Source organism: Hirundo rustica, chromosome 1 (assembly GCF_015227805.2).
Source record: "Hirundo rustica isolate bHirRus1 chromosome 1, bHirRus1.pri.v3, whole genome shotgun sequence".
NCBI classification, from domain to species: Eukaryota; Metazoa; Chordata; class Aves; order Passeriformes; family Hirundinidae; genus Hirundo; species Hirundo rustica.
In genome coordinates, this window is record NC_053450.1 from 50799215 (window position 1) to 50871115 (window position 71901).

The 71901-nt window shown below is 40.9% G+C and overlaps 2 protein-coding genes across 2 annotated transcripts; one reads left to right on the forward strand and one right to left on the reverse strand.

The window, feature by feature from the left end:
• Nucleotides 1-274: 274 nt before the first annotated feature.
• On the forward strand, nt 275-26487 carry LOC120763501 (uncharacterized). Its single transcript, XM_040087284.1, has 8 exons — nt 275-328; nt 1122-1239; nt 2551-2631; nt 4246-5399; nt 10539-10675; nt 13704-13861; nt 18425-18537; nt 23171-26487. Exons 1-8 carry the CDS (start codon nt 275-277, stop codon nt 23801-23803), a joined length of 2448 nt encoding a protein of 815 aa, XP_039943218.1. The 3' UTR covers nt 23804-26487.
• Nucleotides 26488-37737: 11250 nt separating this feature from the next.
• Nucleotides 37738-43228, reverse strand: TMEM200C (transmembrane protein 200C). The gene is made up of 2 exons (XM_040068644.2): nt 43107-43228; nt 37738-41038 (listed from the first exon to the last, which is right to left on the reverse strand). Exon 2 carries the CDS (start codon nt 40994-40996, stop codon nt 39356-39358), a length of 1641 nt encoding a protein of 546 aa, XP_039924578.1. The 5' UTR covers nt 40997-41038; nt 43107-43228; the 3' UTR covers nt 37738-39355.
• Nucleotides 43229-71901: the final 28673 nt, after the last annotated feature.

Genomic DNA, 71901 nt, shown 5'->3' on the forward strand with positions numbered 1-71901 from the left:
CTAGTGACCATACAAATATATCATGAGACTGAGGAAAGTAAATTGTATAATTACAGCCTTCTAGCATGGCATGATGAGGTGGATGTTTTAGGTATGGGTTGCCAGAGGGCAGTATTGCTTAGAGAAAAGACCTGGGTGCTGCAGGAAAGGTTGTTTGCTTCAAATGCCTTTTGCTTCACGTACATCAGATTACTTCAGCAAATTATTAGCTTTATTGGGAGGAGGAACAGAGGAAGTACCAAAGGCCCAGGAAGCTGTTCAGATCTTAGGCAAAATGCCGGAAGTGAATTATTATAGTAGGTGTGTATCTATGCTTGAGCAGGACCTGGTAAATCTTCCCTTTATCTCCAGAGTTTTAAGCATTCTCTCTGGACCTGAGTTTCAAGTCTGCCCTTCAGATGCTGAACTGCATCTGCATCCTGCTCTCCTGCAACTGAGTAACGAGGGAGAGACTTTTGCAGAAAGGCCCATAAAGAGACTTTTCAGGCTTCCCAGACCAGCGCCAGCAAACTGGCACATCACTGTCACAGCTGAGGCATTTCTGACCTATCTGATGAAGTAGAACTCTGTAACTCTCCTCATGGTTTATTTTCTGTGCAGAGAAATATGATTGCATGCATCAGAGTGGCTGTAAGCAGACTTCAACATCATCCTTTGGAGACACTGAGGCAGTGTTACCCAGTCAGCAGTTTCCTGCAGCACTTCTATGGAGCAAAACTCTATTTCTGGGTAGAAGTGAATGTTGTCTGCCTTCCAGGGTTTCTCTTTGGTGAGAGAGCTTAATACTGTCAATGCAGCCAGCTGGGCAGAGGGTAACTGCTCTGCACTAGAATTAACATTTAGAGCAGCAGGGTTGAATTTTCTATTGTCATCCACATTGGGCATTCGATGTTTCTGAAATTGAGGAGGTGAGATGTATCAGGCTGAGGTCTGAAGCAGCAAAGACAGATCTTTGGGAAAATGCTGCCTATATCTTCATGGGACAGGTCAGATTTCCTTCTGGATGTTCCTGGACCCTTTTGATCAAGGGTTAGGCACAGTTACTATCTGTTCCCAGCCTTTGGCATGGGACTGAAGGTGGGGGGAGCTTGCCTTTGGAGCTTGTGCTTTTCTTGTTTCAGAGCTACTGGCTGGGACACAAGGGTCTGCGTGAGCTCTGTCTGTCAAAAGGCGGAAAATGGAAGGAACTATTTATTGGAAGAAAGAGGTTTCTTTGTGTTTTAAATGTTTTGGATGCAGGTGGGTGGTCTTCCTGCTTTTTCAGGACCTCCTAAGGGCGTATTTCTGTGCTACGGGGGCAGGAACCTTTCCTATTTGTATAGACTGTAGTCTTCAGCTCTTGGCTGCCTGACTTGCACTGGATCTTACTTTGGCTGGTCAAGTATTTGGTGTTGTCACCTGGTCTAAATGGCTTGGCAAGGCTCAGAATAACAGTTGGGGGGGCTTGGCAAAACCCTGGGGTTCTCTGGGATACTTCTGGCACTCAGGATCTCCAGCAACTTTTTATTTTACGTAAGTGCCAAAGTGTTTGAAGGACCAAGATGCTGCCACTTCATTAACCTCTGAGTTTAGGTTGTACTCAGTCAAGTCATAAAAACCTGAGGCCTTTATTCTCAACTTGATGCCAGGCTGCAAGGACTTGCAATAGTGTGGGGATGGCTGGGTGTCAGTTGCATCTCTAGCTCTTTTTAGGGGATGGGATTATCTAATGAAAGCTTTGAGGGAGCTGTGCACATATGAAGCAGTACAGGCTTGAGAGAAGTAACATAGGGAAAGAACTATGATATTGATGAGACTACCTTGATGCTTTGCATTGAAAACCATAAAAAAAGTCCATTATCTTCTAAAGGGCCTTGACGCTTCTTTCTATACAATTCTTCTATACTCCACCTGAGCAGTTGCAATTGTCTTTGCTAGGTTGATGACAGTCTGTGAAATCCCTACTGAAGGTTACTGCGCAGGCACCAATGCCAAGAGAGACAATATGGTTTTAAATGTTACTTCAGGAGGGGAAGCCTAACAAAGCCAACCACAAATGTCCACCACCATGGCAGCTTGTTACAAGTTGTTACCTGTTCTAATGGTTTTTCACAGAGCAGCTTAGGCTGAGTGCAAGAGAGGGTCTTTTTAAGCTTGTTATGCCTCAGCTGCACACTGCTAGTAAGACAACAATTTCAGTGGGGTTTATGTTTCAGTGGCATGAATCATGTCACTCTGGGTGCATGAAACTTTCTGACTCACCAACATGCATCTAAATACTTGTTTACAGAGAATTTAGGTGCTGCATTCTCTGAAGCTGACTGAACTCTTGTTAGAGGTACTTACCAAGGCTTGCACTGGCTTGAGGCTTAATTTACATTCTCTTTTCTGAAAGAGAAAAATGGCTTGCTTTCCCAAGTACCTTGACTGTGAGGAAGACAGAGGAGTGTAATGGTGTCTCAGGAGCTGCTGTGCCATTACAAGTACTTAAATAATGAACTTGTGTTTTACAGCAGTTACATGGTTGAAAGGGGTTCTTTGGGAGACTTCAGTATTGTTCTTTTCTTCTAGTTCCTCTCTCGGACATTGAAGACTTGAAAGCAGGGGCAGAGCTTGTTTTTGTCAAAGCTGATGTCAAAGAGATGTTTGAAAGTAAGTTTTGTCCTGTTTCAGGATGAGATATGTTAGATCGTGCCTTTGTTAAGGATCATTACACTGGTCAGGGATTCTTCATATCCCTGATTAAACTATTCCAGAGGACAAAATCTTTTGGAGTCCAGGCCCAAATATCATGAGTAATAGCTGATTTTATAGCTAGTTTATGACCACAGTGCTTTTCCTCCAGAGAGATAAGATTGATCTACTTCCATAAGCACTTGGCCTCTTAAGTTTTAAAAATATTTGGGTCTTCAGATTTGACATATAGTCAACAAAATTCTTAAAGCATAGTAGAGTATAAGTAATGTAGCTATCTGATTAGTGAAATTACATGTGAAATATATGCAAAGATTCAATTAACCTTTTAAAAACTAGTCCATTCTGTGGAACAAAGTGCTAACATCTGAATTCTGGAAAGAACATAAAATAGCCTTCATGTGAATTCAATATGAGTTTAAGCTTTTCATCATCAGCCCACTACAAACATAATGTTGGTTTGTTGTTTTTATTTTTTTTTTAATAAGGAGTCAACTATATTACTTTTGTCTTGGATTGACCAATATTAAAACATGTAGGTTGTATGTCAATTTTTCTGCACTTTTTCTATTTGAAACTATTTTGACTTTTTTCATGGTTGTGGGTTTTGTGGGGGTGGGAAGGGATCTAATTTTCCTGCAAAATTTGAACAAACATTTTGGTTGTCTTGGAGAGCAAATTTAAAAAAAAATATCTGCCTACCTCCTATAGCTTTGGCGGGGGGGAAAACCCTCAATGTTGTCATGACTTGGAAGGATTTAGTCAGGGCCAGTCATAACCTGGGGTGTGAAATACTTTTCTCATACAGATGAGTCCTGTTTTTTCTGTGGAATTTATTTGCTGAGGCATCTTCTTTAATAAGTGCTATTTCTGTTGAGTGAAATTGAGCTGCACTGACCAATTAAGAAATGTTCTTGGCTTTTTGGGCTTCTGTGGAATTAACCTTTGAATTGAGGTGGCGGCGGGGAATCCCTTCACTCTCAGTGCTTGTACCTAAATGGATAGGAAAAGCATCTCCCTCTGCAGCTTTACTGAGGAGGAAAAGGGAATGAGATAGGGTGAATGGGAGAGATTAAGACAAAAGAGGATGTGGCAGGAGTTTGCTATAGAAAAAACTGTAATGGAAAGAAAAAAGTGGTGTGTGCAGGTCTGATTAGGTGGTAACACTCTGCAGTTACAGGAGACCAGAGCTTCGTGGGCAATCTTGTTTCTGTATGTGTTCAGCTTCCGAGTCTGGCTCAGGCTATGATCAATCTCTGTAACTACCTCTAGGCAACACACCTGCAGTCCCTTGATAAGGCCTCTGCTCTGGTGCTGCATGCTGTGAAATGGTGCACTCATGCTTTAAAGCATGGGAGAGTGAATCAGGGCGAGAGCAGAAGTCAAGACCACAGCATAGTGATTAGAAGCAGTAGTTCAATCTTCAGTCAGGCTCTCCAGAGGTTTTTAGATTGAGCTGTTTGACCAGTCTGAAGCTTCTCCATAGTGAGTCCAACTGCAGAGCTGAACCCAGACTGAACTATTGCAAGAAATAATTTTTTTTAGTAACTGTTAAGTTTTCTTTTTTTCCAGTACCATTAAAAAAGTACTTCAAGCCCCAAAGAAAAAGGAAGAGGATCTTGGAGAATCCCCAGCCTGGAAGAAGGAAGCTTTGGTGTTATAGGATGAAGGTGATAAAACGGGAGTTGTGCAGGAATCGGCATCAAGAGGTTGTTCAGGTAGATGGAAGTCCAGAGGGAGCTCAGCCTCAAGAGGTGGTCCAGGAGCAGGTTCAGGCAGATGAAAACCCTGAAGGAGCTCAGCAACTCTGCTCACCAGTACAGCTGGAGCAAGGAGACCATCCCTCAGCAGCACAGCTACTGCCCTCTGCTCAAGAGCCCCAGGGAGGGAATGCTATCCATGTGCACCCACAGAGGCAGCCAGAGCAAGGAGGCATGGCCCCAGACATGGGACCACAGCCAGCAGACCCAGGGTGGGAGTTCCCAAAAGTGACTGTCGAGGTGCAGCCCCGGAACATGAGCCTGGGGTGGGACTCCCCGGAGGTGACAGTGCGGGTGCAGCCCCAGAGGCCAAGCCCAAGAGGGGAGGCCCCATCAGTGACAGTGCAGGTGCAGCTACAGCAGCGGGGCCCAGGGCCATCTCTCCCACAGGTAACTGTACAGCTGCAGCCCCAGGAGAGGGGACAAGGCACTGCTGGCATCAAGGTCACAGTGCAGCTGCAGTTGGGCTGTGACCCACGAGAGGAAACCTGCTTCCAGAACCAAGGTGTGGGAGTGTTAGACAATGGACAAGAGTGGACCCCTCCAAAAAATCAGGGAGAGATGATAAGATCGGAGGGTGAGAGAGAGCTTGCTGTGGTGGAGCTTATGCCACAGGGGATTCTGAGCCAAGAACAGGGTCAAGGAGAAGTGGAAAAAGCCCAGCAGGACAAGAGCCAAGAGGAAAGAGCAGGAGTGGTGGAGCTGCATAAGATGCAGGCTGGAGGCAAAGCAGACCTGAATGGGTTGGTGACAGAGGAACAGCTACAGGAACAGCAAAAAGCACACCTGCCTCTGCAAAAGGAAGACCAAAGAAGTACAGAAATGAGACAGGAGCAAGGTAATATCCAAGAAGGGCCCAGGGGGATTGTAGAAGACCAGAAGGAAGACCTAAGACAAGAACTGCCTAAGAAACGTCCAAGAGAGGCTCCAAATTATTTTGTTGCTATTCCAATAACAGATGATAAGGTACTTTGAAGTAGCTGTTCTATGAAAAAACTTAAGCTTAATTTCTTGTCTTGATTGCAAGGCTTCGCTGTTAGCAAGCCAAGAGTGATCAAATTCTGCCTTCTTACTCCAAGTGGTCTGTTGGGTCTGGGATGGAGTTAACTTCCTCAAAGCAACCCTTAGGTGTTGTGCCTTGCTTTTGTAGTTAGAGCTGTGTTTATACACATCCATGTTTCAGGTACTGCTAGGAAAGGAAAAAAAAAAAAAATCACTTCCAACATTGCCACAGCCCTTTTTGTAGGGTCTGAGGTGTCTCCCATCACTAGTGTCTTCTATTCTGTAATCTTTTTTCAAAAAAAGACCTTTCATTATCTTGTGTTGTCCCATCCTATGCTTTCTTAGGGCTGAATTTAGTGTGAGGATATTCATCTCCTTTTCTGCTGAAGTTCACAATGTAGAATAAGAATTTCCTTTTCTTCTGCAGAAGATTATAGAGACTTGATATATTTCTTCTCCTGTCTTTTATCCAATAAACTTGCCCTGAGATACTGGATAGATGGTTAATTTCAAGAACCCATGTGTGCTGTCTATCTGCTCATACTTCAAGGTGTGCTGTATTCTGTGACTCCCATGTTTAAGCAGTGTTGGAAAAAGCAACAGATAATTTCACCTCCAAAATATTAAATCAAAGTGCAGTAAACATGAAAATGCAAATAGGCATTCTCTTCTAGAGGATTTGTGGGGGGGCCTAAAGCTTTCCACACAGTCACCACAGTGGTAAATGCTGCTTCTGAAATATTTCATACAGTATTGCAGGGCTTGGCTGCTACAGGCCCTGTCTTATGATCCATGGAAAAAAATTCCAGAAACTATATGATAGCTGGAGAGGCAAGTTTCGCACTTTGTTTGCTAGTTAAGGGCTTCAAATGAGTCTTGCATAACTTCTGCACAACTCTTTGTAAAGAAAGTGGGAAGATACTGGCTCACCTTGAACTACTTATTCCCATTCTGCTGCTATGAATTTTGAAGCTCATGCAAAGCTTTCTGAAAGAAGAGTATGGAATGTCTAATTTCCAAAGAAGCACTTTCAATGACTTTATGGACACATTTTTTAACCTGTAGTCTTTCACAGACAACTGTGACCTGCTGATGGCAATGTTTTTGCAGGTATGCAAAAGGAGACAGACCTCTCACTTTGTCCCAGTATCTGCTGTTATCCCAAGGGAGCTTGGATGGGATTCTGTTCCAGCATTGTGGAACAGCAGCATTGTGAGGTGACACATGCCCCATGCCCTTTATGTAGGGGTAGCAGATGATTATGCACTCAAATATATTATGAAGGGAAGGAACAGCCTTGAGATGCCAAGATAATGAGCAGACTATTCCACCTAACAGACAGGCAGGGGAAGGTCTTGATTTCAATAAGAAATTACTGTGTCCAGCTAACATGGGCAGAATGGAGAAACAGTATATAAGTTGTGTAAATTATTAATATTTCTATTATATATCATGGTATCATTTCCTATAAATAAAATGTAAAAGGCAAAGTCTGGATTTTAACTCGTATGAGGAGTGAAAATACAACTTTTCTGCTAGCAGTTTATGGTGCATTTTCCAGTGAACCAAATAGATATTGTTTGTTGCAATATATAACTCGATTCTTTTTTTTCCCCTAGCTTAAGCTTTCAGACAGTATCTGGCATGGCTATTTATGCTGCTGAAAGGCCATAGTTAAGTAGGATTGATCTATCTGCTGTATGGACTTTTTCCTTTTTTTTTTTTTTTTTTTTCCTCAGTGTGACAAGCAGTTGTGGTACAGCAGTTTGCTTTGGCAGGCTTCTGAGCTTTTGTTTCTACCTAAGTTAAGTGTAAAAACACTTATGCATGTGTTAGAGGGGGATGTCAAAGGTGCCTTCCTCTTGGTAGGCAATTATTTGCTCTGGTTTTGTCTTGAGCAGAATGATCTTTGAAGGTTATCTGGAAGATGGCCTCATATAACTTTAGTGATTCCTACGTATGACTGGCTTTTGAGAGGTGAACAAAAGTGCAGAGCACATCAGGAAGATTAATGCCAGGAAGGGAAAAGAACTGTGTAAGCTGAAGACAATGTTGGCAGATGAACAAATGGGTATGAAATGGGCAAAGAATAAATCTAAGCTGGAAACTGGAAAGTTTCCTGCCATCTGAGGAATGAGATCATGGGACAGCTTGAAGGGTCGTGAATGCTTAACTTATTCTGCTATTATAATGAGATTTGAGTGTCTTAATATATAGCCTGGGACCACATCCTGTGCAGCCCAATGAATATCTTTCCCTTATTTTTCCTTTCCTTCTCTCTCGATTCTTCTCTTGTAGGTTTCCCTGCACTCACACCAGCTCTGGTAATCTGGCAGCTCTGACATCCCTGGTTGGATGCTCTGCCTGAGACATTCCTAGTTTGTGCTCCTCTTAAGTGCTACCCTTAAGGATGGCAGTGACATGAGACAGTCTTGTGTGAGTCTTGTGACAGCCTTGAAAGAGCACCTAAGAGTGCAGTACTGTAAGGTTGGCGTGTGTACGCAAAGAGTGTGAGTAAAGAAATTATAGAATGGCTTGAGTTGGAAGGGATCTTATCATCTAGTTTCAACTCCTCTGCCATAGGCAAAGACACCTTTCCCTAGATCAGGTTGCTCAGAGCTCCATTTAACTTGGCTGTGAATACCTCCAGGAATGGGGCATCCAAAACCTCTGGGCAACCTGAGGTACTGGAGTACCTCACCACCCTCACAATCAATAATTTTTTTCTAATATCTAATCTAAACATCCTCCCTTCTGGTTTGAATCCACCTTTTCGCTCCATGCTCTTGTAAGAAGTCCCTCTCCATTTTTCTTGTAGTCTCACTTCAGGTCCTAAAAGGCAGCAATTAGGTTACTCTGAAGCCCTTTCTTTTCCAGGCTGAACAAACAGAATTGTCTCAGCCTTTTCTCAAAGGAGAGGCACTCCATCCCTCTAGCAATCTTGGTATATCTCCTCTGGACTCATCCCAACTACTCCATGTCTTTCCTGTGCTGGGGGCCCCAGAGCTCCATGCAGCTCTGCAAGTGGGGCTTCACCAAATGGATTGGAGGAGTGGAATCACCTCCCTCGACCTGCTGGCTAAATATGTGCATACACACATATATGCATGCCTATATAATAGTGTTTTGACAATTTCAGATTATTTTACCTCTAAAGCAGAAGTTCCTGACCTCACTGACCATACAATTTGGTTGTCTGCTACTCTGTAGACTGTCTGTTACAGAGGGGTTTTAAAGATGCTGTTAGTGTTTTGGGAAGGGGTGGGTTTTTTGCCTTAGCTATTTAAGAGCTCTCCAGATGGCAGGGCCTAGGGCTGTTGACATTTTTCTCCCTTTCAAGAGGACAAAGGAAAAGCCTTGTTCCAGTCCTGGTGGGTGCACAGGTTTGGGGTTTTTTTTCCGTGTCCAAGCAGGGCTTCAGGAGGCTGGAAACCAGGTTTGTAATGGATTGAATCTAAGAATGTTATGGTCTCAGGCTTCCAATATTTAATTTTAAGTGCTTTCTTCCTGTCGCTCGCTTCCTGAAAAATCCCCCAACTATCCCATAAACTATGCAGCATTTATAGAAAAGTGCTAAAGACTGCACAAAAAAAGAGAAAAACCCAGAACTGTGTAGTGATAGGGTAGACTGTTCCCATAGGAGGAGGACCAGGAGTTTGTGAAGAATCATATGTGAAGATAAGAGATTAGAAAAGACACTAACACTGCTCTGTGGTAGTTAAATATCTATGTGAGAGAATTTCACTCAAACTCAACTTCCCAGATGTCTAAGCCTCAAACTCATTTACAGAAGGCTCTTCTTTCTTATTTGAAGGATGTTTTTGGAAAGACTGGGTAAGGGAGAACAACAGGAGGCTCTCTTGTAGAATTACTGTTAATACTTAGCCTAGTCTCTTGAAGCAAATGTTGTAGTTTGTGTGGTCGGACAGCTTGATGGCTTGATTCCTGCTCAATGTTTTCACTATCTAAACATATGCTGTAAATAGCAGGCTGCAATAAATTGTGCTTCAGTTTCAGTAGGAATTAACTTAATGTAAGAGTCAGTGATGTGTTTTTCACAGTGACAAATGTACCATAAGGGTTGGTGAATTCAGGGAGCTTGTACCTTCAAATGGTTATTTTAATTGTGTGTGGCTTTTATCCTCATGTTTATTGGGAACTTGTTGTGCTAATCTCCTCTCATGTGCAGGCTGTGGGACTGCTTACTGGGCTGCACGATGACTGCTAGGCTTTATGGAGAAAGATTGCAAAACAAAAGCATATTGACCCAGCTGTTTTGATCTATGTAAGAATAAAGGGAGCTCTAACATGTGTGAGCACCTAGGCATGTAACGCAGAGTTTGCTCAGTGAAATAATCTGAAAATCTATAAATGATTTCTCTGTAACTTGGGCTTCTGCCAGACACTTAGTACCTGTGGGAATGAGTTCTTCTCTCTCCTGCCTGTTCCAACGACTGGCTTATAAACCTAAACAGCACATACTGGGGGAAAAAAATAAATCTTTGGAGTCAATTGCCTAAAGGCACAGATAGATCTGCAAGAGCCAGAAACTGGCCACGCAGTTGTGTGAGAAACACTAGCTGAGAAAACAGCATGCTTACCCACTCATTCTACTTTGTTTGCTACTACATTTTCCTTTTGGGAAGAGATATCAGTTTAATCTGTGATCAAACTTGTAATCAGAAAATGGCATAAGATTAATTATGGAAATGTTATTCAATTTCCACAGTCTATTAACAACTGACAACTGCATGAAGATCCTATTAATATTTACACAGTGCTGTGAGATTTAATCTAATATGCTTAGGGTCAGATTCACACCTATTTAAGATCTATGGCTTCTGGTTCACAGAGGAGCTATGAATTTAGCCTGTAGGATTTAAAAAGGAAAACAGAGAAATTAGGTACGAAACTGGAAGTTGCTATATGACAAATCTGGGGTGGGGAGGAGAGGAAGGTGACTTTGTGGATTCCTGGCTTAAACACTGAGTTGCATTGTTGCATTTTTGGGTGTCTAAAGATTTGGCATTCTGAATTTTTCCAGTAATGTGTAAGCATTCTAAAATGAAAAATTATTTTTGTCTCCTGTTTACTCCACTGCAGATTTTGGACAGAATTGAAGATGTTCAAGAACTCATATTCTCTAAAGAACCTGACCTGTCAAGAGCTCTTCTTCCTGTTCAAACTATGCACCTTACTATAATAGTAGCTCATCTGGGAACAGAAGAAGAAGTGAAAAAGTAAGAATCCTGCCAAATTCAAGAGCAGCTAATTTTTCTGTAACTGGGGTAGCCTTACTGCTGCTATTGTGAATCATTATGTTTTATTAGAGCCTACACAAGATTTCTCCTGAACTTTTTTTTGAACAGTTTCTGGCTTGCTTTCAGTACCTGTGGGGAAAGATCTTTACAAAAGCTAGCTGTGTGATACATCAGAGATTGAAATTTTCTTATCTGCCATGGGGTGAAGAGGAAAAGCAGTGTGGCTGTAGATAGTATTACTGCTTTCTTACTGTGTTACTACCACAAATTAGCTCAACAGATGTAAGCTTCCCTGAGCTGCTGTCTTTTGAGAAACTGCAGTTTTTCAGATCAGCCATACTTTTATCAGCTGGAAAATGTTAGCTGCTAAGATATATTGCATTAAGAAGAAAATGAAAAAAAAATCAGCCAGGTTCCTTCCCAAGCTGCTCTGCTGTTGAATTCAAGCTGTGGGCTGTCGCTGGGGCCCTGTGAATTAAGATGGAGCTATTGACAGATGACTAAGGAAAGCTACCCTGTGGTCAGGAAGGCTGGAATTGATAGAAAGGTCCAGGAAACAATGCCAGTCTGCCGCAGTTTTCTTCTCTAAGCCTTATCTTACTGTACCACACTGGGAAACCTGGTTCTCTTTGACATAAGGAGACAGAAAGGAAAGCCCTTATGTGCCTGGGAAGGCATCATGTGGTAGAGGTGGGAACCTGGTGAGAACAGCCCTTTCTCCAGAGGCCCTGGCACACACCAGCACGGGAATAAAAAAACAGGCCTCAACAGCACATGAGTGTCACACAGGATCTGCTTGGGTGTAAAGCAGAATGCCTAGCTGGAAAGGTGTCAAAGAGCCTCAATATGACTAGAAAAAGCCTCTTCTGCCCATACAGGCAGCACCAGTTAAGCATGATTAAGATGCATATGACAGCCTTGTGTGTGCCTTATTTTAAAATTACCTGCTTTTTTTTCCTTCCAGAGACTTTTTTGGAGGCTCTGAGGGGGGAAAAAATAGGGGTGTTATATGGGCTAAGGAGATATGCAGAAGGCAGTGTACAGTAATTCTGTAATAAAATGGTGTGCCAGTGCTGCTGACTGGGCAGGCTGACATCCAAGAGGCTAGGAAGCTAGTTGAGAGCAGCAATCAAAATGGGAATCAATTGGTTAGGGAGGTGAATGGAGCTAAGTAGTGTTAATGAACTTAAGAGTGGATGTGTGTCTGTAATGTAAAATTAATGGACATACCTAATGAAAAGCAGATTTACCTTGCCAAATGCTTTCTACTCTGTATATTTTACCTACCTCCAAAGCTCTTCTAAATGAGGCTGTAGCTCAGTGGCTTCTGCTCTGTGCTGCCCTAGGCAAGACTGCCTTGAGCTTAGCTATTTCTCACTTCCCAAGCTAGCAGCACTGCTGATAAAACTGGCCCAGCCCCTCACAGTGGGAGGCAGGTATCTTTACATCTCGGGGCAGAAGCTTGAGGAGAACTTTTTACATTGACATAGGACAAGGAGAAATGGTTTCAAGGTGAAAAAAAAAAAAAAAAAAAGGCAGGTTTAGATGAGATACTGGTAAGAAATTCTTTACTACAGAGAGAAGTTGTGGATGGCCCAGCTCTGGAAGTATCCAAGGTGTGTGGATGGGGTGTTGAGTAACCTCGCCTACTGGTAGGTGTCCCTATCCAAGGCAAGAAGGTTGGAACTAGATGATATTTAAGGTCCCTTGCAACAGAAACCATTTGATGGGAGAAGTTTTCTTAGCAGTATTTAATTTTTGCTTAGACATTATGAACTTAAATGAAGGGCTAGATTACCCATGCTTGTTAAGGTGGAAAAAACAAAATCCTCTGTGAAGAATTCACTCTCTTTCCAAATTCAGTCCTGTCTTTGATATATTTTTATCAGCTGAGTCCCCATGAGTCTTGGAAAGAAGCTGCTCTTATGCCATCAGAGCTGAAATAACTCCAATGTAGTAGTGAGGATTGTTCATGATGTTGGCTGAAGTGGCCAATGTATGCATTAAACATGCTTTCCAAAGGGCATTAGTTTGTGCTATGTGGGTTTTACTGCCTGGTTTCTATTTGGGTGTTACACAGGTCTAAGGCTTCTAAAGAATGGAATGAATGCAGTCAAAGCTTATTCTTGGTGCAATGATAAAGCAAATGTGGCTGCAGGAGGCTCAGTAACCTATGGGATGGTGTCCTGCAGTCCTTAGTCATGCTGTAGTTCGTTAGAAATATGAAGACTTAGTGGAAGGCTTCTGGTCAAACTCAGTTTAAGACTGACATGATACCCCTTCCTGAGACACCAGGCAAAGAAGAGCACCTGAAAAACTTCAGCAGGTTTTAAGGTGCTGGAATTCTTGCTGTCTACACTTAGAAATTTAATTATTGTATTTTTCAGTGTCTTTAAGAAAGATGTTTTAATTTGAAGTGTTAATGCCTTTGGATAACTCACATTTTTGAAAATTCTGTGCACAGCAAGACTTTAAACGAAACTTTATTAATACCGGACGTAGAGCCGAGAACATAACCATCAATTTGTTATTTTGTTACCTAGCCTAGAATAGGAGGATACAATGGAGAAAAATGCTAGTTGTGCTTCAGGTGGGAGAATAAATTTGTTTTAGTTGAAGAACAAAACTGGTCAACCAGTTGAAAATGACTGTGATAAAGTTTTAAACTACATGACACAAATATAAGTTCTGTTTTCTCCCTTTGGACTCTTCAGTAGCATATAGTCATAGCTTTTCTGGAATGTTAATATTTTGAATGTTTATTTCGCTAACAAAACTCACTTCTAATATATAAGCTAAGGCTGACATTGAAGGTGTAGTGTATTTGAAATCTTCTAACCATTACAAAAGAATTAGCAATGAAAATACAGTGTGCCTGTGACACCTTGCATAGTGCTGCAGAGTGGTCAAAAGCAGGTATATTGGCTGGCATTAAAAAAAGAAACCAATATTTCCATATGTAAAAAACCTAATAACTTTCAGCATTTATATATCGATTATTTTTAAGGGCTGTTCTGGCACTGAAGCAAAGCAAGACTAAAGTGGAAGGCATCTTGCAGGGTAAAGACCTTAATTTGACATTCCATGGGATTGGAGAGTTTAATAACCAAGTGCTATATGTGAAAATGTTAGAGGAAGACCAAAAAATGCTTAACAGAATTGCAGGTAAGTACAAAACCTCATTCTCTAGCACTTGTAATAAACTAGTTTGTAGAGTCTGTCAGCTCCTGTAAGCACGGGCCCAAGCTGTTGTGCAAGACTGATGTGCTGCCTGTCCTCTCACCTCCTCTCTTTCTTAATTGTTAAATATGAAGCCAGGGCAGAGCACTTGGCCTAAAATAGGTTGTCTGTACTAATATGGGACAGGTGAGATGTACAGACATTCAGGTGAAGATTACAGAGCAAGGTGAATTTAACCTGCCCTGCAGCTGGAATCACACAGGCCCAAGGGGTGCACAGGGTTCAAAGTGACACCTCTAACTGAGGCTCTGTTCATTCTAATAATCTGAGAGCCTATTAAGTGTTGGCCCCAGCTGAGCACACAAGAACTTCCTTAAACTGGAGTATGCATGAAATCATAAGTACCTCTGGGATGGGAGGTGACAAAAATCAGTATTTTGTCCACATATGTGCATGTAGCACCAGCAAATTAGTCTTTTGCTTCCACTGTAGAAGATGAAACAGAAGTGTAAGAATAGCCTGTCCTCTGTTCTAATTTCCCAAAGCACTGATGGGTTTATGAGATGATCCATACTTTTGATCTGCTTACCTGCATCTGAGCACAGTTTCAGAAGGGCTTGATGCTTTTGTCTTCCTTCCCCCCCCAGTTCTGATTTTAGGATCTGCTTTAGCCTGCAGTGCAGAACCTAATCTGTGTCCTGGGCTTCTGTTCCAACAGAACAGAAATAATCAATATCCATTAATTTTCTTTGCTATTTTCATACTAAGCAAAAAGGAAACATAGTTCAACTAATGCTTCTCAAAAAGGCGTGCAATACAAAGACTGTGTAAACTTCAAAGAACGTGGTTCTTAGAGCAGTCTGTTTTTCTTTTTCTTGATGCTATTTCTGACCTACTCCAGTTCTCAGCTTTGATAGAGTAGTTCTGCTCTTATTCTCCTGTTTATTTTACCTCTTAAGTAGTTGGTGTTATAACTAGACAGGGAATGCATTTTATGAATATCTTTGCCTCAGCTATATAAAAATTAGCCACTTCACTATCCATTACCTCTTGCTTGACTCTGGCCTCTGCTTCTCTTATTGTTCCATCTATCTCAAAGCAATTTTTGGCTCAAAACAGCTGTGCTTTTATTGAAAGTACTCTGATGTTTTCCCTACTTATTAAGATTACAACCTCAACAAACTTGCCCATGCAAAAACTGCTTCTTCTCGAAGTTTTAACTGAAAAGAATCTTGACTGGAAGATAACAAAGTAGAAGGCAGATGATGCCATTTCCTACAAGATCATATTTGGTACATGCTTGTCTGCAACATATGTGCAATTCAGTCATTGAAATAAGGGACTGGTTAACTCTTTTGATGCCTGATTTGACTGTCTTGACAGCACAGCCTTGGCTCTCTCCTCCCTCCTGAAAAATGCAGAGATTAGTGCCTTACTCCATCTGAAAGTGACTGGTTTTCCCTTGACTCATTGTCTTGCTTAACTGAGAATTTTATTCCCAATGAGTCATACCATACAAGGTTGATCTTTATCATGCTATTTTATCACCATCAGAAGTGTTTAATTATGGTTCTGCAGAACGTGTGCTGTGATGCTCTTTAAATATCATCTTGGACCTGCATTTAGCTGTAAAGGCCATTGCGATAATGGGTGGCAGATCCTTCATCTTCTCTGCCTGGATAACCTGCATCTTCAGGGTTTACGAAACCTAATATCTGGCCTCTGATCTGAAGCCTTTAATTAGACAGAAGAGAAAAAAATTGATTACAAGCCCTGGGAATATTCTACCAGTACTAGTGTTTTTAATGCAATATGATTGTTCACTGATTGCCTGAAATAATTCCTTGACTGGAAGACAAGCCGCCAGTTTTCAAGCTGTTAACGCCATTACCAATGACTTTGCTATTCAGAGAGTTGCAGCTTCCAGTGTTCTATTCTGCATAACTTCTGACCATTTCTAGAACATAATGAGTCTGGGAATTATGCAAATATGCATCAAAGTCTATCCTTTCAGTGACATCTCCAACGAGATGGATTTTGTCTCCCCCTCTCCCAGCAAAGCAGTTGAATTAATTGTTATATGAGGAATAGGGATTTTTTTCCTTACCTTTTAGTCAATATTTTTGGTTGTCATGACTTAGGTGTGAATTTTAAATGCTGTCTTTTTGAGCAGCATGATGGGCCAATGCTTTGGCTGGCAAAGGTCAAGACAGTCCTGTCAGCTGTCTCTGCCTAATCATGCCTTTTTTGATGGTTTGTCAGCAAGTTTGGGTTCTGTTTGTTCTAATGAAGTCTTTTAGCCTATGAAGTGTTCCTGATATTAGCCAGGTGACTGGCCCTCCACCTGCTTTTGGTCCTATATCACGGACTTTAGTTTCAAAGTGGGGAGTTAACTTACCTCTAGATCAATTAACTGTGATTAATTGGTAAATACTGAGCACTACTGGCTTTATCTTGCTGCTAGTGACCACATCCACTTTGGAGAAAAGATACTGCTTAAAGTGACTTGGAACTTTTGTAGGATATTTTTCAAATGAGCTAGAGAAGAGTGTCTGGAAAATTGAGTGCCAACCTGGCATGGGCAGGACATACTATTCAGGAGCCTTGTTCCTAAACTGACTTCTTGAAGATGATTGCTGGCCTTGACCTTTCTTCCATCATCTGCTTTTTCTGATGAAAATCTGCTCATGGCAGTAAGATCTTCACCTTCTAGTAAGAACCCATTCCTGCTGTTCTGTAGGCTTGGTGCTGGGCTGTAACCAAGAGGAGATGCTATTCTCAGATTTTTTTTCTTAGTTAATATATATCTGGTTTCTTTTGTGCAGCTAGGAGAGGTTATATGCTGAAGGATGCATGGGGAAGTGTGTTTATTTTCTAGAAGGAGCTTAGACGCTCTTCTGCTGTGTATATTCTCTGGGGCTTGCTGTGCTTTGATCAATTGTTGTGGGAACAAAAAGACTTTAACATGAAGAATTTCTGTGTATTTTATGTTCTATTTGAACAGAGTACCGGGGCACTTCAGGAGTTGTTTGGTAACTAATGACAGCCACCTAGAACCATTTTCAGATATGCTAAAGCATTTGCAGCACTCACACTGGACCTACAGCCAGGCTGTACCTTCTGCAGCAGCAGCTGGAGGCCAGGTGGACATCTGCAGGGTATCTAAAAGGGCATTAGATGCTTATTTGGACAACTGGATCATATTCTTTGTGTTTTCCAGATGGAAAATATAAAAAGCAGTTGTCTTGGCAAAGTGATCAGGCAGCCCCAGCTGCTGTTCCTTCATAAATACTCTGAGAAGAAACATTTTAACTATAAATTAGCTAAACTCCAAGCCAGAGACCTGGCATTGATACAAATGCATATGACAAACTAGTGAACACACATGTGGTTAAACTTCCTGATAGGTGGAAAAATAAAGTGGAAGCAGAAAGATTTCAAACTAGGCACTTCTCAGGTATGTAATATACTATTTTTTTATACAATTTCAACATTGAACCTTCTTCTTTCAGTGCCTAAGCAATTAAGCAGTAACAAAGGTGTCAAGGTGGGGGAGATCTGACAGGAAGAGCCACAAATGTTGCAGATTTCCATTTTTAAATGTTGATATTTCCTCTCCCCACTATTTTATCTGCTTTATACAATCAAGGTATAAAGATCTGTCAGTAAGGAAAATTGCTGGGGAGTACTCCTGCCTTAGCCAAGGCTTTAAGTTTAATTTGGGAATTACTTCTTACTATCTGAGCACAACTGTTGAACAAGACATTATCTTCTGTTTTTGCCAGACTTGTAGGGATCTGCCTCCTGCAGACTTTATTTTCTTATATTTAAAACTGCATCCCCAAAGTTCATGAAAACCAAGAAGAGTTCATCTTGGTTTGACTTGTCCTTAAAATCCTTAGCTGAGAGGCCTTGAAGAATATAAATCCTGGAGTTACACAGGCACTTTTTTCTATAAAGGATGAAACCTTATGGCTTTAGAAATACGTGACTGAAGTTTTTAAGCCAATACCAATCATAAACACTTAGTATCACATTTGTATCTGGGGGAAGGAGTATTTTTTGTGCGATGTTCCCTCCTGAATTTCTTTAAGTGTGGTGGAGTTGTAGTAGTTTTGGGAAACTAGCCACTTTTTTTTTTTTTTTTTTTTTTTTTTTTTTTTTTTTTCCAATTTCCTTCTTGCATTGCCGTTTGTAATAACTGGGGAGAATCTGCTCTGTCACAGACCCTAGCTGTGGCCACTGGCTGCATCTGGTTCCTGGCAGGGCTGGCATGGACAGATGCTTTCTCAAGCTCACCATTTGACAGGGGAATTGTGTTGCACATGTGGAAGTTTGGATCCAGTCTCAGGTTTACCACTTTCATCTGTATGTCATGCAGAACTCTGGTTTTGAGTACTTTTCTCAAATTTTTCTGTTGCCTGTGGTAGTGTAGCAACTACCTGGGGTGTGTTTCAACCATCTTGCTTTTCATCTAATCTCCCTGTCAATATTTTCCCCCTACCCCCAAACTGTTACTTATTTCTTTCTGATATTGTTTTTTTCCAGAAGTTGTGGAAGAATGCTTTGTTGAAATGAATCTTGACATTTCAGGAAGTAAGGACTTCAAACCACATCTGACTTTCCTGAAGCTCTCTAAAGCATCAAGGTTGAGAAGAAGAGTAAGTAACTGGGTTTAAGAATATTTTTCCTGACATCAGTTCTAGTGATTCCTTTTCTTTCAGTGAGATCCTTGGGATCTAAGCAGTAATCATTGCAACCACAGAACAATATAACTTCTCTTACTTAACAAAGCATGTGTACAGGCTGATCAACACAGTTGGGTTTGTTCATATCTGCCTGAAAGAAATGAGGTCTGCTGCTAATACTGTGTATGGCTCTCTTGTAGAGTACAGACTGCTTCCCTTCCATTGTCGCTGGTCAAATCTGCACAAAACCAATGTCAAGCTGTTTCCATAGGGCAGGATGGTGTCTCAGCAATATTTGTCTTCTGAGTAATATTTACCTCAGAACAAGATTAATGTCATGTTGGAAGTCAGGCTGGTGACTTGATTTATACTAGAAATGTGTGATGTGCTTTCCTAACCTTTACTGCAGCGTTGTATGGGATTTATCACAAACAATTAAAGTAAAAAACAGCTCTGATTAGATTGCTCATTTCCCTGTGGAATATTGTCCTGCTTGTTTCCAGGAATAATACTTGTATTTATGAGGTCAATATATTGCAAACCTGAAACATTAGAGGAGCCTGCAGAAAGGAAAGCAGAAAAAGCTATAATAGCTAAAGAAATGACCTTGCTCAAGTACTTCATATTGACTTGATATTAGCCTTTTGTATACATGATAAAATCAAAGTTGGCTAGGACTGATAGTTCTGTGCTGGAGGCTCTCTCTTTTATACTGCCTATAGGGATTTCCATGAGCAGAGGCATCTGCAATGTCTAATGCAAAAGAAGCTATACTGTAGGCAGGTAGGAATTACTGGTGACTCTTCTCTGGAATATTTTCACACTTCCTCTTATTATGAAATTTAAAATTAAAAAATAGAATTGTAATTTCCTGCATGCGCTCTCTCTCCTTTTGATCTCTAGCACTAAATATAGCTTAATCTCACATACCATGATTTATGTATGCCATCTCTTTGCATGTATATATGTAAATATGCAAGTGTATAGGTCTTTAAATGTTAGAATATCAAGTGGTATGCCCAGAAGTAGATGCAGTATTCCTGACATGGCCTCACCACAGTGCTGAGCAGAGGGGAACTATCCCCATCAATCTGCTGGCAACACGTCTCCTAATGCAGCCCAGGATACCACTGGCCTTCCTTGTTGCAAGGACACATTACTGGCTCGGGGTCAGCCTGGTATACACCAGGACTTCTAGGTCCTTTATCTGCAAAATTCCTTCACAGTTAGCTGGCAGCCTGTACTCGTGCCTGGGTTTGTTCCTCTCCCATGGCTGATGGTTGTGCTTCTTGTTCAGCCTCATGAGGTTCCATCAGTCCACTCCTCCAGCCTATTTACATACCTCTGGCTGGCAGTGCCCTCTAGTGAATCAGGCACTTCTCCCAGTTTGTTATTAGTGAAGTTACTGAGGGTGCACTCTGCCCCAACATCTAGATCATTAATGAAGATGCTAAACTGTAATGGACCCAGAATTGACCCCTTGGGTACATCTTTAGTTGCCAGCCTCCAACTCGACTTTGTGCCAACAACCACTGCCATATGGAACCAGCTGCTCAGCCAGTTTTCAATCCACCTCACTGTTCAGCCAACCAATAATTCCTCAGCCTTCTCTACAGAGATCTCACAGGAAACAGTGTCAAAAGCCTTCCTGGACTTCAGCTAGAAAATATTAATTTCTCTTCCCTTGTTTACCAAGCATCGCTTGTTTTTGTGCAAATTTGTTTCCATAATAAAACCTTTGCTCCTAAAATATTATTTTACAGACCAGGACTGTGAAACTGGAGTAGGGCCAAATGTTGATTATTAGGGTCATGTGAACTCTGTAAGTCCATGTAAAATTCTCCCTGATTTTAGTAAGGCTCAAACCTAGACGTAAAACATAAAGACTGAACTGGAAGATTAATTTGTGTTTTGAGACAAAGTTGACACTGCCAACTTACTGCATTTCTTTCAAGATACAATACAAATAAAAAAGGAAACTAATTATTCTATAGTATCCCATTCCTAAATAGTGCCAGGAGAGAAATCAGCCTTCCTTAACACTAGAAGATGCCAAAGCATGAATAGGACAAAATATCACTTAAGTTATTATGATGCCATCTACTGGCTGTAATTACTTTCTTTATACCATAAATAACTGTTTCCTTGTAGAAAGGATGCTGTTTAAATATTTCACACGGCTGAAGTGGTTCTTAGATGAAGCTTAAAAGGTGATTGCTGAGGCAGTTTGTATTTTATATCTCAAGAATACTTTGTTAATGAGAGGTATGTGATGATCCTGGTGGTGTAGCTGCAGACCTTGCTCTCATCTGTGGAGAAAGAGGAGCTGTTTCTCTTTAAAAGTAATACTATTATAAACTTTCACCTTGAGAACTTGTGCATCTTTAGCTTTGGTTGTGTGTCTAAATATCCCAAGAGGCTGTGAGATCTTGGATTGTGTGCTTTTCATTCTGAAAAGCTACCAAAGGAGCAGCATGTACTGTTTGAAGATCAGGTTCAAAATGGGCAGTATGACCCTGGCATAAATAAAAAAATATGGGTTCTTCGGGTGTTTTGACCTCTACCTTTCCAATGAGCCAAAAGGGAACTGTTCACCTCTTAAGAGCATCCACTTCATTGCTTGTAGTAAGAGCCTTCTCCAGCACACAGACAAAGAACTTGCAGTGTGGGCTGTTACCCTTTAGTGCTGGGCGCTGCCCGATCTCACTTCTGCCACAGCAAAGCTGTGGATCAAGTGCCTCTGTGCTAAAGTGGAAAATGTTTGTTCATTCCCTTTTATGCTGCTTTAAGATTCACTTGGTGCAGGTCTGGAAATAGCTGTGGTCTGCCCTGGGTTGTGAGAGGCCAAACATGTTATTTAACAAGTATTAACAAGTCTCACACTTGTATTAAAATATTTGGTGCTTTTTAATGGAAGGGCAGTCCTAATCCTGCCCTATTTTGGCTGCTTGATAAGTTATCTTCAATGATGTGACCTTACTCAAGTTCCCATTATCCTCCCAAATTACCCAGAAAACAGCCCCTGTGCAATGTGTCTCTGCATTTCAGCAGAACTTGAACCTCATGGCATTTAGGTGACATGTAGCTCCTGGACAGCCTGCCTTGGACTGGCACATGGATATTTATGGGGCACAGAAAAAGAGTGCTGTTGGTTTATTTAAACTTTCAAGTGTTTGTCACCTCAGGCCAGCAGTGGCTAATGGTTTGATGTATTTGGGTGTGAAGCTATTTATACCTGCTTCTATCCAGATGATTCTGGCTGTCCTCCCACAGTCTCCATGCTGTGAATCCTATATATCCATATGCTAATGAGTCAATCATTTCAGGAAAAAAATCTTATAGGAATACTTTTTTTTTTTTCTTCCTCTGGTGTCTGGAAGCAGGTCTGAACCCACCCATTGAGAGTTCTTTGAGAAAATATGCTACAAGGAGCTCCTTGGAGCCTTGTTAACTCACATACTCATTAGGTTAGGAGAAGGTGGAGACTATTCACTGTTGCTTAATGATTCATCTGTCCTTCATTACATCTCCATATGTGCCCCTAGCATATGTGGATTGCTATAGGCTAAATGCTTTGTGGGAGCCCCTTGTATAAATTTGGCATCCTGTTGCTGTCTGAATTAAAGGCCTGGGAACCATGGAATTGTTGGGTAGCTCACCTATCCCTGGTGACACCTGTACAGGGCAGCTAGAGCTGCTGTGCCCAAGCTTGTTGAGGGGAAGAAGAGGAAAGCAAATCACTCTGAGGAACTGCTGATTTTTTGGTCTTGACAGTCATATAGTGCAATGATTTCTGAGCATATGTTTTGGTTATGGCAATAGAAGTTTCTTTTCTGAAAAGTTTAGTCTGAAAAGAACGTGTCAACATTTGAAAACACATCTCTAGGAGTGTACCTTTTCATTTGTGTCTTGTGACTGTTGGAGCATTTGGCCATTGAGATATTGACAGTGCTTGGTTAGCTATCTAAGAGCTGCTGAGGTTTTCTTTTTTCTTTTCTGGCCTCCTGGAATAAGTCACTGAGTTAAATTTCTTTTGAAAACTACTTTGCTCACAGGGATGAAGGTGCATGAACTCTATTTCTAACCTGTCTTTAGCACACAATTTAATTACTGTTGTGGAGTGTGAGCACCAAGGAGAAGGGTTAATTTTCAGTCTCTCAAGTCAGCTGTAAGATGAAACTGAGTAAACTCTAGGTGAAATCAAGCAATTCCTCCTAAAGGCAATTCAGAATAATTATTTATGGTGACTGTGAGCTTGCTGGAAATACCTATAATTAGGTGTTTACATTTAAATAACAGTAGGTCGAATTGATCTGATTTTGTATCTTTGGCATGTGTTTATTCTTGAGGCAGGTGGGGTAGACGGAGGATTCGGCAAAAGCCAAGCTTCCTGTAACTTTAATTTGTAATAGTTGGCTTTTCTCTGTATCAACTTAAATACTACCACATGAGGTTGATGCTGTTATCCTAATCAGGGGTGAGGTGTGGTGGGGGTGGTGTTTGCTGGGTTTTGTTAAGATAATACTTGACACACCTTCCCAAAGTGCATGTGTATTTGCGCACGTATGTTATACATACAATGTCATAATGCTCTTTCAACAAATAGGGCTTCAGGAAAATTTGTACAGATCTGTATAAGGAATATGAAGACAGCCACTTTGGCACAGAGGTCTTCAGTCGAATTGATCTCTGTGCCATGCGTAAGAAGAAGCAGGAATCTGGTTACTATTACTGTGAGTGTTCAATCAAGGTGGGCTCCAGTGGTAAGGAAGAGAGTAAAGAGCAAGAAATGCAGACAGAAGATGTGGGGAAAACAAGCGGTGAAGACCTCCAAAACAATGTAGTGAAGGCTGAAATAGGAGCAACTGCTGCAAGCTGTAAGCTTGCCTCAACAGTAGTAGCTGATGATGAACCATCTGAAAATGTTGCTGAGGCCTCAATTGCAATTAAAGAAAAAGAAATCAATGAGGCAAAGGGACAGCCTGAAGCTACAGATGGGACTTTTCCTACAGCTGGAGATATCTGCTCAGAGTCAGTACTTGGTCTGCTGCCAGCAAGTTCAGATGTGTTGAAAAGCTTGGAAATGGAACAAGAAAAAGCAAAGATAACAGATGGTAGTTTGCAAAAAAAACTGAAGGAACAGAATATGCACCTGGTCAGACAAGTTTGGGATAAAGTTATTGCAGCCCTTGGTGAACTTGGTGAGGGTGGAGAAGGCAGACAAGTACAGTGGGGCTGAACTGCACTGGGCTGAGGTCAGTGGGGTGGGTATGGTGAATTCTTTTTTGGCAGCAAACAATCTCTTTCAGAGTCTGATTTAAAAAAAATATAGAGCAAAATCTGAGGGCAACATCACTGAATATTGTAATGGTGAAATGCCTGGCTCAAAACCTGTACCATCAGAGTGTGTGTGTAAGCATGTGTACCACAAAGACAAGCGAGCTGTGGTTTACAGAATCAGACCCTTCAGCAGTCATCCATTGATACAAATGCTGTTTCCAGACGCCTCTGAGGCCCAAATGCACACAAGAAGCTTGGCTGAGTTTCTTTCTGCCCTGCTTCACCCCCTGCCCTGGGTCTGCACCCTCAGCTTTTCTCCTTTGCCTGCCTTCTCCTCTCTGATTACTGCCTAAAGACACCTCTCCTTGCTTAATGCCTACAGCTGCTCTCATTTGTGACTCCAAGCCATGACTGCAACACGGACATTCATTGCACCTCTAACAGGTGGATGATGCTAGATGTTAATGCACTATTGTGAAGTACATGCTTTCCTTTGACCTAGTAGCTATTTAACGAGAAAATTATTTTGCCTGACTTAAGGAAATACCGTTTTTGAAAGAAAATGAGGTACAGCGTAAATGCATTCCTTTGTTTTCCTCTTCCTCTCCTTTTATCTAACAAATTGTCTTTATAAAATGCCTTGAGGGGAGGATAGGAGGGACAAGAGCGCTTTTCTAGACCGAAGTTTTGGCCGGGGCTGACGCTTCCTGGCTTTGCCCTTCGCTGGCCGAGGTCCGAGCAGAGCGGTGCCCGCTGCCCCTCCGGCTCGGGGGCGGCGTTCCCGGCGGAGCCTCGCGGCAGCGGCGCCAGCAGATGGCACCGCTGGAGAGCCAGATGCGCCGCGAAGGGAGCGGCCGCCGCCCGGCCCCGAGCATCCCTGGAGCCGCGCGGAGGGAGTCGGTCGGGCACCTGGAAAACGTCTTCCTTTACCTACTCTAATTGCCCATTGAAGTGGGGTACTTGGAATCTTAAAGGCTCCTTTTTTTTTTTTTTTTTTTCTTTCTCCTTGGGGGAAAAAATAGTGCGCATTTCAAACAAGAGCGTGCGATCAAGAATTAGCTCCTCCACGCACACAAAAAGTGTAGCGGCATCGAGCATACGGTGTTTTGGTTCCCTACAAGGTGTGTGGGAATACACGTTTAGGCAGAACGGCCAGGATGCGCCCTGTTAAATTGACATTAGGCTGGTTTAAAGCTTGTTACCAAACATTTTAAAGAACGAAGAGCTGTACTTGTGCAATTTTCACAGGGAGTAGGGAGAAACAACCCTCCCCAGCCAGCCACTGTGCAGGAGGAAAGGAAAGGCTCTGAATTTAATGAACCTGCTTTGTACTCACACTGGGGTCTGTGTCAGATCCCTTGTGTTGCAGTGCTTGGCAGAGCATTTATTTTTATGTCCCTCCACTGAAGGTTGTGGACTCTGAAAAGGCTGTCCCCAAATGGTCTTCTAAATGCAAATTCCAGAGTAGCTATTTCCAGCTTCTCTGGGGTCTTAAAAGGGCAGCTAAATTCTTAACGGAAGACTTTAAGTTTATTTTGGGGGAGTACTTAAGAGTGACACCTCAGGGAGCATCTCTATATCAAGGCATTCTGGAATTTTTTTTTTTCATGAAAACTTGCTTCAAATATACACTGAGGACACAGTGTTTCTTAGGTTTTGGGTTTTTTCTAATTCAGAAAAGGATTAGCAGCATCATTCACTGTAAGAACTGAAGTAGATTCAATGGCCTAGGACCAAATACACTTTATAACATGTTGTATTTCTTATTATTGAAAATGTTAATTATCTTTTTATAGACAGATGGCACTGGAGTGTAGCAAATGTGCGGTGAATCTGCACTCGTAAACACTTGGGGGTTTAGTGTGTATAGTTCCAATTAAGTTTAACTCTGGTTTAGGGTTATTATAATGATAGTAGGGTAATTAATTTCACCTATCTGGGGAGCAAAATAACTTGTTTTGGGACATGAAGTTAATATATATATATATATAAAGTTGTATCTTTGTGATTAATCTTGACAATTCAGAAGAGTGTTTGAAACCAAATATCTACCAAATTTATCTGTTTAGTCTGTAATGACAACCAAGCAAAAATTAGCTTCTGTAATGCTGTTCAAATAATAGACATGTATTTTCAGCTTTGTAGTGGAGAATATAAAAGAAGAATATATGTCTTAAATTTTGTTGGTGCTCTGCTCTAACAGAGATTTGGTTCCCTGCTTTTTTAAAAATTCAAATTAATTGAAATTTTTTTGATTATCAGACTCTTATCATGTGAAATAAGAGGGAGAGAGTTTGTGAAAAGAAAATCTTTAAACTGCTGAAGAAGATTAATTATCCTTCTTTATTACTACTGTAGGGAAATTACACTGTGAATTTGGATCCAGAAGGTAGTTTGATTCACTCGTTATGATCCCTGCATTTGCTGTTCTTTTCCTGACTTTTTTTTTTTTTTTTTTTTTTTAACCCTTTATGGTCTCTAACTTGCCTGGTTTTTTTCCCTTTGAGTAATTTTCTTTATAAGCACTAGCAGTTTATGTAGAAATGCAATCTACTACTATCTTGTAATTGAATTTAGTTGAATGTAACAAGTTATTGAAATAATGTGTAACATTGGATTTGGAGAGAACTTGTAATAAACAGTGCCCACTGTGACTTTTTGTGTAAGTGTTCAGTGATGAATTGCACTGCAATGATAAGAACTTCCCAAGTTGAGAGGAGGCTTTGACTACAGCATCTGTGTCTCACCTGGTTTTGTTTGTTAAATTAGCTATTCTAATACACAGGATGCCAAAGACAATTGAAATAATGTTCTGTAAATACATCATCATGAATACCATGGTCACTGTTAGGCACTAAACATTTCCTGGATGTTACATATCTTGCAGCCAGATGCAACTAAAAAAGAACCCTATGTCTCTGTGTTAAAACAAATGCAAATTATGTTGGCTTGTTCAGCTGGCTTTCCTTTTCCATAGTCTTGCACTTTATATACATGCAGAAGAAAGCAGAGATAACTCGTTGTTTACCTACATTTCATGTCAGGAAGATGCCAGTCTCTTCAGTTGGCATAGCAGAGCCAGCAGAAAGGTGAAAGTTTCAGGCAGGAGCCCTACAATCATCCTGCCTGATCTTTCAACTACGAGCAGGAAGTTTGGGGGGGAGGGGGAGGAGTAAGCTAACCTTCTTAAAGCATTTTTTTTTTTATTTATTTTTATTTTTTTTTTATTTTTTATTTTTTTTTTTTTCCTGTTGTTAGCCACAGTTTCTATGGTGTAGTGTACTACCAAGGCGGACGTCCTACATTGTTTCTTTTCATTCAGGTAGAAGGAGTAATCCCTCAATTTAAAACATTTACCAATGCTTGCTGTTGTTCCCCATAAACACTTATGTAAAAAACAAACAACAATAAAAAGGCAAAAAAGCGGCCTTTTTCAAATCCTCTACTTAACAAAAAAATTGAAGAGGTTTTTTGCACAGGCCCACACTCCTTGCAATGTCACCCTGACCCCCAGCTGCAAAGCTGCAGGCTTAGCCAGGAGAGAAGCTTGCTTATGGCAGTCTGGAGATCAGAGAAAACTTTGGAATATTCTCTGCTAGGGAATCTTCCATTCTTTTCTCATCATATTGTCTTGGAACTAAAAATAGTTGTTGGAATGAAAGACAACTTTCATTTGACAATAAGTATTCTTGATGAAAAAGCCATGCCTTGGGAAATATTTAAATGTTGGTAAGTACTTTCTTTGTGGAAGTCAGAACCAGAAGGACATGTCTGGGGCCCCATAAATCCTAAGCAAGTTAGTGTAGTTGCATTCCACAGTTTTATTCTCAAAACCACTCACAGATGGGCTTAAATCCAAGCACTGTGTAGGCTTAGCACCTCTAAAGCTGGCTTCCGACCATGGGTTTTGGTCTCTGACCTGTGCAGCAGAAACAAGAAGCAAGACTCATAAAAAGAGTCTAGAAAAGACTGTATATTAAATTAGAGCACACTTTTCTGATTCATGAGAGAAAAATTAATTTCTAAAAAAAAAAGTTAAAAAAAAGTATTGAATATCCACCCAGAGTTTTTTTTTTTTTTTTTTTCCCCATTGCAACTGCTGTTTTTCTAATAAGAAAAGTGCTTTTTAAGATCAGCTGAAAACATTAACAGCTTCTTTTAGACATTTTATTTGAAACAATTTTTATCCAGGTTGCAAGATGTGGACTTGTCAGTGTTCGGATCAGAGGTGGAAAAACAAATCCTGTTTTTAAATTGGATGTAGCAGTTAGATAATTCTGTCTCTGCAATGAAAAAAAACAAGGGCAACAAAACAGTAAACTGCTGCCTGGCTGTTTGCTACCCTTGAACCTCCAGTTTCTTAATGTAAAAAAGTGAGATGTTTGAGATAGAAGTTTATAGCCTTCTTTGCCAGAAATCCAGTATTTATTATCTGCTGGTAGGTGCCAACCTTTGACTTTATACTGTTGAGTAAGAAAACACTATTACTGAATAAACATTAAATAGTGGCAAGTAAATGTGTTGGACAGAGGTGATCACACTGAGTTTCTAATACACTTGTAAAGTTTGAGGTGTTTGAATTGTCTTTTTATGAGACAAAGAATCTGTTCAACTGCTTGTCAGTAGTGAACTGGAGTCAAAGACCTTTTGAGGGTTTTCTTTTGTTAAATTCCCTTTAGGTAGAGGGCTAAGCTGAGGATGCTCTGTGGTTCATAGGTGTTTTTCAGAACTGAGTAGACTTGAGGTTAAATCCTGCTCAGACTGCAGTGGAGGTAGTGTCATCTGTGACACTGAGGTCTTATCTAATGTTGCTGAGGCTGAGACCAAATCAAACACCCAATTTTCTGCATGATGAAGGCTGTTATTGAGAGTTGCTGGGAATATTGTTTGCTGAAATAAATTTAATAGAGAAATGCAGAGATGCTTCTGCATAAGCAGTTCTTTTTTTAAAGCTTTGCCTTCAAATACGCTATCCTGATGTGAGCATGCTGCCTCACAGAATAATAATTCTTCTATGTGTATAAACTCTGTGGACTTGATTCTTAACTCTTATTCCAGGGGATGCTATCTCCTTGTGTTGGGTGACCTGTGGGAAATCCAGCCTGAACAGGGACCTTGGCCGGACAAGAAGGAGGCTAAGGGCACTCTGGGAGACTTAGCAGCTCTGCTGACAAAAAGATTTTCTTCTCTCACCTTTAACTTTGTGACAAAGATCTCTTTGCTCTTGACTTACTTTACAAAAACCCACTAACTAGTTTCTGAGGCTGATACTGAAATTCCTCTATCTCTCTACACAGAAAGCGCCCAGAAATTATTTGCAGAAATAAGAAAAACATAATTGAAATAAGAAAAACATAATTGAAATAAGAAAAACATAATTGAAATAAGAAAAACATAATTGAAATAAAATTATATTGAAGCAATATAATTTCAGCCTGGATAATTGAAACCCTTTAGGTACTGTTATGAAACCCTGCACAAAGTAAGTTATAAATAAATACATTATGATGTTAATATATTATCAGTCAAAACCCAAATAAAGCTTGAGTTTTGCTTAAAGTAGAATTTGCTAAGTTGATTCACTGTTGCATCACTAGACCACCATTTTTTAGCACTGCTTTTTCCATTGCTGGTTATTCTCTATTTTAGTTTATTCTTACTCCAATCCATTTATCCAGTTAGCCATGAGGTCCTACAAGTGTAGACAAGACTTGTAGACAAGTCTTCCATGATGCTTCTGTACTTGACGGCATTTCCCAGCAGGAACATTTTGCTCAGCCTGTTGCTGCTGAGCAGGATGCCCAATGTCACCCCTTTGGGCTGGTAAAGGCTCTGGGCTAGCTCATTTGGGCAGCTGTTAGTCTGCCACTTGCAAGTCCCTTTTGCTCTGGTTTGCAGAGCCCCTGGTGCAATCTAAGCACTGAGCCATCCCCAAATCCCTGAGCTGCTGTAATCCTGCTTGGAATAACAGAAGAAGCATACTGCTGAATTACTGCAAATAGCAAGTGGAGCCGGCACAAAATGGGATTGCAGAAAATGTAGCAGCAAGTGTACATCAGGGTCTCACAGAGCAGCACTTACACTTTCCTTTGCAGATGCTGGTTGTTTAAGATCAGACAGAAGGGGCACAAGCTCTCCCTGTAGTCTCTGATTTGCTCAGATGACCCAGAAAAGCAGCAGCAAATTGCAGGATTTAGTGTCACGGGCTGTCCTGTGTCAGGCTGCCTCCAACCTTGGACATAAAAGCATATTAGACATCACTTGTCTATGCCCCATCCCTGGAAGTGTCCAATGCCAAGATGGACAGAGCCCTGAGCAACCTGGTCTAGAGGAAGTTGTTCCTGCCCATAGTAAAAGGGTTGAAACTGGATGTTCTTGAAAGTCCCTTCCTTAAATCATTTAACCCCTAAACTGTTCTATTCTATGAAAAGGCTCTTTCCTGCTCCTGTTCCTGAGGGTGTTGGGCTCCTCTGCAGAGTGAGCTGCCATGCTAAGGCTGCTGCTGTCACCAGTGTCCCTGCTCCTCACCCGCTAAGGGAGGGTCTGTGCTGCAGCCTGCAATTGTAGGAAATGCTCCACCAGTCCCTGGAGGGAGAACATCCCCTCAGGACACACCAGTCACTGGTGTGGGGCCTGGAAAGAGCCAGCTGGCACCAAGTCCTTCCTTGGGAGTTACTGCTGCCTTAAGTTGGATCCTTTCCCATGTGCTTGACTTATGAGGCAGTACTGATGGGTACAGTTCCTCTCTCCTTTCTAGCAGCTTTCATGGGCTGCTGGTGGGCTCCTTGGCATTGCCTTCAGTTACTACTTGGGTTTTCTTCTTCTTTTTTTCTCCTTCTAGATTTTTTTCTTTTTTTTTTTTTTTTTTTTTTTTTTTTGGCAACTTGTAGCAGGTTCAATCTAACCTCCCACTTCAAGCAGCTCTGATTACCAGAGCTATGGTTTCAAATCCCGCTGCACTGAAATCAGCTATTTCCTCATTGCCATCCCCATCTGTGGCACCTGTTCTACCCTGAGTGCGTATGTTACCCCATGTGTTGCACCAGAACTGCAGTTTTTAGCATTTGGCTGTTCTTTGGGCTATGTAGAAGTAATGTCTTTTCGATAAGCATAACCATGCTGATTTATTTATGTCATGTTGCTGCAGTTGATACAGATTCAAGCATGTGTAACAATTGCTTACACTCTCTACCATAACAGAATTATTCAATTAAACAAAAGCTGATTAAGTTGTAGCCCTTGACAGAGGAGAAACAGAGCAATTCTCAGGACTCTTCTTGATAGAATGAGACTTCCTAAAGCTTCTATATTTTAAGACAGTAGAACCACTGCATTACTCACTATTTCAAAGTCATGAAAACCACACACTCCCTAGGCTGATCAAACACAGATTTTTCAAGAAAAGGCTCCATACTGGATATTGCTTCCCTTTACTAAGTGTTATACAAATATTCAATCATCTCATGTGGCTGGGACGAAAACAAAAGAGATTAAACAATCCGGCATCATAGTTGGGAGCGTTTATCAGCATGTGTTTTAAATGGATATATTACTCACTTTGAATTTCCTGCTAACAAAAAAACTTCTCCATCCCCCACATTGCCACATGTATTCTGTTTTTATGTTAAAAAAAGAAATGTCTTGTGAACAGATATTTAGGGAGGAATCTTTATTTTCCCTGCCCCTTATAAGCATTCCAACTGCTCACAGGAAGCTCATTTTAAATAATTTGAATATCTTATGCTTTAATTTTCTAATGTTTTGACATCTTCAATTTACAAAAGTATCTTGGAATGTATGAACTGATGGTGTGAAAATTTCATTTCTAACAAGAAACTGAATTTAAGGATGGCAATTCTAAATAAAGGATCTGTTGTCGATCCAAACCTAATTCTTGTCTCCCACCATTTCTTCAGGCTGGCATTAAACAAGACACTTGTGTTCACTTTATCAATTTTGTTGAAACACATATGTCTATTATTTTTATAGTGAGAGGGTTACCTGAGTATATCTGCCTAAATTGCAAGTCAGATTTATCTAGAGCTCTGAACTAAGCCAAGATATTCTGCAGAACATTTTGTGAGGTACTTAGCTGCTGGCAGGTGTTGAACCATGACAGACAAATACCTAATCTCTTTGCCAGAAAACATTGCTGTTGAGAAATCTGTTGCCTGTATGAGAACTCAACCTTTTGGTGAATCATTAGGCATCCTAGAATGTGATTTGATTGCTTCTTTCTTTCTTTCTTTCTTTCTTTCTTTCTTTCTTTCTTTCTTTCTTTCTTTCTTTCTTTCTTTCTTTCTTTCTTTCTTTTCTTTTCTTTTCTTTTCTTTTCTTTTCTTTTCTTTTCTTTTCTTTTCTTTTCTTTTCTTTTCTTTTCTTTTCTTTTCTTTTCTTTTCTTTTCTTTTCTTTTCGAGTAGAGGAGTGCATTTCAATTTCCCAGAGAAATTCAGCTCTTATGGAGGGTGTCATGAGTGAAACCAGAGGCAGCCATAGGTGGAAGCAGCCAAGCGCTACTCACCAGTCCTGGTAGAACTGCAACATTTTGTGGTTCCTTTTTTAGCCCACATTTGACAACCCAAACTGCAAGGACAAGTACAACAGAAACTCAGCCACTTGCTTCTTTGCTTGCCATCTTCAATAGTGTTTTGTTGGTGGCATCAGAGATGCAAACTGCACTTTTGTTGGTCTCTTTTGCTCTTTAGGTAACTCCTGGGGCTTGTTAGGTGCCGTGCTGGCAGCTGACACACGATCAGGTGATGGCTAAAAGCTGCTGACCTTCCACAGCTCATCAGGTAACCCTTTACTCTCTTCCCAGAGTGTCGGTGACAAGCAGGTACCAGCCAAATGGCTGCCAAGACACAACACTGCTGCAGCATTGGAAGCTCACTGATCCCAAACTATGCCACAGCTTCTCTTCAGGTTTTTCTCTCTGTGTGCCAGAGGGGGAGGCAGTATATCCCTGCAGAGAACATAGCTAGGGAGACGTCCTCACCTTTCCTTTGCATATTGGACCCAATTAGTACTCTAAAGAGTACAAGTACTTCGTTAAGGTGCCTGCACCAACTCTGGTTTAATGGTCTGAAAAAACAACTTCCTTTTCACAGCTAGCTTGCGGTGAGAGATGATGAGAGATGCAGCCTCAGCACTCGTCCTTGTTTCAGAGCTGCTGCTCCAGACACTGTGCACATTGCAAAGACAGACACAAGGACAGGAACTGTTATGTTTGCATATTCAAGCCTCGAGGTACCCTGTAGTGTGAATTATGTTAGCAGTGCCAGCAGACAGTTTTAAGTTTCCAAAACCCAAAAAGCTGCTACTATCATCATCTTATGCTATGCTACCGTAATAAGGTAATCACCAGTGCCACACTTTACCTGTTCTCATTCTAAATTCCTCATTTGAAATAGAATGTTATAAGCTGTCTAGTGCCACTTGTGTCTTTAAATATACTGCAGGGAGGTCTTGCTAAGTTATTTTGTGTAATATTGGGTGTGATGAGTGTGAAAGACAGTGAATTGAATTACCATTTCAGTCCCTCACATGCAGAAAGAGGCTCTGTTGAAGCTGAAGGATGGATCTCCTGTTGGAGAACATGTCTTCAAGGCTCTGTTCCACAGCAGGCTACTTGCATGGTTTGGAAACTTCACTCAGAGCCTGATACTTGCGTGTTGTCATCATTGCACAGTGGTGCTCATAATCTTCTCCATTGAAACAAAATAAAAATCTGGTCTTTGCCACACTTGTCTGTGGCTGTATCTCAGTCTTGTTTTCACAGAGGAAGATAATCATGCTCTGTACCCAAGGCATGATAGAGAGAAGTACACTAAGGGGTCATCTGATACTAATTTAATGGGGACTCTACAAGCATTTTAAATAGTAGTTTCTATTAGGCTCTGAGACCAAACTGCATTTCTTCAAAATGATTTTTGGTTGTAAAGTCAGTGAATTAAAAACATGCTATACTCCTCAGTGAGACCTAAAGTATACTCCAGGAATGAGGGAGGGAGGAAGGCTAGTCTATGGTCTTGTAGAAGTATCATATTGTCTTGTAAGGGATTTATCTTTATGGAGCTGACTCTGGTGACTTTTATGTGCCTTTGCAGGCAGTTTTGTGTGAGATCCTGCCACAGGTTTCTGTGCTGCTCCAAGATGTGAAGGGAGCTACACTGCAACTGAACCAAGCCACCTTTCTGCAAAGCCTTTAGCAGCTCCAAGTCTTGCTAGAACTTGACAGTCATGTTCTGAAGTCCCTGCTCCTTAGATATGGCTGATTTAGCTTTTGGCAACAAGATGGGAGCTGTATGGTATCTTCTCAGCCTGCTCTCAAGCAGGTCAGAAAGGTTCATGCCAAATCTTATGACTGATGAACAAAATGCAGTCTGAGGCTGTGTGATGGTATTAAATCATCTGATGTGACGAGGAAACTTGAATGCTGAACATTCACTTTTTGCTTGCCATTTTTTACTTCAGCTATGAATGTTAGCGTGGAACAGGTTGCTTATTTAAAACCAAAACATCTCTACCCATTTTTACCTTCCAATCTGAGAGTATCAGCTATGCGTCCTCAGTAGAACCAAACTTGTCAGGTACTCGGGTAACTCTGCTACCATTAAAATAATAGAACTGTGTTTCAGAGAAACTGATAAATAAAGTGAACATGAGCTTTTTTTGTAATCCCAGCCTGGAGAAATGGTGGAAGACAAGAAGGGAAAAAGAAAAATTAATACTCAGAAATCATAGGCTGAAACTTCTTTGTGCAGAGGAAGGTGAAGGAAACCTCACAGACTGAGTTATTAACAGTGATTTTTGACATTTGTTCAGTTTGCATCTTTTTTTCATACTCTCCCCAAAGAAGTTTTTTATCATTGCAATGTATTTCAAAAAGAATAACAATGGATAAAAGCCTCTTTAAAAGTAGTATTTTGGCTTCACTTCTATCTAACGAAAATGTAGATAAAAGACTAACTAGGGGAAAAATACATGCCTCTGTTTCCTGAATTATCCTGCAATCCAGTCAGATACCTTCTAGCAGAATAATTCCCCCATCCAAACTTCATTGCCATTTTACCTGATTGCATGTGCCTTTGTCAGGTCTCCAGGTTTTCCCTGTCTCCATATTTAGAGTGAAGGCTAAATGGTAGAAGATAGTTTCTAGTGTGCTCACTTAGACTTCTCTGTTTTGGAGCTTGTAGAAATGGTAAATAGAAATTCTGCCTTCTAAAATGAAACAATAATGGTATACCTTTCCATGAAACACTTCTTTCCTGTGGCTGTGATAACCTACTTATTCTCTCAGATTGTGCGTGCACACACAGTAGATCTTGTTCGTTGTTAGTAAGCCCAAACTTAAAACTAGTAACTAAGTGACCTGGCTAAAGCATTACATTATTGCTATTGACAGTCTTGGAGAGGTGATAGGGAAACCTTTTTTTTTATCCCCTAGAATTAAAAATACCCACCCAATCTATACTTTTATTCACTAAGATTTTACTAGTCAGCTAGCAGTGAGCGTTGTATTTTGTGTGGGTTTTGCATAGAAAGAAAAACTGTTAAGCATTATCAAAGGCTGTTCTTCCAACTGAAATCTGATACGATTTATCATTCTGTCACCTCCTTTACTTGTAATAAAAACTGTTGTTTAAGTGAAGTCATATTGCTACTTCTGCATAAAGTGTTTTGGCTGTTATAAAAATTGCAACAATCCTTAACAACTGTATTTCAGACTACAGACCCAAAACTACGCCAACAGTTACCCAGTTCGATGTTTCTAAGTGCACTGTTGCTCACTGTTGGACAGCATCAGTCCTTGAAAAGGCTCTTAAAAATGTATCTAAACAATACAGGTGTATAAATCTGGGCTATAGTCTTTTGCAGTAGATCAGCTGATACGTCAACAGTTGGGGAGTTCAGTAAATCAGTCCAGCCAAGCAAGCCAGGTTAATGCAAGGATTCTAAATACTTTTCTAGCCGGTGAAAACTGAGCCAGAACTGGGTTACAGTATAATCACGTCAGCAGCTTCTCCAGAATCCTGAGGATTTTGTAACAAACAGCAGCATGACTGAAGTACAATTAGGGCATTTGCCTGTCCTCAGACTGGTTCAAATAGCATCTACACTTATAACGAATATACACGGCCTCCCTCCTAGGTTTGGGTGTAATTTGAGGGTTCAGGCAGAAATTAAATTTCCTCTGGAAATTTTATATAAATATCATAGCATTTTTATGCTAAAAAAAAAAAAAAGACCCAAATCAAACCAAACCACACATTGCTAAACCAAAATCTGAATATTTCATAGTAAAAATGTATTGCTAAGTATGCCATCTTAACATATCTTCAGGGATATCACTTCTCAAATACAGGGACTAATGATTCTTTCTTAATAAACATTAACAACTTTTCTGAATTTGTTAATTTGAATTAAATAATTGCTTCTTAATAAACATGCGTGACCCATCTCTTCCTGCAACGTGCAGGCAGCTGTATACTGTCAAGTAGAGGCAGTTCCTGCTGCTCGTCAAGGACTGTGGAGGAAGCACTAGGTGGCAGGACACCAGAGAGGAAGGCTAGAAGGAAGAGACTGGATTGGAGGAAAATGCACAAGCATCCTGTGACAGGATGTGCAAACGGTGGCCAAGAGGCAGCCTTGCAGTCCTGAGAAGCAGTCAGGGGCAGCTGAGAGAGACTGATGGAACATTCAAAGCACAAACCCCGTCACCCCCATCGCCTGTGGGTATCACCAGGAAAGGCTCAGCCCTTTACCAGCTGCTTGTACTAACAGCAATCAGAGGTGGTGCACAGGGCTTGAATCTCTCAGTTGTTTTCCAACGTTGCGGTGTTGGACTAACTTGCCTAGTTTGAATTTTAAACAAAGGTTTCTGATTCTGACTCCACCCCCACACAAATTGCTCGACAAATAGTTTTAAGTAATAAATCTGCAAAAATAATCACTTGCAAAGACAGAGAGGCAGCTTTCTCAGCTTAGTAATTTATATGCTACAAAGTCACTTCTTGCTGCTGTTATTAAAAAAATCCAGCTCAACTGATGAAAGTTCATGTTTCACATCCTTTTTGGCAACACAGGAACAAGCTATAATTTCACTTATTAAACAAACTGTTATAATTTTGTCATTCAAAAGACTTTGCAGTAAATTAATCAGCAGAATAATTACTGGCCTGCTTTGATTTAACTCAATCTAAGGAGTAACCAAAAGTTGCCTTTTTTTTCTTTTTTTTCTTTTTTTTCCCAGAGCACACTTCAGATGACAGAATAAATATTTACTGAGAATATTTTAAAAAGCACGTTTCCCCCTCTCAGGATAAAACAAACCCCTGTCACATCTTCATGAAGATTCCATGCCCTGGTAAGTAGCACACAACTTGCCTTTTCCCTTGCACCTCCATGGAAGGTTTTAGTGTGGAAAATAACAAACAGGATGTCTTCAGCTCTGTCAATAACTAGAATCTGCATCAGTACCAGGTAACTCTGCTCACATGTATCTCATAAATCTTGCTGGAAGTCATAGGAGAAGGAGTAGAAGCACAATACCCACGGAGAACTGAAAGGAAAGAGCCATGCAAATGCCAGCACCAGCTGAACCACCTGCTCACCACACCCTGTGGTGCCTAATCCAACCCCATGCCAATCCAGACAGTTTTACAATGGATTTTTGTCAGCTGTATGCTAGCAGTTTAACAGCAAAAAATACCACTGTGGTATTCATACTGCCAGTGCACTGGTTTCCACTGACAGGAGGAAAGACATTGCCACCTGGATGTCTCTTTCACCCGAGAGAACAAGCATAAGCACCTTCTGCTTCTCCAGTTTCAACACTCTTACATGGCAAATTATTCTTTTCTTCTTTTCTTCTTTTCTTTTACACTAGCCTTATTTATGACAGAATTTTGCAGGCTTACTAAATGCAATTGTATTTAGTGATAGTCCATGTCACAATGTACTGTAATGAAAGCAAATACATAGCTAAGCACTTTAAAATATGGAACCAAAGAAAAATTTTAATTGCAGCAGATAGACTTCTGTCTGCCTACACATTGTGTTTGTTTAATGTCAATTTCTCTTCCCATAGTAGAGAAACATCACATCCATATTTAAAATCAGAAGTTTTGACAAAATCTACTGAGTGCATCAAGCTGTTTTGACAAAACACGAGTGCCTGCCATGCTGCAGCTACGAAAATGAAACAGCTCATCAATTTACCAAAACTCTGCCTACAGACAAGGTGGGCTTCAGGAAACCTGATGCTTTTCTCATGGAGGAAGCAATCCTCATCATGCTGAACTCACTGAGAAACTGCTGCTGACTTCAGCACAGCCAACTGCTACAAGACTGACAGGGCTATCATTATGCTTTAAAATTAAGCTTAGGCACATGCATTCATGAATATGAACTGCAACAGCAGAAAGGCTTAATGCAACAGTTACAAGGGAACTGAGAAATCCAGAAAGAAGATGATGCAGTTCAATGTTAATATCACAAAAAACCCCTAATCTGAATAGAAGATCAAACATTTAAAGATTAATTATTTTTCCCCTTAGCATGTCAAAATCTCCCATTTCTTAGGCTGTCTGTCACAGACCACTGTCAGAAATGGAGACAGAATCTGCTGGTTGAATTAGAATATGGTTTCTCAAGGACTGAGTATTTATTTTGAAATTACACATAAATTATTAATTACGTCCTTAAAAGTGTACGCAAGCCTTTGGCTTCAAAGCATTTCTATAACCTTTCACAGTATAAAATGAAACAGCTTGTGATATCTGTAATTACTTACCAAAATAAAGAAAATTTTTTTGTAAGTTTTGTTTGTAAATATTTTATTAAAAAACATCTTTTAATGCTATTAGTTAATACATGTGTAATAATACTTTGATAAAGTATCATGTAGGAATATGCATTTTGGATTTACGAATGTAATGGTTTTAATGAAATCGTCAGAGCTCTGTTCTGCTCCAGTCTCTTCTAAACTGTCTTTTTTTTCCAGAATTTAAACAAACTCATTCTTTGTAAAGGTACGTCATCCTTAAGGCCTTGCAAACGTTTTAGTAATTGAACCAAAACAAAGAGAGAGCTCAGCTTTCTTTCTGAAGACCACGTTGCTTTTGAGCTTAAAGAGGTGCCTGCAGCTTTCAAGCAGTTAGTGGCAAATCAGCAAGAAAGAAATCAGAGGAGAAGAAGGGGCACTTAAAAATCAAAACAGTAAAGTGCACAGCTATACCACCCAAAATTGTATTAATCTGATCCAAAGAACTTGCTGGACTGTGGATATTTAATACAATTTGGCTTGCATGAAACATACAATCATGATTAGACAGAAAGAATTTCCTTTTTTCTTCCTGAAGTCATCTACAGGATCTATGGAATTCAATTTTCAAGGGAAACATAGTGCAGCTCTTTGGATATCGATTGGTTTTCTAAGTCCACAAGGAAATGAAGAAGCGGAGAAGGTGTGGAGGGATGCAAAATGTCCTCTTGATGTCTCTGTTTTATTTAGATGCCCGTACTCTCCAGTTCCCCATCCTCCAGCCCTAATGCAGCATGTGACCTTGAAATCATAAAGAGTTTCTCTTTATTTGTGTACTGTCTTTGAGTTTGCTGAGATTGCTCCCCTGTTTGTTCTCTGCTGGTAGCCTTGAGGGGGTCCATCTGCTCAACTGGTTCCTCCTCACAGTCCTGATTTTTACTGGCGGTGGTGTTGGCAACTGACTCCAAGGAGGTGCCTGCCTCCTCCAAGTGGCTGTAGCCCTTATTGCTGCTGGAAGGCTCAGACTGGGAGCTCTGGGCATCCGTCCTGGTGAAGACAGGAGGAGCTGAAGGGGGTGATCCCTCCAGTTCTAGAGATTTGGAGTAGCTAGGAGATGCCTTTACCAAGAGGCTGGATTCCAGGACCCTCCTGACAGCTGGTGACCGAGGTGGCTCAGGGGAAAGGGGACGCCTGGCATCGGGCAAGCAGCTGGTGCTCTGCCGCCTGAGAACCAGCTTGTGCCTCCTTGTCCCACAGCCTCCCTTGATGTGGCTGCTGCTGAGGTCGGTTAGGCTCAGTTCAAACTCTCCCCGTGGGATCTCCTGGGCTCCCCGCTCACCAGGTGGTCGCTGCCAGCCTCCTCCTCCCCTGCTTGGCCCCAAGGGCAGGAGGGTGAAGGTGCTCAGCGAAGAGCCGACGATGGAGCTGGCCGTGCTGCACCGCTCACAGCTCCCAGGTGGGCTGCAGGGTGGGCTGGTGACAGGGAGGCCAGCAAGGGCAGCACGCTCCCGGCAGATGCTGTACACAGCCTCAGCCAGGCTGGGTGGCTGTGGTGGGCCACAGAAGGAGGAACGCTGCGGAGAGGACACCAGATCCGGTGGGGAAAGGGAGACACCTAGTCCTGGTGGCCAGGAGCTTTTGGCCAGCATGGCTGCGGCACCCAGGCCTTCTCCGCCAGGCTTCAGCTCCAGGCCCCGGGACTGCACGTAGTTGACAAAGCCATTGAGAGGGGCTGAGGCCGGGGTGCCTCCATCCTTGGCCCGCAGGCTGTGGGCATCGATCACGGTGGAGTAGAGGTCCCGCAGGTTGATGATCTTGGTCTTCTTGTCACGGTTTTCGTGCAACACCGCATTGGCGCAGATGAAGAGGAAGATGCCGATACCCATGATCAGAGGGCCCAGCACCTTCAGCTTGTCCGAATGCAAGTAGCTCGAGAAAAGACGGAAAAGGAAACCCACCGAGGCCTGGGGGGATGAGGAAGTAGGGGCAGACCCACCGGCGGTAGCAGTGGTGGAGGTGTTGGCGCCAGGGGATGACTCCAGGTGGATCCCTGCTTGCACCCTTTCCTGGCTCTGGGAGCGGTTCGTGTGGGTGCCTCCCTGTGGTGCTGGGTGCCGGCCTTTGCCAAAGCTGCTTTCTCTGTACACCTGGCTGGGCTTTGGCCAGTAGCCCACCACAGCCAAGGCGATGCCCACCAGCAGTACCAGGATGCCGCAGAGGGCAATGAACCCTGAGAGGGAGCACAGCTTGAGCTTGCCTTTCACCACCACCACGTCATTCTTGCGCTTCTTTTTGGCCTTGCGTTTGCGTTTGGGGAGTTGGCTCTGCGGTTTCAAGGGGTCCTGTTTCCTGGCTGAGATCCTCAGGAGGCCTCCAGTGGCAATCATGGCTGGCTACCAGCACACTGCTCCCCACAGCCACTCCAGCTCCTGCAGTGAAGGGAGAAGAGAAGAGGATGAGAACCAAGGACAGACCTGCAGCACAAGAGATGTCTCTACTTGCTCTTCCTTCCGTCAAAGTCCTGTTAATTAAAACCCTGAACAAGTGCGATGGTGGCTGACAGCAACAGGCAGATCTCCCTTGCCCACACAGCCCCTGCGTGTGCGAAAGAAACAGGCAGACCAACAGCATCAAAGCAGCCACGTGGCCCACTACTTGCCAAAGAGCTAATTAATTACTTTATACTCCAGGTAACTGACTGACCTAGTAGTACCCGCTAGAGTAAACAAAAAAAAAGAAGATATTCCTCATTTCAAAAGGAGTTTGCAAAGCACCAGAGCTCAGAGGACACCAAGCTGTACTCCCTAATATGTTCTGGGGTTACAGTGCACACCGACTGTGTTTAGTGATGTCATGCAGGATTTGAGGGGAAGGGAGAAATAAAAGCAGGAAGGCCGTATATTTCATCTATAGATGCAATTTGTTTCATTACACTACTTACACATTACCGGAGGGAGGGTTAAACATATTACTTGTCTTGCTTAAATGAGTGGGAAAGGAATAACTGTGAAATGCACAAAGGAGACATTTAAACACTGGAGAGTGGTGCCTTGTGAAAGTTTTTTCCTAGACATTTGCACTTGATACGCAATATTAGAAATTCATCTCTCGCCTGCGGTCCAGAGGCATCCCTAGTTTGGGAACATGTGCTATGTTCCAGGTAAGAGTTATGTAACAGTGACAAATTAAACCCCCTCCGCCCTGCCTTCAGAAAGGGGAGATGGCTGGCAGGTAAGAGATGGCAGGTCAAATCCTATTAAAGGAGAAGTGAAACCCCGTGAGTCACCCAGGGAAACCCTAACAAGTGCTTGCAGGGAAACTGTCAGAGGAGTGAACACTGAGCATTTGTGGCTTTTGTCTTACTGGACCATCAGAAGTCATCTCTCTGTTCCTGTGATCTGAGCTAAACAACACAGTGTGTAGGAGCATTTCTGCACTGTGCAATTCTTTTTGGAACCTATTTCTTCATGCTGCCTAGAAGCAGGATCCCCTCCCCCTTTCATCTTTCTGAACATCCTATTATTTTTTCTGTGACGGGACAAAAGATGACATCACTTAATATAATACGACTCACAAAGTTCAATTAATTGTACTGAAAGGCGATTAAGTAAGCACCTACCCCCCCCCCCCCCCCCCCCCTTGCTCCTCTTTGACTGTTCAGCCTTTAAATCTCATATTTTTTCTGCTCCATGCCTGGATTGCCACATATGCAGTAATATTGTGCCCCATTTACTCTGTATTTTCCCCAGAAAAATAAAAATATGAGTGTTGTCAGCAAGGACATTGTTAAATTACTCTCCGAGGTACTGCACGCTCAAAACAAAGAGCAGAGATTTCTCTTTCCTATCGCTGAACTATTTATTAAAAATAGAAAGTAAGAGGAAAAAAAAAAAAAAAAAAAAAAGGCTCATTTTGTTGATGCACAAGTGTAATTACCGGGGCATGCTTTGCTGTAATTGCCGATTCTTTGATCTCATTTCCAGCTGCCCCACTAGCCAGCTGCCCGTCTCCTCTCCACGGCTATAACAGATGGTCATCAGCTCCAAGGAACGCTCCCAGTCCGGCATCGCCTGGTACTTAGTTTCGGCGATGCCGAGAGCAGCCCTCGGCAGGCGAAGGAGGGCACGGCCGGGCCACCGGCCATCGCCGGCGGCCTCAGCGCTATGAAACCGCCCGGACGGGAGCCGCGGGGGCTGGAGCCGCATCCCGCACGAACGGGCTGCGACCCCCATCCAGCCCCGGCAGCCGGTCCCGCAAGCGCCACGAGGTTGCCCGGCAAAGCCCAAACACCGCTGTAACACCACTAACGGGACCCGGCTTAACTCATTTCCCGGGCTCGCAGGCAGGACTCACCGGGCTCCGGGACGTCCGGCAGCGGCCCCTGAGGCGCCGCTGGCTCCGGCCGGTCCGGCCGCGCCGCTCCCGCCGCCGCGGAACAGCGCCGAGCCCCGGACGGACGGGGCCGCCGCTCTAGACGGGGGTGCCGCGGTCACTTACCGAGGAGGGCCGGGGAGAAGTCCGGGCGGTGAGCGGGCGAGCCGCCGCGGGGAAGAAACTTTCCAGCCCGAGCGAGCATCGCCGCCCCGCCGCCGCTCACGGCCCCGGGCGGACGGGCGGCGGGGCCGGGCCGAGCGCCGGGCGCTCCTTCGGCGCCGCCGCGGCCGGCCGCCTCCTCAGGCGGCTCGGCGGGAGCGCTGCCCCCTCGCCGCGCCGCATCCTCCCCTCCCCTCCCCGGCCGCCCCCCGCAGCAGCGCGCCCCGCCCCCCCGGCGGAGCCGCCGCCGCCCGTGCCGGTGCCGCCGCTGCGGGCGGAGCGCGGCTCCGCGGCTGCCCCGCCGGACCCGGCGCCGTTGCCAGGCGACGGGAGCCGTGACACAGGGAAATTGCGGCAGGGCGGCCGCCCGCCCCCCGCCACCTGCGCACCTGCGCCCGCCCGCCGCCGCCTCGCCCCGCACCCCGGCGGCCCCGCCCCGCGCGGGCTCCGCCCCGACCGCCGCGGACAACCCCCGGGCTCCTTGCCACCGCTACGGTCCTGGCAGCCTCGTCTTCAGACGCCTCACCTTTGGGGGTTTCCCTCCCACCCCCGCAAGTTTGCCAGAATGCTTGGGGAGAAAGTCAAGAAGCGGGAGAAAAGATGAAGCAAGAGGTTGAAGAAGAGAGTGACAGCTGAGATCCAGCAATGGTGTCGCCTAGAGTCTCTCAGTTTCAGCAGAGAATGGGAAACGATATTCTCTTTCGAGCTACTTTCCGAAAAGTGATTTAATTGAAGCTATCACCTTAGTGGGACATAATCTGACATGTCCTGTCACACTGCTGCACTTATTCTTGGGAGGAGATTGGTTTTAGTCGAGTCTTTAATATTAGAGGTTCACCACCATCTAGAAAAGCAAATCTTGGACAGGTTTTTCAGTAAATGCAGAAAACTCATCTTGTGGGTTGGGGCTGCTCCTGTGTGTACATAGGAGGGTTTGCTGGGGTGGATAGACTGAAAACCTGGGGTTTTGTACAGTAGACTTCTCTTTAAGCTGGAGTTTTACCTAGCCTGAGCGATGCCAGCTTTCTTCTACCTCTACGTGACCTCTTGTGTGGAAGACTGTGGGTAAAACAGCCTGGCAGAAAGGAAAGGGCAATTATGAAAATATTTGTCAAATGATGTGTTTAAAAAGAAGGGTTCCAACACAGATTCAGAAAATTTTCAGAGAGGTTATGCATATTCAATTAAATTGTATGTATTCCAGCCTCAACAATTCTGCAAATCTATTTTCACTCAGACCATGCTATTTTGCATCTTTCACTCCAACCATCAGTGCCTGGTTTGAGACGAAACAAATCCAAAAGCTGCACATATGCATTTTAATGTCATTTGCTGTTGGTCTCAGCAAAATCACTTGGGACACATTTTTTTTAGTATACATATAACTTTTGGTTATGCAACAGGCTTGAAATTTAAGATTTATTATTTAAGAACTTCTTTTAAATATGTGCTTTGAACCCAAGTCTTCTGACATTCAGTAATTTGCTTTGTGTTCAGCCCAGGCTATCAGAGGAAACCAAACATATCACATCTGTTTCCACTGGAGACCTGTATCACATCAATAATGCAGCATCACCAGACTCTCCCTGAAAGACTCCTGTGTAAGAGGGAGAGCAAGAACAAGACTGATTTTTTAAAGGGCAAAGAACTCTTTTCCCTATCTGAGTCATATTTTCTATTTCTGTCAAACTATACCATTCTATTTAGCTATCTTCTTTATACAACAGCCCTTTTTTGCCATATTTTCATTGCTAAAGTTTTGAGTGATTGGGCTATCATCACATTCACAGTTTTCAAATAACTCTTAGCAAAATGTGTTGAAGGTGAGGCCAAATCCTGGAAAACAAGAAATATGTTCTTGGATGAAAAGCTTCTGAAGGTGTTGTTCCGTGGCACCCATCAATGTAATCTTAATTTGCTCTACGTGTTAAGAACCAGTGGTACGATGGCAGGCTGAATCCATCACAGCAAACTACTTTGCCAAGTTATGTATAGGCATATACCTATCCTACAGATTATTCTTGTTGAAAAAAAGCTTTTGGGGCTTTAATGAAGCATTTATTTTATTTTTAGGTAATATGGATTTTTATGTTCCCAGAAGTGGAGTGGTTGCAAAAGGCAGCTTCCTGAATGCTCTGGTTTACTGGTTGCCTGAGTGAATTTGTAACTGTGTTTGCATTGACTACTGAGTACTGCTGGCAGGCTCTGCTCCGACCTTATTTGTATTATTTCTACGTGATGTTGTGCACTTATCAATAAATTGTGGTGAATGCAAACAATTATTAGGAATTGCAAAGAGTGTATTTGAGCAGGGGTTTGGTTTTGGGGAAGAAGGGGAAGGGAGGGAGAAGGGGGAGGGAAGAGAGGTGAGGAAGGAGAAAGGGGAGAAGAGAAGGGGGGGGCGAGAGAGAGAAGAGAATGAGAAGAGAGAAGCGAGAAGAGAAGAGAAGAGAAGATGAAGAGAAGAGAATGAGAAGTAGAGAGATTCGTCTCTCTCCTCGCCTCTACTATCACTCTCATAGACTCTACTATCCTCTCCTCTCCTCTCCTCTCCTCTCCTCTCCTCTCCCAATTTTAAATCATACACTAGGTTTGGTAGGTTGTTTGTGCATAAGATGAGAACCTTTATCTGCTCCTTGTCAGGGCATGCTTCAGTACATCAGTACTGCCATCAGTTTTAGTATATCCACTTGAATATGTTCCATCCCAGGCTGGCTGGGCACCCAGGAGATGTGTAGCCAAGTTAATATATCTCAGCCCTCAGCAGGCTCAGGGTCCAAAAGCAATTGAAAAGACAACCTAAAGTACTTGGTGTACTCTTGGTGCATTTCTCTGAAATGCCATAACCGCTCTGGGCTCCAGACGAAGACCTGCAGTTCCCAGCGTAGAGATCCAATGAAGCAAAATGAGAGAGAAGGCCCTTACTTGTTGTAAGTGCAATCTGGATACCAGATAAAAATGATAAATATGGAAAGGATTCTTAGCATAGTATTAAATGTATAAGAGAGATATTTTGCATAGGTTTCAAGTTTTCCCCAGTAACTTTACTTTAAAATTTCTCAGGCACGGAGTAACAGAAGTACAGAATGGTCATCGCTATCTTAACTTACACCCTGCTAGCAGAACAAGTTCCAGTCAAAGCAGTAGCTCTAGCCTGAAAGTCAATTTGTCAATTTTTAAGGTGCAAATAATAGCTTATTTAGCTACTTTAAATTAGCTAATCTATTACATTAATAAAAAGAAGATCTGAGATGCATTTTCTACATATGCTTCACGGTATATTATGCTAAATTGCCAAGGTTTCATGAGTCTTTATTGCTGGAAGTCATAGTTTCATCTTATTTAATAGCTGGGAAAGTTGTAAGAGCATCACTCCAAGTCTGGCCACTGGTCTCAGAGGGGTGAGTAGTTTGGGTTTGTTTTTTTTTTTTTTTCTAATCTTAGCCTCAAATACTTTGTTTGTTTGCTTGTTTCCCATGGCAGTAGAAATTCTGATATGATTAATGGTGGAGACTCTGGTATAATTAATGATGATTTGATAACAAATGCAGAAGAAAAGAGCAGCCCTGAGAAATCATCCTCACTGAGAAAATATGTGTTTTAATTCCTTACAAACCTACATCAAACAAAGTGAATCTGCATTGTGTATTAGATTCATCCAGCTTATTTGACATGTGGTATAATCAGAGGCAACTTTGCTTTCCATTGTGTAGCAAGTCTAGGTCTAGGTAATTTGCTGGGAGTGAAGGGCATTTTGCATGTCTGCTTTTCTTTCAAGATTAATTATAGCAGCCATACACATTACTGGGAACATTTGCTGGGGTAAAGTAATATACAGCCATGAAATCTGCTGATTGAAAGATAAAGGTCCTGAATGTTTTCAGATGAACAAGTTTTTCACAAAAACAAACAAACAAACAAACAAACAAACAAACAACAACAAAAAAAACCACCGCCACAAACAAACGAAAAAAACCCCCCCAAACTACTAGGTAATCCAGTTCTTAAAAGATTTTTTATTTTTGAGGCATTAATTACACTAACCACTTTATAAGTATATGTATTTTTTAACTGATATCTGGTCTGAAAGACTTGAAACTAGAGGAGACAGAATGTGAATAGCTCCTGGGTCAGTTGTGACATATTGCAGGAAGCCTGTGATGGTCACACCCGGAGGTTGTGAACTGTGCTCAGGGGAAGATGTCACTCACTTTCTTTTAGATGTTCTGTGCCTGACTTCTCAGCTGGTTCAAAAAGAAGCCGGAGCTGTTCAGCCATGTTATTTGCCTTCACTTTTGATTTGTTGATACAAGACAACTGCAAGTAACCGCAAAAAACTGTGTGTGTTATTTATGGACAAAACCACATAAAAGCTAATCAGGAAAATTTCCCCAACTATTTGCCTGGAAGGGAAAAGCAGTGCAGTATTTCCCTCAAATAATTGAAATTATTTCTGTTTTAAATGTATTTTTTCAGGTTTTTCTCCTTCTGCTTCTCTTGCTGCTGTATGATACAAGCTCTTTCAGATGGAGGCCATCCCAAAGCTGCTTGACCCTAGGTCCAATAAGATATGTGTGTACAATTGCTTCATACTTAGAATCTTATTTTTTTAACTTTTGTTGTTGTTGTTTAATTGAAAATCCACAGCAAATTATGTGAGTGTGTATTTTGTAAGGCAAGTTCATCAAACAGCTTATTTTATCTTCTAGCCTTCAAAGTAGTATTTGGAGACACTGTGAGAGCACTAGTCTATGAGAAATAATGCCAAAACATATTGGACAAGGAGTCGAAAAATTATTGTGCTATATACTACATTAAAACTACACTACATGCATGCAAAACCACTCGTTCGTAAAAGTGAACATTAGAATGAACCAATAACTTCTGTGTGCTCTTGTCTTTTGTTTATTTATTTATTTTTAATCTGGGAGAGGTTTTTAGTCTTGGTAATTTAAAATTGTATATGTTCAAAAATAAACTTGATAACAGCATTTTTACAACTCTGTGCAAAAGTTTTTCATCAAGTAGAAGGATGCTCCTGCCTGTTATCTGCATTACTCCTTGCTAGTCCCAGCATCAGAGGGTCCTGACAGTATGAGAATAGCTCAAGGAAGAAGTGATCGGGGGGGAAAGGTGAGCAGTTTGCCTCCTCCATGTGGGAGTAGGACATCCATGAAATACAGTTAGTCCATCCAGTCCATGAACTGGGTTAGTCAACCACAAGGACCCAGCAACACACAGACCCTGACAATTTTACAGGTATTCTACAATTTCAATTATATCAATGTTTTCCCCTGTTTCATGAGGATGCACCTGCTGCTTCCCAGCATTTCCTCAGGCTGCTGGAGAGCAGGGCTGCCTTTTCATTATACAGAATACACAATGCCAGTGTCAGCTGGAGAAATTCCTGACTGGTCCGGTGAGACACTGGAAGAAGGTAAGCAATCATAATCACATTTGGAATTAATATTAAGATGACTTGCAGTAATCTGCATGAAAGCACAGTCTATCAGTCAGGAGAATCAAACACTGATTGCATCCTTTCTTTTTTAAGCAGAGGTTTTCTCAAACCACCACTCCCCACATACTTACATACTTGTGCAGTTTGGTAGGTGTTTTGCCCTACATTATTAAGGGATTAAGTTAGCATTTATTAAATTGAAACTATCACAGCATCTTTTTTGTATGCTGTCAAGAGAGAGTAACCCAAATTTTTGACCCGTTTTTTGTGTTTTTTTTTTTCATTTTCCTTCCTCCATGACCTGCAAGCAGTTTTTTACTCTATGCTAGACTTCTCATCATTACTGTGGAGAGATAATAAGTTAATGTAGTTAACTCATCCAATAGACATAGTTGTTAGGATCTATTTTTAGGGTCAGTTTGCCCCAATGAATTGTGAGTACAAGATCTGCTCAAAACTCAAGGTTTAGTGGCACATGGGAACATGAAGGAATGCAAAAACATATTTAAGACTCTGTAGTGGGAATCCTTGTGTTGCCAGAGGAAGAGTCACCTTGTTTCTGCCAGCTCTTCTGCAGCTTCTCTATAGAAAAGAGTCTTTGGTGTAAAGTCAATAGCACATCTTAGAGCACTTCTAAAATGTGAAAGGTACTGTTACTAACCAGCACAGGTGTGAACAGCTTGGGGGTTTCTTGTGTGTGGTAGGAGCTAAATCCTTCTCAAGGTAAGGGTAGCACAAAAGTGAACTGCAGAGTTCTTTGAGCTCCTCCAGGCTCTGGACCCAAGGGCCTGGGTCAGCATGCTAATATATTTTCCCTTCAGTTACACTTAAATTGTGTTTTGAATAATTATAATTGCCAAAAGTAGCAAAGAATAAAGAATATTTTCATAAATAACAGTGAACTGTGCCCTAAAGTTTTAGAATGGTGATTTAACACTGATGTAGTGTAGGTGTTAAGTCCTAAAAGTAGACTGTAAGAAAAGCTGTTATTCAGAACCAGAGCTTGAATTCTGTAATTATACAACACTTAGGGACTCAGATTGTAAGCCATTGCTTATTAAATATAATTCATAGCATTTTATGTGGACGACTTGATTATTATTCTTTTGGTATACATGACACTGTACCCCTGCTTTTATTTTGAATGTTAATCTTGCAACATTCAGTTATGTTAGTCAAATGACCAGCATGACACTAATTGTTCTCAAAGAGATTTGTAACTTTAGAGGTTTCAAATTTTATAATTCAAATAAAGTACAACTTGGTAATGCTTTTCTGCATAGATACAAGCAAGTGGAATTTACAGAATGTAGTAGATCTACAGGAAACATGGCGGTTTTGCCCAAACCAGGGAATATTCATAGTAGAAAGCCTACAGAAATTTTATTTTCTTTAATCCAAGAAATGTTACCAAGAAAAAGTGAAACAAAATAAATGAAAAAGAGTTAGCAACATCATGTGTGCTTGCTATTACTTTTGCTTTCATTATGACAAAACTCTCCATAAATTTAAAGGGAAAAGCAAGGGTACCTTTCAATTGTGCAGATTAAAATAATGTTGCTTGTGCTGGTCTTTTCAGTGCTCTCACTGGGGTAGGTTATGACTTAGTTAATACATTTTTCTGAAGAAAAGAAAATTGACTTGCCATAAATTTTCAGCAGAGATACTGAAAGGAGAATCTGGCCTGTAAGTACTGGGGGATTATGTATGTGAGTAAAGCAACAAGGCTTTGGCCCCAGCTGTCAAACACTAACTGTATTGTTCATGCAGCAAGGTAGGAGGAGCAGTGGGAGCTTCTATAGGCTTGAGTGTTCCTGAAAAACACAGGTATTCCATGCAGAAGCAAAATCTATGCCTCATCTTGTGATGCAGAATATGTCTGATTTTCAGTCTTTTCTGTATATCCAGTTATTTTTAGAGAGTTATTTGGTTGAATTTTGTTTATAGATATTAATAGTGCAGATTAGGTAATTTTGACTAAAGCACTCAAAAAGACAGAACCTGAAACAAGGTTTAATTTTCCTGAAATTTATTTGTGATTACATCTGGCTATTGAACAGAAGAGTGGGAAGGGCGTTCTTTTTTCTCATTGCTGGCTTGAATATTTTGTGTGTGAAATGAAGCTTGTCATGCATGTGGGTTAAAAAGCCCCAATACTTCCATTTATTATGCGTTCTTCTTTGGTGAATGCTTATTACTCGTGTGTAGCCAGGAGATGAGGATCGTGGATATAGCAAGAACTGTTCATTTAGCTTTTAACTAACCGATCAGGGTGGAAGAAAATATTACACAATATTACACAAGTAATACCTGCAGGTATAAATCAGTACATTCCAAAAAATTAACTGTCTCTGTCAGAGCTTCTGATGATATCTCAACCACAGTCAGAGCACTTACATTCTTTGTTACTTTTGCTTTTCCTAGGTGACCTTACCGCAAAAGACTGTGTCAGTTCCCGTCTGAAATATAATATATTCCATCTCAAGTGTGTGAAATTTATCTCACCTAACTTTGGAAGGCTGTGACATGCCTACATCACTTCCAGAGTAATGACAGATCTGGTCTTCTGCTGGAGTGGCAGTTTGAGGGGAGGGGATTTCTGCAATTACTTTTTTTCTTCCTAGTGATGATAGAACAACTTAAAGTTTAGGTTTTGATGTTGCAGATTTTCACATTTCTGACTTTTCCCTCTGCTTATTTGTACTGTTTACATGACTTCCTCTGGAGTCTTTTTGCATAACATCATAAGGGTTCAGCAAAGCACTAGATCTCAGGGTTACGTTCAACAGATTTCTATTCTGCATCTCATAATGCTTTTGACATCCTAATATCTAGTTCTTTACACTACTTGGTTACTTCATGCACATCTATTTTACTCATGGATCCTTGAGAGAATTCTGCATCTGTCCTTCAGCTTGGCTATCTTTTCTCTCTCTATTCAAAAAATTTATTTAGTTCTGATTAGAAATTTGACTGATGGGTGTGCTGAAGTGTAGACAAAAATTTTTGAGGGAGAAGAATGGATAAGATAAACATTTCAGGAGAATGGCAGGTTGTTTCATTTCACTGGGCAACAATTTGAGAACAGCAATTAACTCCCAAGTGGATCACATTGCAAGAGGTGACTTAAATAACAAGAAATAGTTGTAGAACATTTGGGCATGGAAAGATATGTCCTTGAAGTTGTATGATGAGCCTTTTAGCTCTGATGCCAGAATAAGAGGTGCCTTACTTACAGGGAAAAGTGGTTTGGCTGCCCTCTGAAACTCTGATGTCCTTATTTATTGTTGCTCAACAGGCACTTTGCCTGAGGTTGGGAAAGCCATGGAGGAGATCATAGATAAGCATATGTGTAAGATCAATCATATCCTTATTCAAAATATTGATATTCAAAATACCCTATTCAAAAAGATGGGATCCTGGAAGCTTTTCACAGAGAAATTTGGATCAGGGATTATTCTGAATTGAGTTAGAAGGAGTACCAAATGTTAGATGTGGACTATGGACACTCACTCTAGTTCTGGCATCCCCCCCATTATTCTGGTTACTCATCCAGAATCCTCCTTCCACCATTAGGCACATGCTGCTGAGTTATCAGAGTTAGTTTGCTAACTATAAAACAGTAAAAAGAAGGTGCATGAGGTTCATTTTAGCGGTAGAGGTGCAGACAGTATTATTCTTTCTTGGTTGGTACAAACAACATATTGGGGACTCAAATACATGCAGAGATTAGGAAAAGTTTACAGCATACTGGCTGACCGAGGAATAAAAAGAAAACAAAATATCCTAAAAAATCAGACATGACCAGCTGAAGAGTGTACTATTAGACTTATCAAGCACGAGACAGTCACATTCTCCTCATCTGAAAGGGAACACAACACAGTGAACATCATTCTGGATGATTACATTTCACGTAATGGATTTAAACCCAAAGACTGATGAATGGGACCTTAAATCTTAACTATTTTATCTTTAAATTTTGATATTTGCATGACTCTATGCTGGTCTTTTCTCAACATGAAGGCAGATGATATCAACTTTAGTAAATGCATCTTGAAAAAAAGAGAATCTATTCTTTTGCTTAAAGTCCCATTTCTTGGGACTTTATTGTGACAGGATCTACACCTTGAGCACCATTACCTGTCTCCTAGAGACTGGCTGGTTCCCAAGGCTCCCATGAGTACATTTTCCCTAGAGGTACACCATAGCACAGAGTGCAATGTTGGTTTGCAGCAAATACAATTATTTGGTCTCAGTATGTCAAGGAAACATGCTGTTCCTCATTCTGAATACAGAGATAAAACCCTGTTCCCTTTTCTGTTCCCTCTCTGGTTGATGCTTCTCTGTCTCAAATGTCTCATAGTGGAGAGGCTTAGTTTTTGTGTTTGGTTTATGGTTTGTTTTGGTGTTTTTTTATTTTTTTTTTTTTTTATTCCATTTTTCACTTTTGAAAAAGTTTCTCACTACTGATGGTGGGAAAAGTCTTACTAAAAATATGAGATGTGTCAAATGGGATCAATTAGAAACCTGATCCTCTGAGCAGCGTTGTCTTTCTCGTAAAAGCCAGAAGAGTAAAACTGTTCAGCTGCCTTCTTTACTGTATGTCTCCAAGTACTGAAAAGATAAATAATCAACAATCTGAAAAAAAGTGAGCTAAAAAATGTCTTAAATAAAATGAATTCCCTTTTTTTGTTAGAATACTCATATTAACTTAACATTTTAAATAAAATATCACTTTGAAATTATCAAAGAAACATGATTGTCTAAACCTGAAATATTTATTTTAAAAAAACTTATTGCTTAATAGTTTGGGGTTTTTTTGATATTTTATTGCCTTAACTGAATGACTACCCCCCACCCAAGAAATGCTCATGCAAGTGATGAGGCCCCATATTTGCCCTGTCTCAGACATTGGTCTGTGAGTGACTAAGGCAAAGATGCAGAGGGACTGTGTGAGGAAACTGAAGAGTCATGAAAGGGATCGAAGTTCTCCTGTGAAGTCTAGGTGGAGTCATACCTAACAGCTCATAAACAATTAGGTTTTCAATTAATTTAATTGAAATACAGAATAATGGAGCAAGGGCAATTTGAGTAGACTTTCTGATGGATTCTGGAAATGGGAATGTACTAGTTCATTAAACAGCTATGTTGCAAGAAAATTAAGTGGATTTGGGTTCTTTATCAGTGGAATTAAAGACAAATGTCTTTCCTGTGTGTTGTTTGAGACAAAAGGGATGCAAAAATACTATCTGAGCAAGGAAAACACATTAGAGAGAATTAAACTCTGTGGAGACAAGGCACTGTGATGAATCTCTATCCTCCAGAGCCTTGCACATATATTTCATAGTTAGTAATAAAATAAGTGGGATGGTTAGCATTTATGGAAATGTAATCTGGGAAACTAGTGAAATAGATAAGCTATTTCTTTTATCAACTTTTTCACTAATTGATGTGAAAAATCAGAGAATGGATTTTGTTCCTAGTTATACATGTGTAAATCTTCAGAAGTACCTCAATGAATGATGAAATTGATATAACAGAAAGTGGTTTTTTTTTATTTTAAACTTTTAGACAAGTGAAACTCGTTTTCACTTTTAGACAAGTGAAACTCAAAACATATATGCTCTTAGTTTACTTATTATAGCACCTGCTTTTGTAGTTTATTTTACCTAGAGGACAGCCTAAAATATGACCTGTGGCTCTAACCACTCTAAACCCCTGCCTGGGATAAGAAAAATTTAAACATGAACCAAACTGAACTGAGGTTATTCTAAGTGGACTCTTGACATGTTAATGAATAGTAGATGAAATGAACATCTGTGTGGGCTATAATTACCCAAATGCGTGGAAGCTTTGAAACAGAATTTCTAGAAGAAATTAGACGGTGGAAACTGTATCTCTCATCTAACCATTCCCGGGCATTGCATAAAGCCTTTCCACCCCTTGACACTAGCAGGACACATCCATCTGCAGAAAGTCCAGCGGGTTCCATGCTGTGATGAGACTCACAGTGTTTCATGGTCCTGGTAGATGACAGTCATCCTAAATCTCCTGCCACTGTAGCGTGGAGGTAAAGTTCATTTTTGCATGGGCTGTGCTGCTCCTTGGAAGTGTCAGTAGAGTTGAAGACAGTTTGAGACATGGGAAGTGATGAGTTTCGAGTTTGTTCTTTCACAGACAGTTGAATCATTCGAGTGCATCAGCAGGAAGGATTTCATATATAAATATAATGAGGATATCACAGAACTGGCAACTTCTAATCCCACTCTCACACTTGTCTAGAGGTGTTGCTGTTAGCTCCCACTCATAAAAAAATACCCAACTCTTCATATGTATTTCACATGAAAAGAACTACAGACATGAAGCAGAAGCTGACTGGGATTGCAACCTAATTTTCAGTAGTTTCTTGAAAAGACAAACTGCAAAATCTACTGATAAACAGAGATATAATGACAATAGAAAGCTTCTGTGAAGATGTTCTGGGATTTGTCCTAGTAAACTAAGCAAAACTAGATGTAAGGGAAAAAATTGTTTAACCTTTCATGAGAAATGTCAAAATATTTCCTTAAAACTCTGTCTCAAAAAAGAGAGAGTGTGGTCATATTTTTTTTAATGCTTTTCTTCTTTAAATCTGAGATTTAAAAATGGATTAAACTGATCGGTATGGGAAATGGTTAAAATTTATAATGAGCAAATGCTTACATTTTTGAAAGCATAATTTGTATCTCCAAGACATGTACCCCCTCTAGGCAAGTCTCTTCGGAAGAAAATATTACTGCCCTTTACATTGTTAATAAACAGGGGTCGAACATCTTTTGAATCCATGAACTAAAACACTTATTTGCAGCCTCCAACTTAAACATAAGCACTCATAAACACTTAAGTCAAGGGGGTTTATCTGGGTATTGTTCATATTGTTCATATTTGTTTCTGTGGGACAAGCAGAAGAAATAGAATGTGCCTCAAAGTAGTATAAAATAAGCAATCAAAGCCAAGGGACACAGCCTGAGTAAGCATTGAGACTGTGATCTTGAAATTAATACAAACCTATACAACATAGCCTTAGGATTAATATCAGCTGGAAAATGGTTTGGAAAGAAGGCAAAAGTGCTAGTTTCCTTCTTTCAAATAACTGTTTCATGCTTTCCAATAGCTAGGGGATAAAGAAGGGTCTGTTTGCTTATTCAAGGAGAGGATTTTTATTTTGAGGAAAGGAAAACTCAAGAGGTAGCATAGATCCTTTAGGCTAACATGGTACTCTACTGAAGATGCTGTAACAATGTGAGATTTTATTACTGAATTTGGACCACTCAGAACTTGATATTTATCTTTTATATATTCTGTGGTTCTGTGGTTCTTTCAATAGAACTGGCAAAACTCATTCATCTTCAGGAGTTTATGGCAAGGTAATTATTGCCCCAGCTCTGAAATTATCCTTCCAGCTTGTGCCCTGCTATTTGCCCTAAACACAAGAGAGTAATTAATACATCATATTAATGTAATTATATTATTGCAAATGACTGTGGTACCCATTTCTTAAACCTATGGGTGAGTCAAAGTTAAGAAGCCTGGAGCTGATGTAAATATAATTTAAGTTTGGAAAAATAATGCATGATATAAAGATTCAAGTTCTGACCTTGAATAAAAGGTTATCTCTCAAGGCAAGGCTTTTTAAATCCAAACAATTTTTACTGACACTGGCATTTTAGTAAGATTGGATCTTGCTTGTGGAAACTAATAAACATATGACAACAATGACCCTGCCATCAATATGTCAGATATGACACCTACTGACGTATGTGAGGGACACCGGTAAAATGACAATGTGCTAGTCTGAGAATCTATTTGCCTTTCAATCCATTTGTATTATTCTGTTTGTCTGTTTCAAGTGATGACAAACTGAGCCTTTCCACAGCTGAATAAGTATTCTATGGGACTATTCCTTTTTAACAAATTATAAGTCAAATTTTGTGCTTGGCTGAAAATGAGTAATTAATCATTTGTCATTGGTGGTCATTTGTCACAGGCTCTGTAACTCCAGAGAAAAAAAATCTTCATAGTCAGAAATGCCTGGTATTTGCTCAGACGTGTTAGCTGTTTCCACGTACATATTTGACAATGTTGCTGACCTTTCTTTCTCTTTTTTTCTTTTCAAGTAGTAAAGAGCAGTGGGAATCCAATAGTTATAAGGTGAGGCAGGTCATGAACTCGGTGCTTTCAGAATGTACTGTAACAGTGAAAAAAAAAAAATCTCAAACCCAAATGTTTGGGTTTTTTTTTCTCTCTGTGGTGTTACAAAGTGTTTGAAAATGTGGTGAGAAAGAGCCATGGAAGTGGGCATTCACAGTTAAAAGAAGTGTTTGATTTACTAAAAATAATTGTTCCAACATTTAGCTTTTTTTTTTTTTTTTTTTTTTTTTTTTTTTTTTTTTTTTTTAGCTCAATCAAATGCTATTCCCAATTTGGTAAATATTTTCAGGAGCTTGTTATTTTCAGCCCTAAAGGAACTGAAAACAGGGCTGAAAAAGAGGTATGCACCTTACACGAAGTCTTGACAATAACTTTTTTTTGCCATCCTGCTCAAATGTTTTTCAAAAGCACATTGGGGAACACTGCAGTGTAGAGAATAAAGACTTACTTGGTATTCAGATGAAGGGAGGAGGAAACAACTGGTCTTGATTCAGATCTCTCACAATTTAGTTGCACTCACTGCTTCACTGTATCAAGTATAAATTTACCGTGGTGTAAATGAGAGAAGGCTCAGACCTAAAACTTGGATGTTTTAGAAACCAGCAGCAGATTAAGTTGCTACAAAAACCGGATGCTGAAACACTTAGAGCCTATTTTTTGGAGCTGACCGCTTTGTCACAAAGCAAGAATTCTCAAAGGCTGGTCTTTACTTGTTCTCTTGTCCTAGGCTCAGTTTTGTCACACTGCATAATACCTGAGTTTGTAAGTAATGCACTCTCTAATGTGGGGTCCTTGCCTGCACTTAATGTGGACCCTGCTGAAAGTGAGGCAGGACCAGATGCTCCCCTTATGGCTTCATTTACACCATAACCCTGTGGATTTTGGCCATTCTTTTCTAGGAGAAAAACATCAGAATGTGATGTTAATTCTGATGTAAATTTGTAGATTTATTTTTACTACATGGGTAAAGAAAGAACTTGTGCTTGGCTTTTTTTTTTTTTTTTTCCTTTTTTTTTTTTTTCTTTTTAATTATAATTAACATGCATTGAGATGTGTAAAGTTTTTTATCTATTTTTAATACTTTTTTGCAGCTATATTTTAAAACTTTTGAATTTTCATTTAGCTAGAAATGACATTTCTATTGTCAGACAATATGTAACCATACCTAAATTATTATTTTTACAGCTCCAGTACTAAATTTGGCCTAACCCATTTCAGTCATTTTTAGAGACAGATTTGCATTTGAGCTGATTATGTGAATGCCAACTTCAGCCTACAATGACTGAAAACAGCTGAATAGTGAAATAGTGAGTGACACTGTTCATAAAGAAAACAGCTCCTGACCCTCAATGACAGCTCTGTGAATATGATGGGACAATCATTTGAGGATTGTTCACAGTTATTACCATGTAGGTTCTTAATTTGTTGCTCTCCTCCATCATCAGAACATGTTCTGTAACTCACAGTTTTAGAGTGCTAAATTTTATTTCTGTCTCTTTCCTCTGAGCGGTATCTCGTGAAGGGTCCCAATATTCATAACATCACTAGCACTTATTTTCATCTGGCCGCACTCTGCCTTCGGGCACAGCCTCCAGACAGAGATGCTGCAATACGTTGTGCCACAACAAGGGTGGCCCCAGGAAATCACATGCTTCAGACAGTCCAATAAAGCACAGCTTTTCTTGCTTTTTTGGCTAGTCTTTAAATCATTTCCCCTGTGCTGAGTGCATGTGTGTGCATATGCAGAGTGAGGGTGAGTGAGACAAGCACCAGTGCTACAATAGATTCATTACTGGAAGTGTGTGTCAACCCTCACTCCTTTCCACTCCCCCCCGCCCCTTCGTTTCTCACTCTCTCTCCTGCTTTACAAATTTTCATTTGCTCCTCTGGAAGTCTGAGGTCTGGAGGAGGCAGGCTCAAGTTCACACCTACAGACACTGTGTTCCCCTCCGAGTATCTCACACCCTGGCTCTAATTTACCCGGATCCATGCACAATTTTGTCTCAGGAAGTCTGATGAAAAGCTCCAGTCCTGGTATATTAGTCCAAAGGGCAAAATGTGGATGTCACCAACTTGTTTCATGGATTACATAATCTATAACTTTGATTACATAGTCTATATTTTTTTCTTAAAGAACACCAAGATAATTTTTTAGTATTTGAAACATTTTTAGCCTCTACTTGAAAAAATCAATCAAACGAACAGCAAAACCCAGAAAATTAAAACAGAAATAGAAAGAAGTATTACCTATATTATTTCTCCAAACCAGATCCTGAATTTTAAACCTAGATGCTCCATTACCCATTCATATGTACAACAGAACAGATTCAAAACATATAATTTAGAAAGACTTCACATAAAAAATACACCTATTCATCCATAACTCTGGGTGTGTATAGTCTAGTAATGTTTGTCAGTGGAAGGGAGTAAGGAGCCATAGAGAAGGAAGGGCCTCTGCTTCTTCTATAGTGTGGAGTGTGGACCTGGTACTCAATGTGTTAAATGAAAAGGGAGCAGGGGAGGGACTGTGTAGAAAATAACTAGTTTCATCCAGGAGTTTTGCCTATCCTTTTAGGTCCCCTTGGTTTTGGGACTCACAAAAATACATGGATTTATTTTTGAGGAACAACCACCCAAAAAATGAACCCCAACCAAACTAAACCAGGAACCAATTCAAAGTATATCTTTGTATGTATGTGTGATTCTTTATTAGTGGCTGCCTTTTTTTTTTTTTTTTTTTTTTTTTTAGAGAGTGTGTGTGTGTCAGTTCAGAGTTTTTAACATCATTCTTTGTTCTACTGAGGTCATAGCAGGTTTCTTGCAAAGAAATCTGTCATTTACTGGCATCTGTGGGTGAATGGGATGGAACAGTCTTAAGAGTACTTGAACAATTGGTTCTGCTGTAACTTTTACAAAGCCTTTGGTTTAGCCTTGTTAGACATTTTGTGCCTCAGATTTTATACACTATTTGAAGTGTCTCTTTATACATTATTCATGTTCCCATCCGCACAATATTGAATTTTGGCATTCTTCCAAGGACTGGTAACATTCAGTTCCAAAATGAGACTGAAAAGGAAAGGAGGGGAGAAAAAGATCATATTCCTCATTTTTCACTGAAATTTATCTGACCACTGACCTACTTTATTTTCTTGAATATCATGAGAGATAAAAGTGGATTGATGAAATAATTTCTACAGATATCTGAGGGAAAGTGAAATTAAATGGAAGGAATACAATCTTAAAGAGACTGGGACAAATTTACCATCGGGATTATGCCATCTAGGGGTAATATAGAATTTATTGTAGTTTTCTTATAGCAGAAACTGAACATCTAAATTTTTATTAGTAAAAAGTTGCTTTGACCTTTCAAACACTGAGGTTTGGGCAAGGATCAGAGGGAGTTTGAGAAGTTGACATTTTAGTACTGGCATGACCCCTGCAAGCACAGCTTTATTACACTCCTTCAGGAACTTCTGCCTAAATCCATGGATGCAGTAAATTCTGATGTTGATAGAAAGCTATCTTATCTTCAAGGATAAACCATGAAGGAATGTTGGTACCACTGCCTTTCCTCCATGAGGACAGCATTCACATGGCTCAGACTTCACCAGTAGAGAACACCTCCTCCTGCAGCTTTGTCAGACAGGATGCCTCAGAGCATGGAGTTCCTCTAGCTCCTGCTAGCTCTGTAACAAATGCCTCTCCACTGATAATATTTGTCAAAAAGCCAGTGGAAGATAACAGGTCTTGTTGAAGTAGGTACAAATTAACTCCATGCTCTTGTCCTGGTCTCTTTGAATTACCTGCTATGGAGAAGAGACCTGAGACTTTTCATGACATTCAGCAAAACAACAACATGAAATAATTGCTTGGACTTCATTTGAGTGAGATGCCAACCAAGTGTGCACTCAAACCAAGAACTACATTGGCAAACCCAAAAATTAACAGCCATGCTGATGACCTCTGTGGCAGCATCTAAGATGGATGATCTCAGAGATGGTTCCTCAATAAGTCATCCGACTGACCCAGCACAGTCTTCCAATGCATAACTCTCCTGTTTGGGCCCTAGAAGCAAGCATTTTTAGACAAAAATCATCATCTGGTTTAATCAAAACTGGCAACTGTTACAGTTACGTCGGTAAACTAGAGTAACTCCTCTTTTTTTAATGACAATTACCACCGCAATCAGTTGCAGAAACAACCAACAGGTTTTTTTGTTTTTTTTTCCCCTCAGTAATGCTGAGTTGGGATTGAAAGATAACTATTGTTTGCAGAGTAGAAAAGTAGGAAATTCTTGGCAATTACATTTTTAGGCACCTTCTGCTATATCAAAGACGTAGACACTGTAGAATACACAGGATAGAAATCTATGTTTCTTCTTCGTTAGGGCTTATTTCTCCATTAATAATCTCTATTGCACTGACCAAGAGGGGAGCAGATACCTTAAATTCAAGTTCTTTACTGTTACCAAGCATGCATGCAGGAACAGCACCTCAAGAACTTGGATGAATGGCTCCGAATATTCCGTATGATCATTCGCTCATTCACTGTTAAGCCCATGGGCAAGTGCCATGCTCAGCAAGGCCTTCTGAAGGGTTCACTCTGTGTGGTATCCTTGACTTCAATGCTGTTGCCACCACTTTCAGGCCATTTTTCTTTTTAGTTTGTCTTTTTAACCTTCAAAATTTGTCTTTTCTTCAGGCTCTTAGGGAAGACTGGGTAGAGAGATGAACAGCCTTCAACTTATTTTTTCCTCATGATAAGTATTGAATATTTATGTGCTGAATTGTGATGAGCTGTCCTTTCTCTATTGCGTATTGCTGGGTATTTTAATTCATGAGATGGAATTCAGAGCAGAGAGGTGCTTCTGCATGTTTTTATAGCTCTGAATAAATAAATGAGCAGACAAGTTTTTGTCTTCTCATCCGCCTCTTCAGAAAGTGCATTTCTTTACTCTTTATTTTGTTGTTCTGCAGGATCAAGCTACCTCAGTGACAGACACCATGTGAATCCAAAGAAACAATATCACCATCTTATTGGCATTCTCTCTTTTGCGAGAAGAATAGAACAAAATTGAGAAACTGCTCACTTTTTCATTTGTTTTCTTTGTGAGTCTGGAATGCAAAGTTTCACCAGGGTTCCACAGACAATATTTCTATGATGTCCTCAGAATAATTACTAAAAAGTTCTCCCTCTGGCTTCAGCATATCCTGTATTCTTCCCATCATGTGAGTATGAGAAAGCATCTTAAAAACGTGTCACAACCAGAATTTTACCTTTTGATTTTTATATTCCCCCACTCCCAAGCTGTTGTGTTTTTCACTAACCTCACATATTTGCTTTTTGCAAAAAAAAAAAAAAAAAAACAAGAAAAATTAAAGAAATGTTCAGCAAGTATGAAAATTTAAACTTTCAAGTATAAACACAACATGCAATAAGGGCTTTAAATATCAGCAATATAATCATAAACTTTTACCTTCCTTCTATGAAAACTCATAAACCTGTAAGAGGATTAAAGTAATGTACTATTGATAATGCTCTTGAGTTAAATAATTGGCCAAAAATTCTTACTAAATAAGTAAAACTGTCAGTGTAATTTTTACTACATGTTTAAAAACTGGGGTGAAAAATGTTCCTCTGGCCTTCTTTTATGATTGTGTGCTGTAAACTCTCTTTTCATTTTCCATTTTTCTTTCATATTTCCCTTTTGTCTGTGAAAAGGGCAGGAGAAGAACAATTTAGTTTTTAATGCCTTAAAAAATTATCATTTCTTTCTTTATCAAAAAGTCAGTCTGGTGAGGATTAATTCTTAAGATACTTGAGAACAGAACTAAAAGTATCTGTGACTAAGGCCCTCTGAGCGCCTTGTGCTGTCTCGATGATGCCATATTGTTTGCTTGATGCCTACATTCTAAGAGAGAATTCTGAGAACCACAGATGTTGGGTGATAAGCAGCGTATTCTTGTTTGAAAAGTTCCCCTGAGCTTCTGAGATAGAAAGGTCTACAGCAGCAGGGAATATTCCTCAAGGTTATGTCTGAGTAAACGTAGGAGGCAACTCTTCTAGCAGACTAGAAAGTAAGAAATTAAGGTGCATTCCCTGAGTTGTTTAATCATGGCTTTGCTTCTCGCTTTTTCAACAAATACAGAACAATGAAAAGGAGATTCTATCACAGTGAACTCTGAGCTTTCATGCCAAATGTTCTTTATTCACGTATTTCTGTAGGTAGAAAGCCAAGGAATATTGTGCTTTGCAGAGAGCAGACTCACTGTTCTTCACACTGTCAGAATCCTTGCTGTTGTAGTTATATCTTTCTGTGTCATGGGTCACTCTTTAACGGGTCATGGTGTGGAGAAAAGCAGATGATGGGGATTGTCATATGCAAGTTGCTCATTAGAAATTACTGTTTTACTGCAAACACTAAAATCCACCAATACATATGTAGTTGTCCATCCAGCTTAATTCCTCTGGAGGAAAAAAAAAAAAAAAAAAAAAAAAAAAAAAAAAAAGTTTGTGTTTTTATTAAGGTGTATTTTATACACCTTAGTTATCTACAGAAAGAGATCTAATGATCTAATTTTAAAACTTGTCTGCCAGTGCATTGGGCAACAAGCCACATTTCTTGCTTGTTTTTTGGTTCTGTTTTGTATTTTTTAATGAGCTTGTGGAATGGGATGCAGCATGACCAATAACTTGTTTCACCTAAGTAGTGGCGGATCACTGTCTAGAGTTACCATGGCTGGGACTTTCCTGGACAGGTCACTGTTTTATCAAGAGCAGTATCTAGAAGAGAATTAAGCATTACCTGATGTCAGTGTGTTAGAAACTTAGAGGGAGAACTTACAGCCAGAGTAATTTGCTATGGGAAGCAAAATTTAGCACTATTTAGGTGTTTAAAGATATCTCACGGACAACAGCATACAATAATGTCAGAGACAAAAATACTTTTGGAGGTCTTAGGGAAGCAAATGTGTAAGTGTGGCTGGGGTGGCAGAGTGAGGTAACATGAAGTTCCAACTATGTGAGTGTTTCTTTCTTTAACAATCCTTAGTTTTATTCAAGAGACATAGAGGATAGTGAACTCCTGGGTGTATAGTTAAGCATTAAGGAACACATTTTTTCAAGAAGAAACTAAGGAGCCAAAGGTGTAGTATATGTAAGATTACCCTGCCCTAGTTTTGTGCCAGTCTGTAGTTTCACTGAGTTTAAAGAATTTGGTTTAAATATAGTTTGGTACCTCTATAGGTCACAAGTTGCTTGGGAGAAAGATTTTTAATGAGTTAAAATCCAGGCAGTGGCCTGGAGTTGAGACACTGCCATTTTAGGGTTTTAAATGGCTCTGTGACAGAGAAATCTAAAATACTGAACAAATAAAGAGAAACAGAAAGGTCATTTTCTGTGGCTCATGCCCTGGGAAGAGTCTCTGTATGCCTCTTTCCTCCAGATCCTCTCTTTTACCAGTATTTGTTTTCTCAGAGGATGTCCTGTGTTTTACACTTATTTTCTAATATTTGATAGTCAGTCTCAATGAAATAGGAAAGCAATGGTTTTTGTAATAGCATCATTTGGTAGAAGTTGGAAGCAAAACAGAAATGTGGAAAATACAGCTCCTTCAAGACCCAAATGTGTGAAGAAAGTCTGTTAAAAATTAACATAGAAGTGTTTGAACAGGAGGGAAAGAAGGATGTTGCTGATTTAGGGATCAGTTCTGAACAGCATGTGGCCATCTTGAAGAGGTAGAGGTTAAAGAGATTTAAGAGAAGGGGAGTTAAAGGAATATTTTTACTTAATTTATGTTGCTGCTAAGAACCAATTGAAGTGCAGGGGAACATCTGTATTTCAACTAGAGAAATGAAGGATGCAGAAGGAATGACTGAGTCAGCCCACTGTTTGCTCAACCTGGTGTGGAGAAAATGTGAGCTCTGAATGATAACTTGTAGATATCTGTGACACAGTGACATAAAATAAATAAGCCTGAAAAATAGTAAGAACAAATATATAATTTTATGGTACTACTGAGGATCCTTTAATTAAGAATCCTTCAGTCCAGGCTGGGCAGGAGCCCACACACTCTACCACAAGGAGGAGGAATGAGGTGCCAAGGGTCCAGGAGCCTTTGCCAGTTGCATGTCAATTCCTAGCAGAGTACTCACCAAAAGACAAAATCTGGAGAAACATCCTCAGGGAAGCCTAGCCCCCGAGACACCGTCCTCTGCCCTTTCTATTGCAGGAGTGAAGGCAGATCTCAGCGCAGGCCGGAGCTGTCCTCAGGCCATACTGTGGCACTCACAGAGCGCCTTTCATTCATGGGCACAGAGGCAGGGCATCCCCACAGAGCTTGGGCTCTCTGTGTTTAAACAAGGATAGCACCTACTTGGGCAGAGACAGATGAGGGTGAATGTCTGGCAGGACCCATTTTGAAGCTGTTGACACTTGGGGTTGCCGTGGGTACAGCTGCCTGGGATGTGGGCTCCTTACCTCAGATTCTCTGCTTTTCCTGAGCTCAGTAAAGAGAGGGGAGGGGAGGCAGGGCCAGGGAGTGAATCAGATGCCTGAAATTAGCTGCTGTGAAACCTTTTCTCTTTTTAATACCAATATCAAAGGCCAGACTGCAGCTGCAAGAAAGGCAATAATAGTCAAGATTAAACTCTTGTGTAGTCTGTCTGGGCTTCAAATCTCCAAGAAAATGCTCCACCTGCTAACACCCTGCCTCCTATCTCCACAAAGCAGTAGGTGCATAAAGCTCCTGGTACCAAGTGTGCGGAACACTGGATACTTAGTCATGAGGGGGATCAAGGCTGACAACAGAGGTCAGTGCCTGCAGAGAGAAAGTATTTACCAGCTGATGCTTCAAACAGCAGCTACATCACCCTCATATTCACCAGCTCCCACTCAAAGACCTTGCCTGAACTGATTCAACATGCAGCAGGAAGGCCACGTGCAGCCATGGAGGAGCCTATTCTAAGCAAAGAAACATCTGGCCATAGGTATGAAAAAGTCTTTACCCTACTGGGACCAACAAGGATAAAGATGAGAGCTCTGTGGGGTGTGGGAAGGGAAGGGAAACTTTAGAGTGCCAGTGATGTCCATAAAACTTTTCACAGGGGAAAGAAAGCAGTGAGAAATGCTGTTTTTGAGAATGGGAAAGGCTGAAGCACAGATCAGCAATAATGCGTTGGAAATTGAGGAGAAACATGACCTGCTGCCTCATAATTCAAGAGATAAGAGACACAGGCTTGGACTGGGGAGAGGGATCTTTACTGGAACCAGGCAGACTGAGCTGGCATCCCATTACTGGGTTGCTGCATCTTTAGCTTTACTGTGCGTATCTGGAAGGACACTATTTGTTGGCATTGGCTTTTGTATGTGTAGAACTTCCGAATGTCTTTCCAAAACATACTATAACAAAATATGCTGTGTTCCCTACAAGATATTTGTGAGTTTAGTTATATATGTATCTGTTTTCCTGTATTTATATGTTGTATGAATATATACATAGAAAGGGGAAGAAAGAAATACCTGACATATGTTGTCAAGCATTTTTTCTGAATAATGAAGAGATTCAGAATAGAAAACAGCAATATTGTTTAGTGACTGAACTGGACCTTTATAATTTTAAAAGGATCTTTATACTGTATTTTTTTCCATTAATTTCCAGAAAGGCATACATGATATGTGGCTGAATGCCACAAACAGTTTCTTTAAGGAAGTATTTTTTGGTTGTCAATAAACAGGCAGTGCAGCTGAGAAGAGGATTGCATCACACTTTCTCCAGATTTCCTAGCTGGCAGTCTCTGCTCACCTCCCAGTGGCCCTCTGCTTTGCTGCTCTGGCAGTGTTTAATGTTCAGTTGGGCAGACAAAAGAGGATTGTCCTTTCAGAATGTACATACATCAGCCCTGACAGAAAGAGAAATACAGCAGGAAACACTGATTCCAAATTGCTATTTAAAGTGTTGGATTTCTTCTGAAATGCAGACAAAACAGAAATAAGACACAAGCTAAAAGCAGCGATTTTTGTTCAAGCAGAGAAAGGACTCCCTTTTGGCACCTTTTTTAAGGCATTAACTATATCCAAAGAACAGTTGAAATGGGGTGAGAATAAAATGGTATTTATGATGTAAACAACAAAGCTTTGGTAGCTATAACTACTCCTTTAGATACTGGTTTCTACTGTACTGGAATTTGAGAGGTAAAAATGGTTTCTTATTCTCGGTGTTAAATCTGCTGGGCTAAATCTGAAGCTAAAAGCTCCAAAATCTCCAGGCAAAGCTTGCCAAGTCTAAAGGATCCTACTAAACGTATGTCATCTGGAGGCTGATACATGAGCTACTGCTCATATACGGCACAGAATTATGCCAGCCCCTTATGCAAGGCCCTCAACACAGGATTTTGTGTCTGAGAAGTGGGTCTGGATCTGCTCCACTCTTTGGTGTGGGGAGAATGATTATTGCACACTAGATGGGCAATAATTGCATACGATGTCCTTGCTCACTGGATTTTTTTCCCCCCCATCTAGCCTGTCAGTAATCAGAGACAAGAACTTGCATGGCACAGTTTCTGGACTAATATCACTTGATGCATTAGACAGATCTGAAAATGAATCACCTGCTGTGCTGCTCCCCAGACATTCTTTTATTATACTCCTTGAGTGATAACAGATATAAATGATACCCAAAAGTACCAAAATTTCTTTGGGTTTAGTGCCAATATTTAATGCCTTAAAATGAGAAGATATAGCTCTTATCTATACTTAGAAAAGCCTTTTTGAGGATGCAATATGATGCCCAGTTCTAGCAGAGATGTATCCAGGGCTGCCATCTGCCACGCTGAGCCTATGCCTTTCTGATTCAATTCTGATCCAATAAATGAAATTTAGCATACAGAAAGCAGAGGTAAAGAGTCCAAAACAATCAAGAGAACATGAAGATCACAGAGGGAAGTTGATGCCTCATTCATACATCAGTAAGGATCTATCCACTAGCGAAGGGTTTAAAAGAAAGAGTGGAAGCAGGAGACAAGAAAAAAATATAGTGACTGCACAACAAAAGAAATGTAAAAGAAGTGTTGGTATTCCTGAAGCACTTGTGCCATCCCTTTTGCTTAGAGTAGGCAACGATGACCTTTTCTCACAGAACCGGTATGAGCAGTGGTTGGGTTTTTTTAATGGTTTTTTATTTAACTTTCTAATGAACCAATATACAAACATACACTTGTATATGCAGAAAGTATGGGCTTTAAAATTCTCTGTTTTCAGAGAAGGCCAGAAAATAGAGATGCAACTGCTCATGCTGAGCATGTTCAGACCACAAACAGGATACTGCCTCTTATAGCTGCAACTGCTCAGGTCACTGTAAGCTATTTTCTGAGGTTTTCTAGTTTGTCATGGTGTTGTATAGAGTTTGTCTGGAATTTGCCTATTTATGCAGTACTTGCCTGGCTTTTTTCATAGCCACAGTAGGAAGGAGTTCTATGTGTAGTATTATTTGCATGAAGAACTAGCTCCTTTTGCTGGTTTTGAACCCAGCTCTTGGTTTTTTTGCCTTTGTTCTGGTCTTGGAAGTGACAGCAGGTGACTGGTCTCTGCCCACCTTCTTTATGTTGCTAAGGATTTCCTGGACATTTACTCTAAACTTCTGAGAAGCCTCTTTTTCATAATGAACAGTTCCAGTCTCTCCCTCTTACTGAAGATTTTCCTGCTTTTATTTATGTCCCTGTGGGTCTTCTATGAACCATATATGTCCTTTTGCAGATGAGGAGAGCAGAACTGAACACAATAGTCAAGACATGGGAAAAACATGGATTTATACTGCAGCATGATGATTTTTGCTTTGTTCTCTATTCTCTTCCTGATAATTCCAAACATTTGCTGTTTCGCTCTTTCCACAGCTATAGAACAGTAACATGATATTTTTTGTGGACCTCTACATCATAACATGAAGGTCTTGCTCCCAAGAGGTAATAGTCAGTGCAGAGCTCATATTTTTGTGTGAAGATTGGTTTTCCTCATGTGCATCACGTTATATTTATCCACACTGAATTTCATCTATCAATTTATTGTCCAGCTGCTTGGCCGCTTAAAGTAAGAAAAAGTCATCATGGTTGTTCTTGTTATTAGCGCCCTTGATATTTGTGTATTATCTGCAAATTTTATCTCCTTACTCATCCTCTTCTCAAGGTGATAAAATTTCAGTATCTTAAACAGTACAAGTTTTAGTACCAGTCCAGGCACTGAGAAATGACCATTAATCCTATTTTCTCTTTTGATTTTTATATGCAGCTTTATTTTCTAAACACTTTTCTTTCTTTTTTTTTTTTTTTTTTGATAAAAGAGTTTTAAGAAGCCTCTTTTAAATCCAGTTGTATCAAGTGATAATTTTCATCTACCTATTTAACCCTCTTCTTGCACCTTAAAGAAACCATGCTAACTACTCTCAAATGAGGCACCTGCAATAGATAACGTCTGATGAATCCTTTTCCCCCTAACATGGCTGATGCTGTGCTTCTGTAAGTGACTCACTTTTGACAGGCAATTATTTTAGCTAGGCTCGCATTTGCCGTTCTCAACAATAGCTCAAGAAAAAGCATGCATCAGCTCTTGGAAGCTGGCCATGGCAATCTCATGGGGAGTTGTCACGTCAAATCCACCAATACATTTGTTGTGAAGGTCTGTGAGGCATTGTTCAGCTGATACACCCTGATGAGCATCCACAGTGTCCATAGTGCTCTGTCTGTGTGTGTGTGTGTGTGTGTGCTCCCTGTTGCAGCAGCCTGTTTGCCCCACAGAATATCAGCTTCCACAGTGGCAAGGCATCCACCTGCATGCATCTTAGCAAATTGTTGACTACTAGCATGGTGACTCAGTTACCTCATACTGATGAGGACCTCTTCTGTCAGTTCTCAATTTCTGTAATAACTGGAGCGCGCTTTCAGGGCAAGCCATTGCAGCTGATGGTGAGATTGTTTTCATACTAGCACAGAAAACATCAAGTTAGCACATCTCAGGGCCTGCAAAAAGCTGTTCTAACTCCACTAAAGAGCAAGCAGCCTTATGATATTTCTGGATATGGCCTCTGTCATTAAACAGGAAAGACCTCCTTCTATTGGAAGGTACACCGGTGTGGTATGTGGAAAGTAAGTGACTCTGCCTGCTTCAGGGGGTACAGTCTCTTTCACACATTCCAAACACCTACCAGATTTACTCTTAGGGTATTGTTTTCACCATTAGAAGAGTGAAAAACAAGAAGAAATATTTGCATGTAAAATAAGTTGCCTTATTGTGGAGTAGTACTCAGACTCCACATATTTTCATGTACGTGTACCAGAGCAAGGACACAGGCCTGCTCCAGAGAGTTCACACACAGGTTGCCTCTTCCTCAGAGAGAACACCTAGATTTTCTCAACATCTTTTTGGATTAAACCAGCTGAGATTTCCCTCTGTGCCACAGGCTAGGCATGCCCTAATGGAAAGAAGGTGTACAGGCAAGATTCAAACACCTGTAAACAAAGAGTGCTCCTTGAGAACCAATGGATTTATGGAAGAGCACAGATCAAAAGTGAGTGGTAGACTTGCTAAAGAAGGAGCGATCCCTAGCCGCTGGTAACCTTGGGGTTGGTTCCATAAGACCCTTTGGGGAAAAGAGTCCAGCTGCTGGACAGTGCCTCTTGACAAATCCCGATCCGTAGCTTCCTTTGAAGTGCTGGACAAATGCTTCCAAATGACCGCTTACCACTTCTCACAGCTGCTACTATGACTGTGGATAGTGGCAACACTGTTTTCCCCATAACTTACTGTCATAGTTTTAATTTCAAACTGGGCGGAAACACCAATTAATGTAGTGGTTTCACGTTCACTAAATTTTGGTCTTGGTACTTACTCTTTTTGTGAGAGAGAGACTAGGAGAAAAACAAAGCAGGCTCAACTTCAAAATTAACAAATAGTTTATTAACATACACTAAAAGAATAGAAAAAAAGAAAGTTGGGAAAAAAAACCCTAAAATGGAATGAAACTTCAAAAACACCCTTCCTCCCCTTACAAACTGTTCACTTTCTTACAAAACAACATAAAGAGACAAAACCTGTAATTTTCAGTCAGTTTCACTATCTGACAATAGTCTTTCATCATTTCATTAGGGGAAGAGTACCCTTTTGAGTCACGGATCCCACTGACAACTTAGAACAGTTCTCTTGTGGGTTTTAAACTGTCACAAAAACAACCGCCCAGAGAAACCTGCCTTTGTGACCCTCCCAGGAGCAGGTTCCCAAGCTGCTTATGGGTCATGAGTCTTAGACTTTTGCATACTGGGGTGTCACCTTTTAAAGATGAATAACTCCAAAGCAAAGGATTCTTCATCTCAAGGTACAGAGATATCTTCTCACTTCTCCACTGGCGCAGGGGGCTTCTCATCTTTATCTCTGTTCAAGCATCTTATAGGATATTACTTAGTTCATCACAAACAATTTTGCTTGAAGAACCCTACACACAAATTAAAACAATCTACACACAAATTAAAAAAATCGTCTCCCCAAATGCATATCTTTCCCATGATTTAAAGGAATGACCTAAATATAGAGTTCATTTCCATGGCTCAGGTAAGAATAGAACAACCAACTCTTCAACCCTCTGTCCCAATAGTCTTTTTACTCTTGCTTTGCTGACTTTATCTTGTTTTTCTTTATGTTCACTCTGTCCTTTCTTACTCTCTCAGAGAAGGGCTGAGCTCTGGAAGCTTCATGTTGCTAAGAAAGAGTTAAATCTGCTCAAGAGTCTTTGTCTCTCTCTCTGTAGTTCGTGGTGTTAGATGTTTCAAGGACGAGCTGATGAGGGAGAAAGAACTCACAGAAACATCAGAGATCAGAGCACTCGGGCAGTCCGAAATCACAAAAAAACCCAGGCAGGATCATAAATGCCTTCTCAGCCCACCCCTCAGTGTAAATCGGGGTGGCTTCGGCCTAAATGTTGCCCATAGCTCTTATCAGGGGCCCAGCAGAGATTTCCCTCTGCTCTGGAGAAGTCTGAAGAAGGTAGCTGTTGTAAAGCAGCAACCTCTCCTTCCCCGCTTCACCCGGGAGCCAATGGAATCCGGCCAGGCCTCAGGCCAGCTCCTC

Bases quoted from the DNA above. Each gene is read 5' to 3' on its own strand.
- LOC120763501 (XM_040087284.1), top strand. From the start codon at position 275: ATGCCGGAAGTGAATTATTATAGTAGGTGTGTATCTATGCTTGAGCAG. The intron at 1,240-2,550 runs GTGGGTGGTCTT...CTTTTCTTCTAG, and splicing joins TTTAAATGTTTTGGATGCAG to TTCCTCTCTCGGACATTGAA. The intron at 2,632-4,245 runs GTAAGTTTTGTC...CTTTTTTTCCAG, and splicing joins TGTCAAAGAGATGTTTGAAA to TACCATTAAAAAAGTACTTC.
- TMEM200C (XM_040068644.2), bottom strand. From the start codon at position 40,996: ATGATTGCCACTGGAGGCCTCCTGAGGATCTCAGCCAGGAAACAGGAC.